At 37.3% G+C, this 66,234-nt stretch overlaps 1 protein-coding gene across 2 annotated transcripts; it reads left to right on the forward strand.

The window, feature by feature from the left end:
* Positions 1–217: 217 nt before the first annotated feature.
* Positions 218–42,256, forward strand: CNIH3 (cornichon family AMPA receptor auxiliary protein 3; the record flags this gene model as incomplete). Of its 2 annotated transcripts, XM_082756152.1 has the most annotated exons (6): positions 218–298; positions 23,309–23,377; positions 24,488–24,535; positions 37,580–37,692; positions 39,877–40,020; positions 42,229–42,256. In XM_082756152.1, 6 exons carry the CDS (start codon positions 218–220, stop codon positions 42,254–42,256), a joined length of 483 nt encoding a protein of 160 aa, XP_082612278.1. The 2 variants fall into 2 exon arrangements, with proteins under 2 accessions (XP_082612278.1, XP_082612279.1); XM_082756153.1 differs by lacking the exon at positions 24,488–24,535.
* Between the last annotated feature and the right edge of the window lie 23,978 nt (positions 42,257–66,234).

Genomic DNA, 66,234 nt, shown 5'->3' on the forward strand with positions numbered 1-66,234 from the left:
GTGGAGGGGGCGGGCGGAGGCCGGGCACGGCGCTGCGGGAGGCGGGACGGGCTCGGAGGAGCGGAGCCTCCCGGAGCTCTTTGTCCTGGGGCCGAGCATCCCCTCCCTTGTGCTGTCCGAGGGCGGCGAACTCCGCCCGGCCGGCGGCGGGGGCGCGGACGCCCGTCTGCCCCCCGGGGACTCGGGGGTCGCGGCTCCCCCGTGCCGGCTCCCCGCCATGGCCTTCACCTTCGCCGCTTTCTGCTACATGCTGTCGCTGGTCCTCTGCGCCGCCCTCATCTTCTTCGCCATCTGGCATGTGAGTACCCGGCGGGGGCCGCCAGCAGCGGCCCCAGCCCCGGGGGGGCCGTCGGGGTCCCTGACAGGCGGAGCGGGAGCAGGGGCAGGGGGCTGCGGCGTGGGCTGGGCCCCCGAGAGCGCCGTGGGGCTATGTACACGTATATCTGCATCCCGTTAAGTTTTCACAAACGTAAATCAAGGGAAGTGCTTCCGCGATAGCTTGTGAAGAACGCGCTTGTTTGTGCCTCTGGGAAGGGCTCGCACCCTGAGCGCCGTGGTAGCGCTGTGCGTGTGGAGAACTTCTACGCCGTTGACTTTCCTTGGCATAAAGGCAGCCGTGCACCCAGCATCAACCCTGTTAACACCACAGCTCTCCGAGGGACGTGGCTTTTGTTGTCCAGGAGCCGAGCACTGTCAAGGAGAAGCCTCCACATATCTGGTGATGCTGATCTTTCCTTCAATAAGTGCTACACCAACAACTTTCTTAAGCATCACTTTTGAAGTTGAAACTTCATCAGTCGTTGTGATGCGTGAGCTGGTGTTTCGATTCCTTCTTCACCAATTTCACTTGAAAGTGGTGGTGTTCACTCCCTGCTGTATGCAGGGGGGCTGTGATAGGACTAAGTGTGTAACTTAAAATATGGTTTTCCACAATGATGAAATTATCCATATGCATAATTTGAAATTCTTTTATGTTGTTACGTAGTGTGAAATTATTTACACTATAGCTTGTACGTCTTTTTATATCACACAGAGAACTTAGTGCAGTAAACGTTCAGGCTGGAGCAGGATAAGCTGAAACAGAGCTCAACCAGTCCAGGTTGGATGGCACTTTGAGCAACCTGATCTAGTGGGTGTCATCCCTGCCCATGGCAGGGGGTTGGAACTGGATGATCTTTAAGGTCCCTTCCAACCCAAACCATTCTGTGATTCTGTGAATGCCTTTGCAGGTACCTGATAGAATAAGATTAAAAAACAAAACAAAACAAAACCTCCTCTAACTAACAAGCAAGGGAGATAGAGAACGTATTTTTCTTATAACATGAGTAAAGCTGCTAGCTTAGCTGTATGTAAGCACGTTAGAGGTAGGAAGCAGTCAGCTGAGAGGATTCTTTGAAATCTAATTGTTCTGAACAGTTAATGGTGCAGTTACAAAATTTTTCTTATTAATGAAATGACAAAAAAGGCGATGGTGATGTCGTGTACTGCAAAGACTGAAAAGGATCTCTAGGAGTCAGCTACTGTACTCCCACTCTTCAGAAAAAAAGGGGTAGTACAATTTAGATGATTACTCATGTTTCCTTCTTTCCTTTTCCCCAAACCATAAGGTCTCCCAAAGGGATAATTCTGCAGATTCTTCAAACCAATTAGAGTTAAGTAGTGTTTTCTAAGTGTTTGCTGAATCTCTTTCTACAAATTGCACTGGTATTTCTGTAATCACTACCACAATTTTATAATTTTTTATATATTTGAAGTCTGCTACTGTGTTTCAGTAGTTGTCTTTTTCCTGGACTGAAGTTGTTGTTGGCTGAAGACATACAGTATGTCTAGCAAATGGTGCAAATTACTTTTCCACACATAAGTCAGTGTAGTCACTGCAAATTTAGTGAAACATTTTTCAACTTTCAGTCTGTAAACCCATGGAGAGCAATCCATTATTTATAGAGATATGTAAGAAGCAAAGAAGAAAAGAAAAACCCTTTGTCAATAGGCTTATGTGTATGGCACCTGTTTCTCACATCCATTGTAAAATTATTGAGGGATTGAAATTGAAAATGGCTGGAAACACCATTCTACTGTAATAGAGCAAGAATTGGTACTTCTGTTATAAATAGATAATCCTATTGAAGTGCATGGTTTGTGTGAAGGTCATAGAATAACAGATGGAACACCCTGCCAGAACAAATTTTGAAGCATACCGATTACAAAACAATTTCTATCGTCCTTTCTCTAAGAACTGTTATAATTTGCTTCCTGATTTCTTCTTAAATGTAGTCTGACATGTAGCTTATGTATTGAGTCATAGGAGTTTCTTTTACCTTAAACATCTCATTGTGAAAATCTTCCCAAGAAACAAAACTCCTACTCCTTCCCTGCAACCAGATTTTCATCTTTATTTTTTGCTGTAATATATTTGCAAGGGACAGTTGACACATTCTAAGTAGTTTCTTATAAGGGCAGCAGAGGATTTTAAATATTACATTTTTCTGCTACAATGCTTTTTTTCTTGTTCCTTTTGATGTTTTGTTACTAAGAACAAAGTGCTGATTAATCTGAGCATCTCATCACATTGAAAAATTACAGGGTCCTAAGGCTGAACTTGCATTTACATTTTGTAAGCTATTTTAAAGGACGAGTATAAAATGCAACATTTGGACTTCATGTTGTTTGGACCAGAATCTGACTGAAATTTGGGCAGTTATATGGAATGAATTAACAGTGGCTCAAACAAAATCTCATTTTCTTCCTACTCAGTAGCCAGGTGGATTTTATAGGAGTGATAGTTTTCATTACTATAGATGTAATAGGTTTAATAAAAACTTCTGTGGTATGGGAATTTCTTAAACGTTTAGATTGTTCAATGACCACATTACCTCCATCTGTAATGACACAACACTAAAAACATTATGTAGAAATGTATACTTTTGTGTCACTGTTGTGGAAAAGTACTAGAGAATTTAGTAGAGAATGGTGATCCTTCTGCTTGGTTTCTTCTAACAATCCTGTGGAATTGAATAAAGCCTCATATTCCCATTACAGAATTACATAGGCTGTTTCAAACACTATATGGGCTGTTTCTAGTGTTTGGAGTAAACTTTGCATAACTCTATGAATTAGATGTTTCTAAATTTAATAAAACTTTTTCATCTGATGTCTCAATGTGTTGAGTGTGTTTGAGTTCTCATAGGTACACAGTTTAGTAAAGTTGATTTTACTTGAAGCAGTATTTGCCAAATGTGTATCAGCTAAATGAGATTTGTCTTCAAAAGAAGTTAGCATCAAAATGTTAAGAAAACTTCAGTGAGTAAATATCTTATGGGGAAAAAAAAAATATATATATATATATATATACACATATACACACATAGAGATACTGCATGTGACTGTAAGCTGTTTCAGACATAAACTTTTGATAGCACTTTATTTGCATTACTAGCTGTGGTATCATCTACATGTATATTGACCAAGGTGTCCTCTCTGTTGGACTAATACAGCTGAGCATATTTTGGTGGGGTTGCGTGGTACAGCTAACAGCAGGATTTGGTCTGTCAACTGCATAATTTTATATCTGCATCTGATCGTGCTATAAACTCAAAAACAGAGCGTATGGTCTTCTTACTAAATATCATAGACACTTTGTTTTGCTATCGTCAGCTATTCTCCTTGTTCTTTATAAACAGCATTTTAATTATATAAGCTGGTTTACTCAATTCCTAAACTATTTTAACTAAGATTTAGCTTCCTGTTAACATTTAAGTGAGCCATGTCAGGTCTTTTTGAACTCCCAGTAAGATTTGACATACCAAGTTCTTTTCTAGTATGGCTCCATTGATTTCAATTATGTCTGAACTGAAGTTGACTGAAAGTGACCAAATTCTGGTTTATGTGTTGTCATTTAATATATGACATGCTTAATATATGACGTACTATTTTTCTCTACAAATACTTTGTTTTGGGGGTAATCTGACTACATGAAAGACAGTCCTTCCCTTTCTTTGTATTTTAAGATGAAATGAACTGCTTTGAGATTTGTTATTTTAAGAAAAGTTTTATGAAAAGAGCTTTTCAAAGTGTTCCATTTTATAACACCACAACAAAACAAAGTAGCAAGGACATTACTGTCTGAAAAATTAATTCAAATGGTGGACCATCTCTTTGAACTAATACCAGTGTATCTGTGAATGTGTGCAATTGCTTAATAACCAGTAATACTTAAGGATTGCCAGTAAGCATTAGGAGTATTGGGCCAGAGAAAAAATGAATGGTGCTGGTGTAAGGAGTTGTACCACATCAGCTGGGCTTATGCAGTTCTTCAATATAGTTGTGAATTCAATTGATTCTAGAAAAAAATGTGTCATGGCAAGAGTAATATGAGCTGAAATCTGTGGTAGTTACCTAAATGTAATAATAAGAATAAAATAGCAGAGTATATATTTTTTGCTGTATTTATCCTTTCAGAGTTTGGGGACAGTGTTAATGCTGATAAACTACCTTCATATGACACTGGCCTGAATTAACAGTTACCAGATCACAGTTCTATTTAAAACCAGTGGGAGGCAGTGACTGAAAAAAAGTGTTGTAGGCTAAGATGGACTTTTAGTTTCTAATTAGCTACTTTTTTTGAGAATACCAAGGAAGGAAGCCTTTAGAAACTATGTGGTGTGCTGTTTCCTCTATTTGCTTTGTTTGTTATGTTTAGCAGATGGCTTAAATTTTCTGTTCATTGTTTCTCATCTACTAAGTGTGGATAATAGAACTGAACTCCAAGTACTGCATGACACCTTATCAAATATATTCCTAAAATGTCTTTGCTTTCCAACATAAGGTGCTATGTACGTAGAAGACCTTGCCACTTCTGCTATTTTTCACTATGGTCCTGCTGATGTGGACTGTATTTTATCAGTATTCAATTTGAGGTAGTGTAGGTAGAAAAATTTGAAAGCTCTCCAAGAGTTACATAAATGGAATTTGGTGAATATTCAGTACCCGTCTCACTTAGGCTTCCTCATAAAATTGTTAGGCTAATTTTTGATAAATTGTTTAACCTTAGTTTTAAAGGTAAGTCAAAAGCACACAAGATAATTATTTAAGGCTTGTGCTGATGGCAAATTCACTTGAGCAAAGCACTTTGGCCACAAACTGGTGGCTAGTCTATCAGTTTTCTCTGTGTATCAGTAGCTTAGTTTATCTGTAACTGTGGTTTGGAGGATAGCTGGCTGTTCTATCAGAGTCCAGTAAAAAGAGCTGTAAGCTCACTTGAACCTGTACTTCTCTTCAGCAAAGGCTGCTGGTCAGCTCAATTTCTCCATACAATCCTTTAGAGCCTGCCTTGAAAAGAAAGTAATTTCCTTACAGACTTGGTTGAGCTTGAATATTCTTTCAGTCATTGAAGTTCAGTTCTGTACTTTAATGAGTCATTAATTCAGTTTTCTGAGAATATTGGATAATTATGTGATTAAAAATAGAATGAAATTAAGGTTTGAGGAGCAGGAACACAAACACTGTTGTTATGTTATACATATTTCTGGAAGAATTTTTCTTCTCTAAGCGACTGAGCACATTGTCCCTGAAGGTTTCATAGTCATGACAGCTTAAGGAGTAAGTCTGATGTGTCTGGCTATAACGTAGCTTGACAGCTCCCGTACACTTTGCTTTCAGAAGTTAGTCACATTAATGCTGACAGACAGATACCAGGCCAGGCAGCTTAGGCTACTTAACAAAATATACTTTATGTATTGAAAAGTAAATATATTTCAGTTTAGTTGCCTTGTCATGCTTAAGTATTAATTAAAAAATGGTGTAAGTCTTTGGCTGTGCCACAGATTTAAAAGCTGTAAAAAGATTAAAATGGATCTCTCTATATATTGGAATTGTCATGATGAGATTTATTTGGAGAAGGGTTTTACATTGTAAATGGTTGCCACTGGTTGTAACTCCAGATGCTTCACAAGTCACAGTGACACTGTTATCAACGTACAATAAATTACTCTGTGGAGTCTTGTGTCTCCCTCCTTCAGCAATGTGCAGAGAACTGTTTCAATGTTATTTGGTTGTCACATATCCAATATTTTTGTTTGTTTGTTTGTTTGTTTGTTTTTGTTAATCATAAGGTTAGTTGGAAAATCTACTTACTAAAGGGATTTTATCTCAAAATTGGCAAATAATCTATTTGTAGTGCTTTTTTCAACTGCTACGTTTGTTGATAAGCATGGCAATATAGCTGTCATATTTCATTAGACTGTGAATGCCACTCTCTTGATTGAGTCTGAGGCATGAGGTTTTAGCTTTTATTACATACATTTGTATATTCAGTCACCAAATACTATGTTCAATCACCCTTAAAATTCAACATTCAGACTTCTGGCTGAGTTGCTTCCCTTGCCCCCTTCACCCCTCCCAGCATGAACGCCCTTCTATCAGAATGTTTTTCAGAAAGAAGAGGAGGAAGCTGAGCAGAGAATGAGAATCTAGGTATCTCTTTGACCCATTCCTCTTCTTCAGTGTCTCTGACATGCAGTTCATTTATAATCAGTGTTGTTGCTGACAGCTAGCAGTGACTCCGCCAGGCAAGCAAACTCTGTCTCACAGAAATTAAAATTAGGGGATGCTGAGGGACTTACTGGTTTGTAGGTTGGTGGTTTTGAAAACACATCCACTTTCTGTGGAAACAAAGAGTCTTTCCAATATGAAACAAGTAAGTACTGTTGTTATTATTGCCGTTCTTCAAAGGGGTAGTCACCTAAAGTCACAGGACAGAGTCTGTTCATGAGGCAAAAGCAGACATCAAATAGTATTTTATTTACAAGATCAACTTGTTCCAGTGTTTTACAGTTGGAAATTCCATTTTATTATTATTACTATTTTTTTGTTTGTGGCCATGATGCTTTTCAGAGAGCAAGATGCAATTTTAACAGGATGGTTCCTGTGTTCCTTAGGTAATAATTACACCTTCAGAAATGTCTCCTTCCTGTTCAAGGAAACAATACCAAGTTCATAAAAAGATTTAGATTGGGAGAGACTTAGGAAATCACCTAGTCACATCTCTTCTTCAAGGCAGGCCTAATTTCAAAGTTAGGCCAGGCTGCTCAAGTCCTTGCCTGGTTGAGTTGTGAGTTCCTCTGCAGACAGAGACTCTGCAGCTTCTCCAGGAGCCTGTTCCAGTACTTGACCACTCTCACTGTGAACATAGATTTTATTATACACAGTTGGCACTTCTATGGGTGCAACTTCTGACTTTGTCTCTTGGTCTCATGGTGCACCCCCCTGAGAAAACCTTTGTGCTGACTTCTGTCAAACCCACCCCGAGAAAATGAATACAGTAATTTGATCTCCCACCCCACAGCCAAAACCACTTCCCTCAGTCTCTCCTTGTGCACCCAACATTCTTTTGTCCACCAGAAAGGCCAGATCCTTTTCTGCTGAGTTGCTGGCAGGCTGCAATGTTATGTGTGGACAGTGTGTCCCAGGAACAGGACTTTGCAGTTGCCTTGGTTGACCATCATGAGGCTTTCACTGGCCCATTCTTCCAGCTTGTCAAGGCCACTCTGAATGGCAGCCATAGCCTCCAGTATGTCAACTGATCCCCCCAGTGTGGTGTCCCCTGCAAATTTACTCCATCTGTCTCATTTTCCAAGTCATCGGTGAAGATGTCAAACAAGACTTGCTGCAGTATTGATCCCCCAGTAGCTCCTAACTGGGCAGCCCTAATGGCAGACTTCAAACCTGAGACCACTACCCTTTCAGCCTGATGGCGTAGCCAGTTTTTCACCTTGTAATCTGCCTATCCTTTCCCTGTCTCTCCTGTCTGGGTATAAAATATTTTGCGGGGACACAGCATCTCCATCTTGCTTAGTGTTTCATTGTGTGCCCACATAAACTCAAAGGAACATCAATGTACCTTGTCGTGACAGGACAAGGGTCTCTTTTCTTCACTTCCCATTGAAAAAAAAAAAAAAAGTTACTGTACAAGTAACTTTTTGTGCAAGGATTTATTTTAGGAATGTTGTAAAAAGTTATATTAAAAGGCACTGGAAGATCACAAAACATTTATAATGGAAACAGGCTTTCTCTTTAAGATTCTGAAGGACTGCTGAACTTGCACCTACCATTTTGATAAAGTGAGCACATGAAGCAGAACACAGAGGTGATGAAAAAATGATGCTGTCAAGGAGTTGTTCCATAGAACTTTGCCTGGAGCTCCTCACTTATGCAATAGATCATAAAATACTTTTGCATTGTTTGTGGGTCCTTTCTTATTTCTAAGCTTTTGGAGGCTGTGTCATATTCTTACTATCAGAGCTAGATTTTATTTTATTTTTTTAATACAGCTGGAAAACTAAGCACATCATGGGAGTAACTGGAGTCCAATAACAGAAGATCTACAGTAAAATGGTGGGAATTAGTAAGTTATAGTCTTTGTAATTATCCGATAACAGTTGCTGTGCAAATGCCAGGTATTGTTGATAAAGTGCCATTTTTTTGTTGTAATGACATTTGATTTTTGAATGCATTTAAATGCCAGCCATCTTTATGCTGTGAGTCACTGTTTCAAGTGTTTGATTGTTTAGTCAATCTTCTGTTGCATTATTATTTTATCCTGTTAAGAGTTCTTGCTAAAGTTATTTGTATCACCATGTAAATATAAACTGCCTTGTACATTCACAGAACGGGTATTTATAAGGAAGCATAATGAAGACTCCATGAAGATCAATTCAACCAAAAATTAATCAAAAACATGTGCTTCAGAGTTGGTCTGCTATTACCTAAACACTATTAGATCCTTTAGAAATCTGATTTGTTGATTTTTTTTTTTTAAGTGGCAGGTGTGTTTGGATCTATGCTAAAATCTGTCCTTATCCTTACTCATGCTCTTATAATTAAACTAGTCAGTGTCACAGGAAGGTATGTGAACAGATGAGGCAAGATAATAGTGTTGCTGTTTGATTATTTTACTCTAAAAGCTTGATCCTTCTTACTGGCTGCTGTATCCCTTCCCCTTACCTTATTTCTGCAAAAACAAGTGCATTACTACTGCATCCCTTCCCCATGCCTTATTTCTTCAAACACAAACGTGTCTGGTGTGTGTGTCTGGGCTTCAGAGTTACTTCCTTTAGGTTCTGCCTGGCCTCTTTATGGGAAAGAAAATCTGTGGAGATCTCGAACCTGGTCATTCCTGCCTGATGCCACCTGCTCGAAAACCTCCTATTCTCTTGTCCTGCCTCTTGGTGGTCCAGCTGGGCTTCTTCTGTGCCATTTGGAGGCAGGGAATGCAGATCATCAGCACTTCTGCCTGCTACCCTGTAATAGGCTTCTTTCTGAGACAGAATTGGTAGGACGCCATGGTTGAGTAGGTAACGGTTAAGAAGAATGGTGTGGGAAGAGGGAAAGTGGGACTAAGGGAAGTAGGACTCAAGGGAGAAAGATGAAGGAAAGCTCAAAAGATGGTGTGTGTATGAGTAAGGGACAAAAAGAAGGATGATTGAAAATGCAAAATTCTTGCTTGGGGAACAATTATTTGAGAAGAGAAGAGAAGGCTGACTGAATCCAGAAGGTATGGTTGAATTCAGATGGTGGACATTTTTGGGCAGCCTGTGTAATGAGTCTTCTGTGTGGGTATGGTGTAATACATGACATGCTTGAACAGATTTATTAGCGACAGAACATGAAAAATGCATTTTGTGGGTTTTGGTGAATGTACATAAACCATTGCTGGTGAGAATGGAGAACATGACAGAGGGAAAAGAGGTAGCAGCAGCAATATGAAACCTGTGAGGAAATGCAAGAGAACTCAACATAAGGAGTGGGGGAAGATACTTCTCCCAAACAACAGTTTTTGCACAATAAATTGACACCGTTGAGGAGAAAATTGACCTGAAAAAGAGTGCGTGTAAGAAAACAAAAATCTCAACATGATGATTTATAACCATATATATGAATCCTTGAAAGTTAAGTAATACAATACATTGGAGTGGGATGATAAGATTGGAAACTTGGTAGAGACAGCAGTAGCCAACTCACAAGTCTCTCATTTATTACATTTATCTTACTCATATTGAAAAAAAAAATCTTGTCTTTTGATCTCATTCTCTTACCTCCTTCTTTGCAACAAATATTTTTTCTAATCGTATGTATTCTGGTGTATTTTTCCATCTGTTTACTACCCTTTCCCTAAAATTATTCTGCAGAGACATCCTGTTTATTCCTAGCTTTGTGATTATCAGCTTTGTGCTGGTAACTAATAGAAAATGTGCTTCAGTTCCTTTCAAGAATAATTTATGAAGCAGAGCCTTGTGACTTTAACATGTCTGTTAAACTTAAATAATACGTTTCCAGGTAAAATACATGTAAACTTTTTTTTTTTTTTTCTTCTCAGAAGAATGTGCTGTATTGATCAGTTTTGAAACTAATGGATTTATTTTTTATTTTTTATTTTTTATTTTTTGCTTAATATTATTAACAATATTTTTTGTCCCTTAAAAATGTCAAGTGTTGAGTTTCATTCACAGAATACTGCTGCTTTTTGAACTTTTTTTTTTTCCTTAGGCTTTCTGTTTCACTGTACTAAAAGCAGTACCAAAGTTTTAAAGTAAATGAATTGTGACAAAATACTGAAATCATAGAGGGGGTGGGGGAAACATGGCACTCTTCACCTTAAAAATTCCTCCTCCACTTGAGGTCTGTTTTGAAACGTGTACTAGCTGCAGGGAGCAAAACTATTAGCCTATTCAGAAACAGGCTCTGTACAGCTGTATTAGCATCATCTCTCCTGTACAGCTTGCTTGCTTGTCTTTCTCCTCTTAACGAACTGCAGTTTATCTGCACAAAGCTGGTTTTTTTCTTTTTTTCTTTTTTGTTTGTTTGTTTTTGTTTTTTGTTTTTTCCTGTCTGAGTTTCAGCTGGTCTAGACTGAAAGTAAGGGAGTGGATTTACAATTGTGATACAAGCACAGGTAATCTCTGAACTCTGTCAGTGGGGAATAGGTGGAACGTCTTTCTCTTTCCTGAATGTGAGAGGGTTGACGCATCTCAGTTTCAGGATAGCAGGGTAACATATTTCAGTGATTGTGATGAGAAAGTCAAATCTGTGTCCAGAATCTTGTTGTTAGTAAAACTGTTTCTCCTTGCAGTTGAATGAGGTGATTTAAAAACATTTCATAGCAGTTGTAGAAATCTGTCAATAGATGCTTATCAAATCATCCTTCTGGGAACATCGTGTTCCCAACAGAATTTTGCAGCTGCTGAGTGTTTTTTTTTTTTTGTTTGTTTGTTTTTTCTCTCGGTGGTTTTGTCAAAACTAATAACAACAAATGTATTCTTAACATTCAGAAACGAGGTTTACTTTTTCAAATTGTTGTCTGCAGGGTTGCCATTATAATAACCAGTAATGCACTGAGATAGTAACTTTCCATTCAAAGTACTCAAAACTCTGCACAGTATGCTTGTATTCCTGAAGATAAATTTCTGTCTTTCTTACAACATGGAGTTTTTCTTTCTTGTACTAATACATGGACTTTCAGGTGACTGCCCAATGATTATTCTTAGTGGTTTCTCTGCACCTCTCTGCATGCTTGGAAATGTGACTTGCCATCACTGAAACAATGCTATTACTTTTGTCCATCTATATGGTTTCTAGTTTTTGTCCATCCACATAGTTTTTGTTTGTGCAGGGGAATACAGTGGTGTGACTATACAAATGCAGACCGGGATATTTGTGCATGTGCTCTTGGCAGGAGAGCCTTCTACGGATTTTTATCAATATTTAATTAGCGTAGTTGTGGTGGTTTTTACTTAGGTGGGCAGCTGAGTTCCACCACAACTGCTCTCTTGCTCCCCCTCCTCAAAGGGAAAAAGGGAGAAAAATATGATGAAAAAGGCTCAAGGGTTGAGATAAGGGCAGGGAGATCACTCAACAATTATTGTGAAGGGCAAAACAGACTCAGCATAGGGAGATTAATGAAATCTATTACCTATTACTAACAAGCTAGGTAAGTGAGAAACAACAACAACAAAACTAAAAACACCATCCGTCCCATCCACTCTTTTCTGTGCCCTCCCCATAAGTAGCACAGGGGAACCAGGAATGGAGGCTGTGGTTGGTCCCTGACGCTTCATCTCCGCCACTCCTTCATGGTCCCTCTCTGCCCCTGCTCCATGTGGGTTCCTTCGCATGGGATGCCGTCCTTTCCAAACTGATCCTATGTGGACTGCTTCTCTTCAAGCACTGCTCCCACATGGCTCTGTACCACATGAGCAAACTGTTCCAGCACGGGTCCCCCACGGGTGGGCGGCAGCTCCCTCCAGATCCTTGCTCCTCCACGGGCTGCAGCTCCAGCCCGGGGCCTGCTCCTGCAGGGGCTCTCCATGGGCCGCAGCCTCCTCCAGGCCACATCCACCTGCTCCACTGGGGGCTCCTCCACCCATGGGGGGGCTGCAGCGTGGAGATCTGCTCCATGTGGGGCCTATGGGCTGCAGGGGGACAGCCTGCTCCACCAGGGACCTCTCCACATCCTGCAGGGGAACTGCTGCTGCCTGCCTGGAGCACCTCCTGCCCTCCTGCTGCACTGACCTGGGGGTCTGCAGGGTGGTTCTCACTCCTCTCTCCCAGCTGCTGTTGTGCAGCAGTTTTTTTTCCCTTTCTTAAGTGTGTTCTCACAGAGGTGCAAACAACATCCCATATCGGTTCAGCTCTGGGCAGTAGTGGGTTCCTTTGGAGCCAGCTGAAACTGGCTCTTATCTACCATGGGGCAGCTTCTGGATTCTTCTCACTGAAACCACCCATGAAGACCCCTGCTACCAAAACCTTGCCACATAAACCCACTACAATACTATAATCATGTCTCTACGTTTCCATAGGTAGATGGGAAAGCCTTTTGAGTTGTGTTTGTGGAATAGAGAGTGCATGTTTTTAATTTTACATGTAGGAATTTCTATTGGAAAAGGCTTAGGATATGGCTTAAATACTTCAGAAGTTGCAGTAAGATTTTAATGACTGTTATCTTAAACATCCAGTTAGACCTTAAATAGTTCAAATTGTATTGGCCTAAATGTAATACTGCCTTACTAATGACATTTCAATAAAAAGATGAAAACTGTTTGCTCAGTTTTTATTTGTGCAGCCCTGGATAGAGCCACAAGAGCTTTGTTTGCAATAGCAATGTGTTCAGATTTCTGCATGGAGAGTTGTTTAATAGTAGCAGCATATGAAATTCAAGTTAAGTAGAGCAAAGAAATGCCATACGATTATTACTGTTAAATCTGACGAATAGAACAATTTTCCACCCTTGAGTGATTTAAAACCCTTTGCAATCTTAATCTAGAAAGGCACTGCTTAGAGCAATACAGTGCTATAGAGATGAATGACAGTATAATAATCAGCCAGAAATGCATAGTTTCACTGCTCATATGTTATTAGTCCACTGACAGTATTCTTTGTTTCCCCAATCATTTGATGTAGTGCAGAAATCTGGAGGCTCTGTTTCTTCTGCCATTGTTTCTGTAAATCATGTAATTTCCAAGTTTCATTTTTCCCCTTGTATTAAAAATGGAAATGATACTTTCCTAGCATTTAAGGCCTTCACCGCCTTGCAGGAAGATTTACAACTGCAAAGGATTATTAATTATTATCATTTATTTTTACTGATAAATGTGGTGAATCAATAAGTTTAACATTCAGAAAAATAAATGTTTTGGGGGAGAGGTATAAGAAGAAAGGATTTCCTTTCATCTCACTTTCCTCTCTGCACTCTGCTTGGCTGGAGCATTAAGATTCTCATTAAAACCAACATTTCAGATGGAGTAGTCTGGGAAGCTACTGAGTTACATGGGCAGATATGATGAAAACTAAGATTTGAGCTTTTTTTTTTTTTTTTTAAGATATTGATATTTAACAAAAGAAACAAGCAAAGAATAAAATAAGCAAATTCTTTAACAAGCAAAGAATAAAATATGAAGAAAAAAAAAGATAAAACTATTTGACTTTTGTGACACATTACCCATCCATTCACGCAATTTTGAATAATCATTTTAAGAAACTGCATTCTGTCACTCTCTATTAAAGGTGAGAAAAGCTCTTCATAATAACTGAAAGTCAGGAAGGTGGTTTCCACTAAAATTATACTTGACAATGCAAAGATCACTACAAATTATTTTGCTTTATGTCCTGTCCTTGCTTCATTGATCATGTAATTGCAACTTCCAGAGAGATATAAAACTCACTTTAAATAAAATTAAGATGCAGATGTGTGCCAATATGGCAACTTAAAATAGCAGGTGGGTTTGTAGCTGAGATCATACAGGGAAAGGCAGGGAACTAAATCATATGAGATAATATTGAGACATTGACTGAAATGCCCATATGGCTAACGGGGAAGCGCTGTTACAAATCTGAGAGCTCTTGCTGTGCTTCAGAGATAAGCAGTTAAAAACAGTCAAATAAAGGAAAGGTTGTCACGGATAAGCAAGTATTAAAGGTTTATTCTTTGGTACTAACATGCAATTTGAAGTTATATGTCACCTATTTGGATAATATATCCATGTAAAATTACAACATTAGTAATATCTAAGCTTAACAATCTTTTTTTTTTTTTCTTTTTTTCTTTTTTTTTTTTTTTCCTGAATATATCTACTACATTTTCAAGGTGTACATGTTTAAACTTGCACAGATTTTGTAGAATTCTGCCTACTGCAAAAAGACACAGGTGATGCATTGTTTGTGCCTGACACTGGCAGCTAAAGCTGTACTCTGAAAGCTTGTTCTACAAACTAGGAAGGCAATATTTATTAACTCCATTACTAGGTTCCTTGTCTGAAGTACAAACCCTGAAGTACAAATAGTGTAGGCATTTGGCTTGTGGAGCTTTCCCTGTTCTCCTGAATCTGAGTTTCTGTCTAAAGAATCAGATTTCATCTTATCTTTGGGTGTCTTTATCCTTAAATAAGGGATAGTGAAGTCCATAAATAGCAGTGGTGTTATATGTCAATATAAAACTCTTTCCAGTTTCTAAATAATGTATTTAATTCTTTTACTAATTCAAAAGCTACACTGACTTTTGAGACTGTTCCTGCACTTGCCATATGTAAATTCCTGCAATGTGGTTTGATACAGGGATAGAAAGCAGGTCTGCATCAGGTCTCTCCGCTCAAGCAGTTTCTAATCAAACTAAAGCTGTTAAGATCAACGCCAAGCTGGGCAGGAGTTTTGATCTGCTCAAGGGCAGGAGGGCTCTGCAGAGGGATCTGGATAGGTTGGAATGATGGGCTGAGGCCAACTGTATGAATTTTAACAAGGCCAAGTGCTGGGTCGTGCACCTGGGGCACAACAACCCCATGCAGCACTACAGGCTTGGGGCAGAATGGCTGGAAAGCTGTGCAGAGGAAAAGGATCTGGGGGTGCTGGTTGATGCTCACCTGAATGTGAGCCGGCAGTGTGCCCAGGTGGCCAAGAAGGCCAGTGGCATCTTGGCTTGGTTCAGAAATAATGTGGCTCAGGGGAGACCTTATTGCTCTCTACAACTACCTCAAAGGAGGTTGTATCAAGCTGGAGGTTGGTCTCTTCTTCCAAGCAACAAGTGATAGGACTGGAGGAAATGGCCTCAAGTTGCTCCAGGGGAGGTTTAGGTTGGCTATCAGGAAAAATTTGTTCACTGTAGGGGTTGTGAGACACTGGAACAGGCTGCCCAGGGAAGTAGTTGAGTCACCATCCCTGGAAGTATTCAAAGGACATGTAGGTGCTGTGCTAAGAGGCATGGTTTAGTGGTAGACCTGGATGTGCTAGGTTGGACTTGATCCTAGAGGTCTTTTTCTAAGATCTCTAGAGAATCAAACCTGTATGATTCTATGATTCTAAGATGCAGTCATATGTGTATCAAGGAGCAGCTTTTCTTGTCTTTTTTTTTTTTTGCCACAGCTTGACTTGCAAGGTGGATTTCTCTGCCTTATGAGGCATCTTCAGATTAAATTCTTGCCGTGCTTCTCTGTTAGGGACATTTCTTCTTGGGATTCAGCCATAGACACAGTTATTTTTGGAGTCAGTCCCCACTTACATCAGCAATGGGAGAGTGTGATTTCCCTTCACTCAGAGAGTGCTTAGCCTACTGGATAGCCATGTGAAGCCTGAAAAAGGAACTTTATTTCAACATTTTAAATTTCTCTGCCACTCGTTATTGTGCTACCACACAGTTCATGGCCCTTTTCTCTTGTTCATAAGGGCCTTCCTTCTTATCATTGCTCCTAGAAGTGAAGGGTTAATAATATGGGGATAATTAGACATGTAACTTTTGTATAAAGGCTCTTGCAGAAATTTGTCAAGAAAGAGGTTTTGACTTTTGATTGATTAAATTTAGTTTCTATCAGGCAGGTGTCAGGACAAAAAGCTCCAGGTATCCAAGAGTTAATTCATTCATTTAAGGAGAAACTTGAAGTAGAGACACAGTGCCAATGTCATTTAGCTTTGTTATTAATTCTTATTCTTGTGCAAGTACTGTAATGCACAAGATTTGCATGCATATGAGTGGGTTTGTATGAATGTCAGCTAGCATGAGCTGGGATGGAGTTTTCTGCTGAATTGAAGAGCAATGTCTTTGGAATCATGCCAATTTTGATGTGAGTTCCTTCAAAATAAAACTTTCTCATTTTACTAAGTAGCTGTTGTAATGAAGCAGTCTTGGCAACTGTTTGTGTTATTTGTGAACAAATTTAATTTAGGAGAAGGTTCCCAGCTTTCACAGCAGATTTGGAAATGGTCTTCCAAAAGGGACAGTGAAAGAAGAAACCATATGCCTCCTCCCTGTTTTTAAAATAAACTTGGTGTATTTATCACTAGTATTTTATTGTGGTGTCTGCAGAAGTAGGGGGTTGAACTTGATGGCCCAGGATGTCCACTTTTTCCTGGATTCTGTTTTGAGAATTAAGTGGTAATAAATTAAAAATATTTACAATCATTGCTGTTTCAGTGTAGTACAAATGAGATACTTTAATCTAGAAAATAAGATAAAAGATTTCAGTCTCTACTAAGCAGTGTGCTTGCTTTAAAATAAATACAATAGAAAATTGAATTATGCCATATAATCTATTTTTTCTAAAACCAAAATAAATTTCAAAGCAAATGTTTAATTTTGGAGCAAGATTTTTCTTTTTGCCTTACGTCTGGAATTTCTTTGAGGATTAGTTTATTGGAAATATTGGAAATGTTTGTTCTTCTGACCGTGAGAAAATATGTAATTTTGAAAACTCAGATATTTACCCTTAGACTTCTTTTTACTAAAAATGAGGATCCTGTTGCTTGTGCTAGTCAATAAAATGCAACTGTGCAGAATCATTGATGGATGCTCTTTCTTTATGAAATAGGAGATTAGAGTAGACTTAAAACATTTCCCTGGAAGTTTTTATGGTTTCTGACTTCCATGTCTTGGTCAAACTAGGTTATGTTTTGCTTTCTGCTGCCTTAAATCCTCCAGTCCTGCAGTTTTTTCTCTAAACTCTTTATATTATACTGATATTCATTGTCACATACAGTTGTATGCTCCCCAACCCCTGAGTGTGTAACTAGTAATTAGTGAACCTGTGCTATAATATGTTTTGGATATCCCGTATATTGAAGTTTTTGTTTGCAATGAACTGTTGATTTATTGTAGATCTTTTTACACTCAAAAAGATGTCTACTGGGGGGAATGTATGAGAATAGCTTTCTAATGTGTAACACTGCACAACTCCAGCATTTTAAAGTCAATAAGCTTTAGTGTCTGGCTTGCTGAAATAGAGCTTACTATAGGTAAAACTGTAGGCATGGTGAATAATTCTGTGCTCTTCCAGTGGGTCATAGACTGAACTTATGAACCTGAACACAATGCAATTCTGCTGCTTGCCAAAAAGCTGAAATTCTTGTTCAGATTCATTTAATGTCATGATAAGAATTGGGTGGCAAGCGTTTTTCTCTCAGTTTATAACTTTGTCAATGTCACCACTCTGTGCATCTCCCTATAGGCTCCCCATGCACATTGAGATCAAGACAGTGACAATTTCATCTCTTTCTGCACTGGTAACTGTCTGACACTCATACATTTTGTCTGTTGCTGCTTTTGGTCAACAAAATCCAACCCAGCTTGTACCAACATAGTTTAAACATGATTAAGGTTCAACACTGTAAATATGTCTATACAGCAGTTGATGGGCAGGCATGAAATGAATACAAGCACAGCATGCTCCTAAACCTGTTTGTTTGCTGTCCATGTGCTGACTCAGAGACAGCCTGGGAACTGCCTGTACGGGTGCTGTGAAAGCAGAGCAGAGGGGTAGACAAACTGTTTGAACAAGCCATCAAAGACAGTTTCTTTAGGGTAGGATTGGCAGGGTGGTAGCAAGGAAGCATATGTTAAGTGTTACTGTTCTGTTCTGTGGTTAGTGTGGTTGTCATCAAGTTCTGTTTTATTTTAACTTTTCTAAGATACCAATAAGCAATAATTTCCCACTTCTTTGCTGTCACTGAATTGAAACACACACAGCAACCCTACCCACTAGCCCCAAATATCACATTCTAAATTAAAATGTATTTCTGTAAGAGCTGAGTGATTTCAAATTCAGAGGTCATAAATCCATTCCTGCCATTAATAGGTGAACATTTTCAGTCTGACGTGTGTATAAATATAGAAAGATAACAAAATTCAGGTTCAATCATATGTACTTCATCGTCCAAAGCTGTTGTCTGGAGAGATGAGCACAGAGAGTGCAAGTAACGGAGGCACATTTTTATAAATATCATTGCAGCTGTAGGTATACTGAAACATACGATGTCATCACAATCTCATCTGTTGAGTGCGTGCTTAAACTGGGCAAACTCCTTGTTGATTTACAGTTGTAGCTATGAGATTTCCAGATGGTGTGAATCACCAGAGAATGCTACCATTAATTTTATAGACCTTTGGTTCTATTAGTTGGGTAACACCCACAAGTACATTTCTATCAACAGAAAGAAGTGCAGCTAGGCAGCGGAAGAACAAACTTCCTGTGATGTTTTGAAGTTTTGAAGTGTGGGATCATAGAGAAAATTATACAAGTCAAAAGGTAAATCAGCATCCATTGCTCATTCAGTCTCTGTCCCCTTTTTACAGTAATGATAAAAGCTGTTGGTAAACATGATACAATTTTTTATGTGATGTAGGTCTGCAAATGAACAGATCTGAAGTTTGGGGGAGTTGTTTTATTTAGGAACCCCAAGGGGAAAAAACCAAAACCAACCAACCATCCATCCAAAAATAAAATAAAATAAAATAAAATGGTCCTTATTCTCTTTCTAGCAAGCAGTATACAACATTACTATTTACTGATATAAGTAAATTTATCTTCTGTGTGCTATCAGTCCATGGTGTATGTTTCCTAAGTGCTATCCATTTGGCTTTCTGCTTAGAACCATGACTAGAGGCTGGTCATTTTTCTTTGGAACAGTCTGCTCATTGTCTGGCCTTTGGGGAGATGGGGTCACTGATGTCCACACATATGTATGTTTTGCAGTCTTTATTGCCACACTGGATCAAATTAGTTTGGATAACAAAAAGATACTGAATGGTTTATAAAATGCATTCATTTACAAAGGCTTAATGATTTGCTGTCCCTGACTGGGACCTATTACATTGTTTTCCTTGGAATGAACTGTTCTGTCAAGATACTGATGAGTGTGATGTTTTCTGAAGTGAAATGGACATTGAACACACTTGAATGCTGTTCCAGAGCATTCAGCATCTCTGATGGGCTGATGTATGGGAAGCAGGTAGCTATACTGCATCCAGAGGAAATGTAACTGGACAGCAGATTGTTTCTTTGGAGTATGGCCAGAAGTCTGCACTTCCTGTGGAAGCATTGTGAAATACTTAATAGTGGCAAGTAGTTCATTTTTTTTTTCCCTTTTTTTTCTCTGTAAGAAAAAAATGGCAACTCCAGCCACACGATTCCCTAGAACATTAAACTGCTACACAAGGTTAGTTATAACTGAAAGAGGAAGATGTTTCCTCACTGATTATATAAAGCACTCAGCAGCACAGCCCTCCCTTATCTGCTGTAACACAATACCATTTGTTGCTCAGTTACATACTCTACGGTGAGCAACCACCAATCTTAATAATCTACAACTTTGTTTCCATCATTTCTTATCTGCACTTTTAAAAATCCAGCATGAGAGGGAAATTGAAAAACTCAACCAACCACCATCAACAAAAAAATTGGGGAGTTTCTTTATATTCCTTCTAATTGGAGCCTTCATAATATTACACTTCCAAACTTTTCACTATGACTGAGAAACAGAAATGCACTTTCTCATGAATGAAAGGAGATATCTTCACGTAAGCACTGGATTTCCAGTCCTTTGGATTTAACAAAATACAAACTATTATGGAACCTTTATGGAGATGAAATATTAAGAGTTTGAGAGGATTTATTTCTGTCTACCTCCTTCCAGAGAGATGCTGAAACTTTTTCTGAAGAAACTTTCATACCATCCTGTGTGCTTGGTACAAGTCCTCAGTCTATTTCTTGCAGTGTAATAGAAATCTATCTCAAAATTGTTGTAACTGGCAGTCATCCCAAGAGGATGCCTGTGAGACTATTGTATTTAGGCCCGCTGTTTCCATGAAAACAATGTGCTTAATTGTTTCAGATTCATTTCAGTGCACTTAGATATTATGCCATCACAACACAAAATTAACTGCTTGGTAGCAAATAAGGGCATGAAGCTGCAACAAGGGAGGTTGAGGATGGATGTTAGGAAAAGGTTCTTCACGGAGAGGGTGGCTTGGCACTGGAACAAGCTCCCCAGGGAAGCAGTCGTGGCACTGAGCCTAACAGAATTCAAGAAGCATTTGGACAATGCTCTCAGACATATTGTCTGATTTTTGGGTGGTCCTGTGTGGAGCCAGAAGTTGCACTTGATGATCCTTGTGGGTCTCTTCCAATTCAAGATATTCTATGAAAGTAGTAGTAGAAAGAGTAGATTTTATTTTGTCTACAGAGCTGTGGATGCTGGGGGAGAGAAAGACGGGGTAAGAGAGATAGCTGAGGAAATCTAAACACATAGTATATTTGAGGCTAATCTCTTTTCCAAACTGTTATTTAGGATTTCTCCAAGACTTCTCTTATCTGCATTAGCTAGCTCAACAGAGCCCTACCTTAATGATTCTGTCTTTCAAAGTGACCTAATTCTTCTCCATCTAAACGTGTTCCAGTGTTATCCTCAAACCTTTGTGCTCAGCAAATCTTTAAAGGCTTTCCTGGTCTTCCCTTAGAGTAGAGTTCTTCTCATGATTCCAAAATTTCCAGTTCTCCAAGTTATTGTCTCATACCAGTCTTCACTATGGCATGAGCTGGCTCCATACTGTCTGTTGTTTTACTATTATCTCAAACTCCTTATTGCTGTTACTGACTACCAAAAGGAAGAGCACAGCAAATTCACTATTTTTTTTTTTATTATTATTACTATTTCAAGAAAATTTTAGCTCACTTCTGTGTTTTTAACACCTGCCATTATTGTACATTATTAAAAATAAAGTTGTCACTCAAAGCTCCTAATAGTTTTCTGTCTTCAAGGCACATCTGTAAGTACTGGTGCAGTTAGACAAAGAGAATTTAAGGGATCCCAAAGTAAATCAGTGAACAGAGTCAGCTCTCTTACCTGTTACAAGAACATCCTTCTTCCTTTATATTGATGCAGCCAGTGCTGACGTTGATATCCAATTATGAACACAACCATGTGTCTGACTTGCATGGTCTTTACCCTCTTAACAACTGACCCATTCCTTATTCCCTTATTCCCAACCTTATCCCTCACAGTTGTACTGTAACCCTCTCACAATCTGTTATTTGCTCTTTCACCTTAGTCTAAACAGCTCATTGCAGACCTAATCCCTAACTTGTGGAGATACTGCATCCATGGGGAGAAACACTTCACTTATAATCATGCTTTTATAGTTCCCTTGGTTTATTCTGGCACTTTGACTTGTCATGGTTGAATAAATTGAATTTTGTAGTGTGCTCTTAGAAAATGCCACACTCTTGATTTTAAATGTGCTTCAGAATGATGAATGCAGCATTAGAGTGCGATGCAGAGTAGTAGTTAGATTTGTGGATTGTAGCTCTAGGTTTTATCCTCAAACCTCTCGGCAGATTATTAGCAGAATCATTTGTAGACTTCCTGTTTTGTATGCATTTCATACCTGTAAAATGAACGTGTTTTAACTATACAGCGGGTCTGTGTTGATACCCACTTGGTTATTGTTTGAACAGCGACGCAGCAGGTACACTGTAATATGTCACAGAATGGCTGTTGCACTCATATACTAATTACCTGACTACTACCTTGTACTCCTCTCATATTTTTACTGGGTACAAATACTTTCCTGGGTTGTAAATTGTCTGACAAGGAATCACTTTGATTGTGTGTTTATGTAGTCCTTATCACCGTGAGCTTTCGTTCCTTGAGTGAAGCCATCAGAATCAAAGGTATTTCTAGAATACAAACATGAAATGAAGTTAAGAACATGCTTTGAGATCTTTGAATTAAATATGCTGAGGGCTATTACGGCTATTTTATTTCTAAGAAAGCATCATGAAACTTTACTATTTTTATGGGCAATTTTATCTGCTGTGTTTTAAAAGCAGGCAGTAATTACCAGTGTACCTAAATCCATCAGCTCATGAATGAAACTAAAGGACCTGAGCAAAAGACCTCTCTCTGTTAATGATATTTGAGGCAAATGTTCTAAGACCCACTGGAATTTAGGAAGGACATGTTTTGCTCTAGAGTAGTTTACCTTCTATTCTAGAGGAATACGCTTGCAAACATATAGCTTAATTCTGAATTAATGTCTGAAGTAGGTTTAATAACTTTTTTAAAAGGATCTGTTGTGCATGCATTAAACCTGGAATAGTGCATCTGATGCTTCACTGTGTGTTAAGAAGCTAGTGACTATTTCCATCAAGCATGGAGATGTATTTGTAAAATAGTTTTACATCTTTTGAAAGTTTGAGAAAGAATTCCAGCTGATGAGAAGGAAGATGGGAAGGAAGAAACCCGGAAAACAATAATGCTGAAAGGGATACAGATGTGGTTTTACAGAAAGACAGAAGGATTGATGGATTTTAGGTTTCATATTTAGAAGTATCCCACGTTTTGTTTTAACTGTTTCCGAAAGGAGTGTATTAGGACTCTAGGTTCCCTAATTTTCTCAGGAAATGGCAGGAAGGGAGGCAACACATCTAACTAGCCTCTAGCAGAAAAATAAGCATTTGTATTAACATTCATTACAATGTTTGAAAAAATTGTTTTTCAGATAATTGCCTTTGATGAGCTACGGACAGACTTCAAAAGCCCTATAGATCAATGCAACCCAGTCCACGCAGTAAGTACATCCAGTGATGTGCTAAGCAACAGCTACTAAAGATGGGTAGGTGCACTGAGCTATCAAAGTATGAGTGTGGAAGGGAACGTAAAGCCTGTTGTGAAGACAGTTGTAGTTTGGAAAATTGATTTATTGGGCTAGTCTTAGGAAAACAGAAGCTTTTTATGCTAATAGCTTTCCTTTTTGCTGAGGAAGGCAAAAGAAAAAATATTTGGAAGTTCAATTATCTCCTACCTTAGAAGTCCTCCATCAGATAACCCTGCTGGAATAAACATTCCTACATTTTCACATGCTCTCATAACTTAGTATGACTGACTGAACTTTGTTCCCACCATTTCCTCCCTTCCTTACTATCTTGTTGCCTTGGAAAAGGGCCCTTGACCCTTAAAGGAGTGGCCACTGTCCTTCTACATACCCTCATGATTAACCCCAGTTATGCAGAGAGAAATCTGATTTTACTAGTGAATTTCTCATTATAAGCCATTTAAAGAAGATCGTACTTTGACTTGTTTTCTTTCTGTGGATCAAGCTTAGAGCATCTTTTGACTCAAAGTACTTAATTACAGTTACTTTTAGTGTTTATGAATAAATCTGTTGTTTAAAGTGATATTTCTAGGACATTATGGGTATTATTCACTAATGGGTTAAATTATAATAGCACATGTTGCTCAGACACACTATTAGTGATAGTGGAAGTGCAGCTATATCAGCTTTTCAGTTTTTTTTTCATTCAGACTTATCTCAAAACTAGAGGCTGGTTACGTGAAAATGCAAGGCCGAGTCTCTGTGTTGTAGATTGGCTCCAGTCACAAATGTTGACTTCAAAAAAAAAGTTGAAGCCTCTGACTCAAGGCTAACATAGACATGAACCTCCTTTTTATACTGCTGTTTTCAGTAACAGATGACAAAATAACATTGGAACTTAGAAATGAGTAGATCCTTTGACTTGCATGCAGTACATTAGAAGTGAATACTGTTGGTTCAGATTAATAACATGTTGCTTCCCTGCAACCAAAAAATATGATTTTGACCCCTTGTACTTGTAATATATTGTCTTTAACTTATAACACTACCTAATCTTCCACCTTTTTCCCCACTTTTTCTTGACAGAGAGAGCGACTGAGAAATATTGAGCGTATTTGCTTCCTCCTGCGAAAAGTGAGTGTAAAATAGTCTAGGATTTGTGAACTGCATGAGAATTAAAGCCAACGAGTGGTTATCTACATTCATTTGCTCTTTGAATAATTCTCATTCTCTGTTGAAAGGTTCAGTTCTACTGCAGAATTGGAAGTCATGATGACCTTGTTAGAATGGAGTAAGACAAATTATAAAAAGTTGACATAGTAGAGGATTCCTAGATAAGAAATAAATCCCGAGAACGTCTGCCCATTAGTTTTGGAACATGCTTTTGGATGGTGGTGAATCATTTTGCAGTTGCAGCTTAAGGTGCTTATAGCCCTATCATTTGATTTATAGTGTTGTAATACAGGCATTAGATATTTTATTTTATTTTTTTTTGAACAGGGGCTTGGTATTTAATAAATTAAATATTTTATTACCTACATATTTAATAATTACATTTTTTATTTGGCTGAATTTAAAAGTTGATACACCATTTATTTTAATTTGGCCAGAGATGATGAGTGCCTCAGTTTCTGAGAGTTGAAGGAGCTGATAAATTGTAGGATTGATGTGGTCAGGTTACATCTTTCCTCTGTAGATTGAAAGGGGGCTTTCTTAAACACTCATTGTTCTCCTGACTCTGTACCAATGAAGTCAAAATAATCGTAGTTCCAAAATATTTCACTTTATATATTAAAGTTTCTCTAAATTGCCTTCACCAGAATAGTAATGGAGCCATATAAATCATTCAGCATTTTTGCTTAACAAAGGTCATCACTGAAGTACAGACTGCTGACTGCATCCTAATCAAGCTAAGAACTAAATTCAGATGTGTTTTTAATAAGCCGAGGGCCCCGTCCTTAGAAGCTTTTGGAAAACCAGTGCTAGGAAATACTCACTTGGGATGACCCAAAGATCTAGTTGTGACCACACTCAGAATGCAGGAAATGACTCAGATCAGTCAGAACCTGAGACAGATCTGTTTGGCACCATTATGAGCAAGCCACATTTAAGAACTTAGCATGGTTAAGACACTAGGGATGTGAAAAGAAGAGAAAATACACTTATCACCAATAGCGTTCCATTTTGTCATATTGGCAGCCAGCCATTTGCAAGCTGTGTCACAGTTTATCTGACATAAAGAAACTGGTGAGTGGTAATGTATTAATATATGTGAGCCCATGGGAGTGCCTTGCCTTCATCAGTATTTAATTAATATTGAGACTCAGCCTTCTTGTGAACAGCAAAATGGAGCATTTTGTCTAATTACAGATTCTGTATTCAAAAGGGATTGGCTGCTTCTGGTTCTCATATTTTGTTAATTCAGTGTCTTCAAAGTTCTTTGGGGATACATTTGTTTTAATTGAGAGATGATATGAAAGAAGAAGGTGGTGGAATAACTACAGAGATTTGTAGTCTTTAAAACTGACAGTCACTAAAAATAGCTTTAGACTATGTAGCATAAAGTATTCACTGTTGGGGATAAATTCTGGCAAAAACGGTGAATAATTGAGTGTTGTATAGATACAGGAAGACAGCAGTTAAGATGCTATCTACAAGCACTAAATATATCCCTCATTATAAAATTGTGTGGCTTTAGGTTTGTTTCTCCTTCTATGAAAAAGCAACATATCTTTTTTCCTCTGTCACGAAGTCAGATAATTATTTTAAATGGCTTTGGGAATAGTGTTATATTACTATTTATGACATTAGAACTTAATGATGAAGATCTGTTGTAAATTTTTTAAAAAAGAGGTTATAGGTAGGTTATAAAAATACGTTCAGTTTCATTATAGCCTGGTTTTAGAAGGGGCTCATTGGAATTACTAAATAGGGGTACAATATGCCATACAAATGATACTAATGAGTTTAAGGATGGATTTTTTGTTTTATCTCCAAAATACTTGGAGAAGATTATTAACAAACTGTGACCAGGTACTTGATATGTTACCAGATACTGTATAATTTAGTTACATTTTCCATATTTATTTATATATATTATATATATTTATATATATATATATTTTTGTGGTGGTGTCTTTTTTTTTTTTTTCCTTTGTTGGGGGGGGGGAGGTTCGTCCTGAAGGAGTGAGTGGAAGGGAGCAAATTCATCAAGAAATCTAATGATAGACAAGCTGATATTAATCTCAAAGATGTTTCAGATGAACTTCAACTGTCAAGAAAAAATAAAAAACAGCAGACAAAAAATATGCAAGGACAACTTTTGAATAACAAAACTTACAGCTTGTTCAATACTCCATTACTAGCATGAGTAACAACAAGAGTGGAATGTAAATCAGTAGCTGGGTATTTAAAAATAAAAATATCTTCACCTAATGCCTTTTGAAGCAAGTACTATTATTTTAGTCAGGAGGCTGATAACTGCCAATGCTTGGTCTCTTCTAGTACCTCTGTCACATTTCTAGTAGAGCTGGATCTAGGGTACTAGTGGTGGAAATGTATCATGTACATGTTGTGGTGTTTACTAGATACAATTCTGTTTTTTACAGCTTTGCAAAAATAAAATTATAGAATTTTAGAATTATAGATTTCTAAATTATAAATTATAAATTATAGAATTATATTTAGAATTTTAGAAATGTAGAATTTAGAATTATAGGTTGGAAAAGACCTATATCCTTCACCAATATTATATATAAAAAGACCATTATCCTTCATGCAGTGAGGGGCCCAAAACTGAACACAGTAATTGAGGTGCAGTCTCACCAGCACCATGTACAAGAGGACAGACATTCCCCTTGTCCTGTTGACCATACTATTTCTGATGCAGGCCTGGATGCCATTGGCCTTCTTGATCTTCTGGGCCCACTGCTGGCTCATGTTCAGCTTGGCAGTCAACCAGCATCTATCTTTTCAATTTATATTCCATAGTATACTCCCTAGTACGTATCACAATCATCTTTCACTGTATTTACAGGTTTTGATTATTTATCAAAACCAATGTTACCTTAAAGAGCAATTACAGAAAGCATTCAATTCAGACTGAGATACAGTAAGTAAAAAGTAAAACTTAGTGAGCATAATATATAATTCCAAACACTTGGGTCTCTGTGTACAATTTATTTAGGTATGCTTTCATATGTAAGTATTCTGTTTAAAACAAAAAGTCAACGTAAATGTATGAAAATAGAAGTAATTCAGAGGCATAAGTAATCAGATTCTTGAATGGTTATGAGCTTAATATAGATTAACTATACTTGGAGCATGTCAAAGAAGACAAAACTTGATGCTCTGACTGTGTCATGCACGTTTGTCAGTATCGAATGCACATAATCAGATCTTGAAAAAATTAAAACAAATTGTTCTGTGAAACTTTGAGTTCTCTGGAGCAGTTAAGAGGAAACAAGGTTTGTATCTGGTTTTAGTATTTTCTTAATGAATGAAAACATAATTTTCTGAGTATGGAGGTTCTGGTTCACATGTGGAAAATATTATGGCAAGTCAGCATTTTTAGTAAGTAGCCCTATCTTTTCTTGCTGCTGGCACCTTTTCTGAATAGTTTAGATGAAGGAGGTTGGCCAATGTGCACTACAGCAATTGTTATATGAAATAATTTTTTGTACTTGGACTTTGTTAGGTTCCAGACCTTATCCAACCAGTAGCTCATAACATTCTTTGCATGCAGCAGCTGTAGTGGACGTAGTCCTTTGAAGAGTATCAGGTGTCACGGTAGCTGATTTCAATTGACTGTTCGTATTCTGTTCTTCTTGGTAAATTTGTTGGTTATTACATTAATCGATTCTTCCGTTGTTTTGCTTTGTGGTCACCAACAAGCTTCAGATAATGTCTCAGATTTATAGTGTGTATTTCTGCATATGTTGATTGATTGTTTTATCATGGATTTATGGTTTTATAGATCTGTTACATTCTTTTAGCCAGTCACCATGCTGATAGCTATTAGCAGGGTACTTCAGTAAGCCTATTGCATGGTTCATTAAAATGCTTAATGTAAGTCTGTATAAATAAATTCAGCAAATTTGATGGTGTTTTTAAAGTGGTGTGTAACCATCTGTATGTAAGAAGGAATCATACTTCTTTCATGGATTTGAAAGAACAAATCCATCTACAAGAGGCTACAGCAATAGGCCAATTTGTTACAAAATAAATTTGGGGGGAATAGCAGCAATAGTTGTGCCTTTCATTGTACTATATATATATATGTATTTTTTTTTTTTTCTTTTTTCTTTTTTAACAACTTCAGTAAAGAAGTTTTAACTCCCTGTTTGGTTAGACTTGATGGAAAAAAAAAAAATCACCAAAAACATTTCAGTATAGCCACACTAGAGAATTAACTCAGATTAAGCAAAAAATACTTGCACTGCCTCTGCAGGGTAGGTATACACCAGGTTACTGGCATACATTATGCATTATATTCAGCACCTCCCAACCAGTAGTGAGCATTTTGTCTTTGAAGTCTATGTGCATGTATTATCTGAGAGGGAAACAGCCTTGTCTAGTCAAGAGGTATTTTGGCTGTGGAAATAGTACTGGTATGCTGCCTCACAGGACAAAGAGGCTCATGTGTCCAGAGTTCTGATGATTGCTGCTGTAAGAAAGATCACAAAGAGAACAAAAAATGGCACCGCGTGACATTTTGTCCATTAGCAGTGACTGTTGCAGTGATGGAGCACATGAACTTTGTCCGCTTTCATTAGAGACCAAGGACTTCATCATTGTTACTGTCTTCTGAATGCATATTGTATTTCTTGATGTATCTAATGCTCCCTCTTTTCTTACCACATCAATACAATGGAACTGCTGAGTTTGACTAATTATCTGGGCAGTAGGAAAACTTTCAGGAGACCCTTCCTACTGAGTGATTGGGAGCATAAACCCCAATTAAAAAAGATAGTGTGGGTAACTTCTGAAGAATGAATATACGATTATGTATGTAGCAAACATTTTGCAGTGATCGGATACATACTCAATACTTCATCTCCCTGTGACTCAGTGCAATATAGAAGCTTGTACTTGTACCCAAGCAGGCATTGCTCTATATGAAGTGATTTAAGTAAAAGCTATGTATTTTAAAAATTATTTGATCATAATCATCTCCCATCTCTCTCTCTCTCATCCTTGAACTGCAATTCAGTGGTTCAAAGCAGAGCTGGTTTATATCAGAAAGTGAACATCTCTGGATTTAGGAAGGGTTTGACTTCATGTTTGTTGCTTACCATTTTTTAGCTCATAAACTGCCTCAGAAGAAATTCTAGAGATTGCAGACAGGCATTAGAATAAAGGTTATTGTTGTTTCTAAAGCATTATTTAGATCTGCAGATTGGTTAGGATGTAGGTGGGACGTGATCTGCTATGCTGTGCAGATTCTGTCAGTGAGGACTTGGACTGTCAGTCCAGCGACTTTCATAAAACTAAATTCACTTAAGATCTCTTTTGTTTGAAGTGACCTAGGAATATTTAAAGTACATTAGAGTCTGTGAGAGACAGAAAACTGCTAAGTGTGCACTTCCGTGCTCACTACTTATGTAGAAGATAGTGCTACATTGCTGTTGCATGTTAAAGTTAGCTTTCTTCTGGCCCTCAGAGTCATTGACAAGGTATTTTTACATTAGGAATGAATAACTTTTTACACTCTAAACAAAATTTCAAGTTACCTAAAATATATTAGTAAACACATTTTAGTTTATGGAAATCATGTCTTATGGATGATTTATTTTTAAACAATTCTGCTACAGCATCTCTTGGAAAAAGAGGCATGAGATAAATTTAAAATTTACTTTTTATTAAACAGTGGGGCTGTTCTCAGGTTCCAAAAGCAAATGCAGCTTGGCAGGGGAAGTAGCGATATAGGAAAAGCAAATAAAATACTTTGAACTGAAATACCACACACTTTCACTAGCTCGGTGTTGTTTTAATTGTTTTCTGCAGCTTGCCTAAAAGAGGATGGAGTTTACATGTTGATAGAGATTCACATTTGCATCAGCAGGCCTAGGTGGAGTTTTGTTTGCATCCTGAAATATGAGGGACAAAGTGATTTTCCCTGAAACTTGCAATAAAATTGCAGCATACACAAAATTGTCCTTTTTTGTTGTTGTTGTTGTTTCTTTTTTTTTTTTTTTTTTATTTCTTCTTCCTGTTCTATGAATAATAGTCAGCATGCAATACCATGGTAGGAAAGGCTCCTTTATGTTTGAGTTTTGGCATTTAGCCTCCTGAATAAACTTATCTGCTGCCATCTCGGTTAAAGTGTCCTAATTATGACATCTTAAAAGGCTAGAATAGAGAGTGATACTTGGGAAAAGGAAACATATAGGACTTAAGAACTTAGAGGAAGTATAGTATTTCTGGCAGGCTATTCATTCACTACTGACATTCATTTATTATGTTCATTGTGTCATTCATTTATTATGAGAATTTTGCCAGCACTATCTTTAGTCAAATTTACAAGTTCCGGAATTCAGCATTTTTCAAATGTTAGAACATAATAATTGTATTTTTAGTAATCATTACCTAAGAATGTCTTTGCACTCAATGGAGGATAATGAAAAGTTATATCCTGCTGTGCCTGCACAGGTGTTCAAAGCAGCACTGGATGATAAGGAAAGTTGTAAGCCTACTGCAAGCCTCAGTCACAGTTTGGCTTTTATTCTCTTTTTATTCCAGGGAGGAAGTAAGATTTGCCAGTGCAATGCCTGATGAAAACTGATATATCCTTTGGATATATCCATATGCATGTTTACTCTTAATGTTATTGCTCAAGAAAATATTTACATATAAAACTATTTCAGATTAACCAACTGTATTTTGCTGTTACTTTCATATTTTAAAAGTTTATTCAATCATCAAAGTGTTAAAAAAGTATTACCTTGTAATAGACAACCACTACAATTCAACTTCTTTCCAGTACTGCTCTGGAGGATATGTAAGCATATGCCCTTACAGTATCTGAACATCACAAGAAATGGTAGAATAAGACTGAAGATGCAGCAAAAATGTATGTGAATAACAGTTGTCTGTAATGTACGCCTAGAAGAGAATTATCAGCTGCTGAGGGAATCTGCCTCTCAGAGCTGTGTTGAAGATACTGGCAAAATATGACTTCCTAATAGACCATATTTTCTTTAATTTAGTATGTAATAAAATAAATACTTACATTTTAATGAAACAAAAGAAATTGGGGTTAAATCAAAGTTCACTTATGGTTAGCAGAATGTTCACTGTGTATTTAAGTCAGATTCAGACCCTATAAAGCCTCCTTGCAATTACCAAAAAAAAAACAACCACCACAATAGCTAAAAATATAGTGAAATTATTTTGCATTTTATCTGTTATATGAATAGAAACTGTTTCAGGTGGGATTTAAATGTCCTACCTTGCATTCAAATGCTGAAGTTTCCAATAAAGCTGTTAGGATAGCAGGGCAGGAATCTTCTTTACCAGCTCTGCACTGTACGAAATCTACTTCCTCAGATTGACAGCCTTTAAAATCCAGATATGGAAACAGCCCTTTAGTGAACAGTTAGTTCTCAGTATTTACAAAACTGTCAATTTTAGGCAGACCCCAAGGAAAAAGCCTGAGGGCCCTTCCTGTACTATGCAGATGGCTGAGCTTCATTTTAATGATCACTAAGATTTCTGCATTCATTGACCTATCTGTGAAACGAGGTGCTGGTTTTCTGGATCCTAATGAGCAGCTGTGGTATTAATTGTTATTCTCACCAGTCTCAGGAGAACAGGTAAAGATGGAATGAACTCTTGAATAACCCAGTTGTGGGCTGTACTCTCTGGTTATATCTGAAACATAGTAGTGAGGTAGGGCAAGAAAGAATTTGTTACCCTGTTCCATGTCAGTGTTGTCAAAATTTGAGGTTCGCACTCCAGGGTTGCTAACCCAGCTTCTGTTACAGCTTCTGAATTAACTTTTTTAAAAAAAAAAAAAAAAAAGTTTGTGAAGATACCACATCTTAGATCACAGCAGATCTGCCTTACTGACCGGTATTCCTTGATGCTCTTCACGTCCCAGAGTGGAAAAGCTTTTTCTTTCATCCACTTCATAGAGTGATTTGGCTTGGAAGGAACCCTTCAGGATCCTCTATGGGTATGCTATGGACAGGGACACCTCCCACTAGACAAAGTTTCTCAAAGCCCCATTCAACCTAGCCTTAAGCACTTCCAGAGAGGGGCCATCCACAACTCTGGGAAACTTGTTCCAGTGAACAGATTGATGATAAAGATGATAGGCTGATGACCCTAGCTAGAGACAAGCTGCAGAAGCTGCATCCTTTGGCAGAAGCAGCTGCAGCAGCACTAACTACTGGGATAAAGCAGCATTACTTTGTCTAACAGTTGCCAATCTATGGGTACAATGGTACATTTATGGACGCAGGATGGAGGCTAGGCTACATAGATGGAGACTTCTTGGAGAAAAAAAAAAAAGTGATTCTGTGAGCATTTCTCAGTGACTGAGAAAGCAGTTTGATTCACTTGTTACAATTTATGTAGTGTGAGAATGTAATTGCACTGGTGAAGGGCACTGATTACTATTCATACTGCTATATCTTCCCAGTTTTGGTTTCTGAGAGGTATTTTATGTGCCATATTCACTGGTGAGCCAAGCTGTAGGAGTCATTCCATGAGAAAATGATATATAGTGTTCTGTAAGAGCAAATTGCATTTGGGAAGAAGGTAGTCATATGTAATAAACAGAATAAGGAGGAAGAGTACTTACAGGAAAAGATGTGATTGTTTTTTTGTAGAAAAACAACAGAATATATTCAGGGAATAGGAAACTGAATAAAATTATTTTGGACTGAGCTTCCTGAGAGATGCTCTTATGCAGTTGAGATCTTCAGATGACGTTGTAGTCCGATAAACACAAAGAAGCTGCCGAGAGGTGTTAGCTTCAGCTTTCATTTTCCCATGCTTTAGTTCAGCCAAATCTTGGTGTCTACACACAGCAAAGCCTGACTTATTTTCTTTGTAATTAGAAACTACCTACATGTGCACATATGTGTGCACATACACTACTGTGTATGAGGGTATATTGAATTTTACTCACACAATCACAGAATGGTTTAGGTTAGAAGGGAGCTCTGGAGGTCATCTGGTCCAATCCCACTGCTCTAGCAGGAACACCTAGAGCAGGCTGCCAAGGACTATGTCCAGACAGCTTTTGAACATTGCCCACAGCCTCCCTGGACAACCTGTGCCAGTGCTCTGTCACTTGTACAGTAGGGAAGTGATTCTTGATGTTTAGATGGAACCTCTTGCGTTCCAGTTTGTGCCCATTGCCTCTTGTCCTGGCATTCCTGACACTGTGGAAAAGAGTCTGGCACCATCTTCTTTGCACCCTCCCTTCAGGTATTTACACAGATAGGTAAGCCCCCCCCTGAGTCTCCTCTTCTCCAGGCTGAACAGTCCCAGCTTTCTCAGCCTCTCCTCACAGGAGAGGTGCTCTAGTCCCTTGATCATCTTGGTAAATTTAGTAAGAAAGTACATGTTTTATAAAGCTCATAGCTTAATTGTTAGTACTAGGTACACAAAATAAAGAATTTTGGTAGATAATCACATCTAAAATAAGAACCCAGAGCCTCATTCTCCTTTAATAAACATTATAAATTGCAGATATTTTAAGGCAACCTGACAGTTAACCTCTAACACAAGCAGGTATTAGTTACAGATGCCTGGGCAGTTCCCACCCCTCCTTCTTCCAGAGCTGCAAATTGAAATTTACTAGTGAAGCAAGTGAATAATAATATATTTCTCCACAATTCACAGAGTGTGAATTAACTTTGCTTTCATTTATTGCCCCAATTTTATCATTTGTATTACAATGCAAGAAGGAAGAAGACCTGAACTGTGCCACTACCCCTTGGAAAGATCCTTTTAGCAGAACTAGTGCCAAAGCTTGATTTACAGCCCTAGAGCACTTGTAGATTAAAGCATTTCCCCAACACTTCTAAGTTAAAAGAAGGAAAGAAAAATCATGACTAAATAAAGCCAGACAATCCCTGAAGCATGGCTGGCAAGGCTCAGTCCTGCCTGTAGGGGCAACAAGACCATTGGCATGCTGGCAGTTACTCAGCAAAGTTTGCTTGTATTTGATATGACTGCCTTTAACTTTTGAAGGTAACTGAGACTGGAGAGAACATTTATCTCCTACAAAAGCCTCCCCTTTAATATCAGGCTTTTTCAGACCATTTTCTTCAAATATGCCACATGGTTCTTAATTCAATTGCACATCATAGGATCACAGAATCACAGAATCATCTAGGTTGGAATTGTGCTGGATGAAGAATAGCAGGATTCCAGAAAGCAATAAGGGAGAAAACATTTGTCCCCAGTTAATGGTGGGATGATAATGATATGGTATCTACCTAAGCCTTTACATTTGAAATGCAAATTATGGATTATGAATAAGGACTTTTAATGTTTCCTGATATAAATATTTACTTAAATATATACATCAGAGCATACATAGAAATGTATAGTAGTTTCTTTTCCTTGCTTACATTGTAGTGAAAGGTGTTTGTGAGTAGTAGAATTTTGGTCTGGAAACTCTGACTGCCTTTTCAGGCTTTTCCATGATTTCCCACAGTTAAATGTCAGCCAGCAGAATTTCTAGTGATAAATTTGTAATTGTAAATTTCTAATTTGTAAAGCCATTCATTAGCTTGGGGCTCAAGGTGACCGAATTGCAGCTTTTGAGAACTAGTCTTTTTTTGCCAGTTTCCCCTCCAACTCTGCATTCTGTAGCTGTCTGCAGACTTTATCTTGACCCGTGTCAAAAAGCAGTTTGTTATCTGAATCAGAGTGTTCCTGGTTCAAAATAGAATCATACTGTTTATATCCTAACATATTTACCATCTGACAATTTCATATGCTGTCCCAGAAATGAATAAAAGATCTTGATTCCTATTGCACTGCTCTGCATATCACATAAATTTCTATTGTAATGGACCACCTTGGCAGAAATGATAAGGATTGACTGTTGCTTATTTCTAAACCATCTTCCTTCCCTCCAGGAGCTGAATCTCATATTTGCTAAAGTTGACTGAAAGTTTCCATTTCAGAGGACATTTGGGTAGAACTGCAGGATAATCCTTCCAGCCAAGAACTGAGGCATTGTTGGTTTGGGTGTTTTTTGGTTTTGTAGTTATTCATCTATTCAGCTTACTATTCCTCACAAGCCTTGCTGTTAGTGTCTTTATAAGCTTTATGCTTTCACTTTCCCTTGCTTTTAGGTTTAGTTTCTTGGCTAAATCACTTGAATATAAACTATAATTGGCTTGCAGGCTGGTGTTTGATGGCTTTTTTCCATGATTTCTCTTCAGAAACTGTGATCAGCATTGATCCTCTATTTATTTATGTCCACGCAAAAATATCACTCCAAGACAAGGGTGACAAAACAACCAATTTGTTATCCTGTCAAAAGTACAGGTAGATTTCATAGACACTGGAAACTGTGACTGGAAAGTGAGTCTGTTCTCCACTGCTTCCTGTCTTTTCTTTCTAGCTTCACAGCTGAATTTTTGTTTTGTTTTGTTTTTAAGCTCCTCATAAATTTCCACCATGGGTTTCCTTCCCTGTTATTACCAGCCAGCCCCCTGATCAAACACCAGGGTTATGTTTTTGCTAAGTTTGTAGGCTGTATTGGAATCAGAAATCAAGTGTGTGATAACGATGTAACAGGCTCTTAGGTGCTGTGATGCTTAGTGGGTAGACATCCAACTTTAAGACCTTTCTTATCTGCAATTTGTGGCAAGGATGAATCATTGTCTTGGTAAAGGTTATAGTCATGTTGTAAATCACATTCTGAAAATGAAAAAAAAAATGCAGCAGTGATAAATAACTGCCATCTGGAATCTACACTATATAATTGTATCATGATTTGTCATGCCCATAAAATAAGCTGTTGAGAATGCTTAAGTGGAAGGCATAGACATAGAGATATCCAAATGTATTAACTACTTCAAGCAGTGAAGGTAAATGAAAGTGAAAAAATGTGTTCCATGGGAAGTGGAAGAAGTCCTAAAACCATTGAATTCATTGCAGCACAGCTGTACAGGAGTAGGTAGGAGATGGGACTAGCTGTAGAGTGGGCTTTTCATTGTTTTTAGTAGCAGGGCTTACTTTAACCATTTGACAGACAAAAATGCATCGACATCAAAAGAAGCCTGCCAAATGCTTTTTGTGGTTTAACTTTGGCTGCTGTTGCTTCAAGACACAGCAAGGGATGCAGATGCACTGTGTATGGGATTGCCTAGCTTTGAGAAATGTATAATGCTGTAAGTTGGTCTCTTTTATGACTTGAACAAAGACATAAAAGAACAGGTTTCTGAGAAAAAGGCATCAGAAGAAAACTACAGAAGAAAGCCAGATAAGAAAGGGGAAAAGAGTGGAAAAAGTAAGATGCCTTTAGAAATAAGTACTCTGAATCAACATCACATGAATTTCTGTTTCTGCCAGCTGCCCACTCACTTTCTCTTTTAATAGAAAGAATCATCTTGGTCTGAAACAAGTAGTGTGGGGAGCCATGGATTTACCAAGGAAGTGAGTTTCCTGTCTTAGTGAGTTTTAGCTCACAACACTAACCTCGTAATGGATTTGATATCTTTAGGGTGTTTATAACATATCAGAAAGGTAGAAGTAGCCTTCTGTTTTTCCAAGGATACTCCTGCAATGTAGATGTGAAGCTTCAATAATGGTTTAATTATTTTCTTTTCAAATGCATCAGTAATAAAACTTCTCTCTTTAAGACCTCTTTTATAGAAATGTTCTCACTTATTTTCACAATGCTTCTGTGAGGTAGGCAGTAACATGATGTATGTTCTGTAAACATGAATGTGGAGCACCTGGTAAGACAGCAAAAGATTTGTCCCATGCCTCTCAACAAGCCCCTGGTGTATAGTCAGGATTAGAACCAGGACAAGCCTGTCACTGTGCCTCATGCTTATTGCTCTTAGCTACGCTGTCTGTCAGCTGAAGTATGTCTGGGGACAGACACATCGGAGATTTGCAGAGATGGTTTGTCTTCCACAAAACTAATGACTAAAATAACAGAGATGTTTTACTGACATCTGTTATTTCTGTTCCTTTTAGCTGGTGTTGCCGGAGTACTCTATCCATAGCCTTTTCTGCATAATGTTTTTGTGTGCCCAAGAATGGCTCACACTGGGGTTAAATGTTCCTCTGCTTTTTTATCACTTCTGGAGGTAAGCCTACCCTTTATATGCTGACTACTTGTTACTCTTATTTGCTAACTCATCCCCCATGAAGTTTGTATGAACTATGAATTGCAGTAATAGGAGAAAGGCCTAAAAGTGTTTGTCTAAAAGCAGCTAAGACTTATGTTTCCAGAGAAAAAAATAATATATATATATATATATTTTTTTTCATGATTAGATGAGAAAAGTCATAATACATTAATTCGGCTTTAATAGCCACATTTAAATAGTCACTTAGATATTCCCAGTGGTATCAGGATGCCGTCACCACAACCAAATAAAAACTTGACCTGAAATAGGCTGGAGTATGGAAATAGAACTCAGTGGGGCACTAAATGCTTCACAGACTAGGAGCGGTAAGTCAGTTCATGTCCAAAAGATCTTGTACCTATTCGTTCAGCCCTGGCAAGGAAACCTTTCCACCGGATTCATGGGAAAGTTGAGAGAATTTTGCTTCTCATCTGCTCTGATACCCTTACATGTTTTTGCATTATAAAGTAAGTTGCTTCTTGCTGTATAGCACAGAATTTATGTTCTGCATGAGAAGGCTCTCTAAGAGACTCTTGAAGCAACTACTGTTGTGAAGTAGCTTGAAGAATAATTTTGTAAAGAAGCCAGTACCAGTATGTTAGCTAGGAACTGAAAAGTAGTAGCTTTTTTACACTGTTTTCTGCAAAACTTGGTAGTAATGCACCATTGTATGGTGGAGTGTATCACCCCAAAGTTAGAGTGACAGCATAAGTTCTCAGAAAGCTTAATGAAGCTATGAATGCTTTTTTGTTGGGTGCAATAATAGCGTTTCATGGTGTTTTTCAAAGATTAACAATAGAAGTGTGACAATAATATTGTTTTGAAATTAAAAAAAAAAAAGTTATTTTATGTGCAAGCTGGAAATGGTCAGACTTGAAATAATGCTTCTTTGGATATACTTCTGTGGTTCTCCATATGTATTGCTATAAATACCACTTTTTTTTTTTTTTTTTTTTTTTTTTTTTTTTTTTTTTTTTTTTTTTCCGGTTTTAGCTACAGACAGTTTTGGGTGCATTGTGTAAATTTCTACACAAAACCATGGGAAGATAATTGTGTAATACCTTCATTCCAATGAAGATAATTAAGAAAGGATTTCATCTGTGGTGTAAAAGCTTTGCAGTGTTATTAGAGATTGTAAGTGGATGTGACAAATATTAGAAAGGAAGAAAGGAGGAAGGCAAGGTTATTAGGAGGACTTTTGATTTCAAAGTTTGCAGCTGGTGACTTGTATGGGGATTTTATATTTATCTGTTCGTATATCTGTTTATCCATCTGTAAGCAATCCCAGCAATTTCCAGTAGTTAATTACCATTTCAAAGCAATAGAAATAACAGTATTTCATCTGATCTGTGCAAACCTTAAAGCAGTTCATTTACTGTGTTCAGGCTTTTCTTTTTATGGCTTGCTTTTGCTTTTTGCTGCAAAGTAACTGAGACAAAAGCTCCCTTGGAAAAAAAAAAAAAAAAAAACCACAAAACACAAACACCACTAACAAAAAAACATTTCATCATGATTTTCTCAAGCATCCAGTCATTACTGAGAATAATTAAAAGTTTCTCCTATGTAAGAAGAAAAACATTTTGCAATAAGAATTATTTGGAAAACATATTTTTAAGCAGTGCTATGTGTAGAAAACACTAGTCAGCCAACTCTTATATTATTCCACATTGCCTTTTTCCTTTTCAGAATTGGAGAAACTGAGCTATAAATTGGTTGAGGCTGTCACCTTCCATCATATCTGAAATCAGTTGTGTAGATGCAGTTAAAGCCCAGTAATCTTTCCTCCATGCTGTGATCACAGACTGCTACATATTGTCACTCAATATGTAAGTTTCTAGTGAGTGAGTAAGCCAGAAAGAACTAAATAGGCAGGGGGAATGTTTCAATCTAAAAAAATAACAGAGTATAGAAAGTCTGCATTCATGAATCACTTGTTCTGAAAGAACAGTCTGCTTAGACTAGTATCCTGATTTTAACACTGTCCAGAAACAGGGGCTTGAAAAAGAGAGGAAAGTTCCTCCTGTATCTTGGAAGACTGTTTTCTTCTGAGATGGTGATCAGAACAGTGACATATTTAATTCAGGACATATTTAATTCAGCACGTAACAGAGTCATTTCAGGTGTCTTCTCTTTCTCTTTCAGGTATTTTCGTTGCCCAGCAGATAGTTCAGAACTAGCATATGATCCACCCGCAGTCATGAATGCAGATACCTTGAGTTACTGTCAAAAAGAGGCCTGGTGTAAGCTAGCTTTCTATCTCCTTTCTTTCTTCTACTATCTTTACTGGTAAGTCTGGTCATTTCACTAAGGGAATAGCAGCTGCTTTTCATTTGATGTGTGAAATTGCATTTAGGAATGGATGGAAAAAAATGGGCCTGTTTCCTTAGTTCTACAAAACTGCTTCTGATCTTGATTCAGGAAAGCATACCCGCTTACAGCAACACATACTTAAATCTGTGAACAATTCAGTACAGAATATTAAGCATTTATCTCAAGCCTGAGCCAGGCCCAAGGACCAACCCAAGGGAAAAAACAATTTGCTCTTCTGCATAGTCTCTTAGGATGTGTGAAAGAATACGTGTTGTGATATGACATTATATCAAATAAATATTATAATGTACAGTTTTAGGATCAATATCTCTGTTGTGATTTTTCTTTTTCTTACGCTTCAAAAGAGTATGAGGTCCTCCTGTGCTAACCAGTGCACTGGCACAGCTTGTTAGCATAGAATTTAGCACGTTACAGAGCATTTGCTGATGTGTTTCTCACAGTTTCTATAAGCCAGTCTGAATGCAGTACCTGAAAACTGTATTTCCCATTGCTGCATCACAGGCTGTTCAGTACTGCTGGAAGCATGCCTTCCAGACTGCGCTGAGTCTGACAGGTGAGGTTCACCAGGCATATTCTCACAGGCAGTTCACAGGCTGCCTGCGTAGTGATGCTCAAGACAGTAAGCAAATGAGTAGGTAGATGGTGAGTAGGAGTGCTGGATGCACCATGCTTGCCGTCATTCCTACAGACCTCCCTTTCATGATGGGGTTAAGCCTGTGTGTGCTGCAAAACCCTACTTGAAGGACATTCTTGGAGATCTGCACCCCAGTCATTCCCCTACCCCTTTTAGTTGTCAGATGTCCTTAATGCACAGTTGCAAATGTCCAGTGGAAGACTATGTGAGGAACGTATTTAAGACCTTTGGTAGAATTCCTGTGCTTTTAGTCACCCCTGTAATCACACCATACAACTACTTGACAACAAAGAATAACACAATTTAGATGGAGGTGTTGTTTTTAAGATGCCTTTTTTCTACTCCTTTAATAATGTATTTGCATAGAACACCTCTTCAAGCCAGAACTGTGTGCAGTAGTCCTTCTGTGTGGTAGGTTTGTACACTGGTGGAAAAAGATAAATGTCACTTCTCCTTTGATCACTGGTCTGTTATTTGTTCTGTTGTTCATCTTACCTTCAGGAGTCATTGCTGCAGGTTGATGTTTCTCAATGTTACTTTTAAATACCACTGACAACAAGGTTTTCTGACCACATATGCACATGTATGTGTGTACGTGCATATTTGGGAGGGGAAAAAGAAGGTAGAAGGGACCAGACCCACTGAATCTGATAGGTGCCTAACTCACACTGAAATGAATGGGGCATTAGGATCTAAGCAGGAGCTTTGCATCCAGTAGCTCTGTGTGTTTGGGCTGAGTGTCTTTGCCAGCCAGACCTCTTTGCAGAGGCAAGAAGAGATGGCGAGGCATGAATAGAGGAAGGAGCATTTTAACCCCATGTTCTGTAGGCTAAAAGACTCTATCAAAGACAGCTGTGTGGTGTCATCTAGCATTTCTGCTGGGACTAAATTATTGTGCTGAGCTGTGCTTCCCTTTGTTCTAGAATGTGGCTATATAAACCAAAGTTCACCACCTGGTCCTAAATAAAGAAGTATTAATTATATTCACTTTTGCTGTGTTTTCCTGAGTATTATGAAAATTAGAGCTGCAGTGAAAACACTATGAATTCTTCACTTTTCAAAGTTGCCCTTAACAGGTATGTATTCACTCCAGCTAGTGTCTGCATTTTGTTTGTTCTACTGCACAGAAATTTTCCAATGGAAAGAAAACAGTCTAGTTTCATGGGAAACCATACCTGCCCTGCTGAGAGTTGGTGGTTGAAGTTTTAAAGATCAAATGTGCTAAAGCAAAATGGTTTTGTTTCTCCACTGTTCAAATTCAAACATCAGACTACACTTTTAATAAGCTCAAACACAGCTTGCAGTGCAGTAGGATGTCACTAATGAATTTGTTATTTCTTGAGAGCTTTTTGATACCCATCTTGAATGCACCATAATTAAGATGCTCTAGAGAGATGGAAGTAATGCAAAGGAAGGCATAGGCCATTACAGTCAGACCTGAGGAACAGACAGTAAAGAGATATAAAAATCAAAGTGCTCTGTATGCCTCAAAAGGATACTTTCATATTGTGTCTTTCTTTTACATTCAGCATGATCTACACTTTGGTGAGCTCTTAACTGAAATACCATCATTGAAGACTGAAAACAGCAAAGGCTGTGGAGGTACAAGGGTGAGTGAGCCAAGTGAAGCATGAGAAAAAAAATAAATAAAAATAAAGAGAGGAAGACTTTGAACCCAAGAAGTAAATAAAGTATGTGAAAGAGAGATCCAGAAGAAGCAGAGTACCATGAAGAATGGCTGAGTTAACTGTGTTTATCTTTTGTTTCTCAGTGTGTTGCAGTAAATGGCTTTCAAAACCCAAGCAAAACCAAAAAATGCAACAAGGTGGGCTGAGTTACAGAACTATTCACCTCTTCAGGGATAATGCTACTCAGCTAAATGCAGTCATCATAAACTGTAGCCCCTACTGTCTTCCAGGGAGCAAAGTTTTGTTGTTGTTGTTTTTGCTTTTAATGACTGTTCTGTTCTGAGGAAGCAGAGGTCAAGATCATCATACACATCAAGAACAGCTACACAATACATTCTGAAAATGAGCATTGACGAGTTCAGATAAGATGTGTGCCCATTCTGCAGGGATGTTCTTGTGACATTACTCAAACAGGGATATTGTATCTTGGGAAATCGTTTCCAGGTGTTCTTTTTTTTTTTTTACCTATAACAAAAACAACAGAAGAATTTAGAAATTACAGTGTTCTGTTTTTAATGATATGCTATTCCTGTAGAAAAATGTCCAGTATATTTCTGTATTTCATTCATGATGAATCAATAGCACAGTAATATATGTAAATGCATTGGGATTGACTTAAGTATGTCAAGCACTTACCAGAGTAGTGTTCCTCTGACTGCAAAAAAGACTGATAAAAACTGCATATGTTAGAGAGGATTGTAACGTAAATGTTATCTTTAGAATGCTGGATAACAAAATGCTGGAGCAGGTGATCATGGGCTGTAATTCTATTGTGCAGCTTTATTTCTGCTGTCAAATTTAAGCTAAAAGGCACAAAATGTTTTTGTCTCATATTAGGTGGGTATTGGAAGTTGTTCTTTTTTATAATTTAAAAGTGTTTTTTTTTTTTAATTATTATTTTACCATATAATTTATATTTGTCTATATATGTGCTGTATATCTTCATATATATGTGTATACAAATGCACATCTATATAAACACAATCTATTCATATTTTAGGTTTATCTGTTTGATTTAACAGGTCAGAAGCATTATATGTCTAGAACTGCTGCTAAGATTAATAAGACTAGTTCCACCACATGCACAAAAACTGCTTGGGTCTTGCATTGTCAATGAGGTAATAAGACATGTTACTAGCAAAGATGCAGAGTGTGCAAAGAGGCCCATCTGTATGGAAACAGCTTGGTTACAGACGGTCTTGTTAGCACTAGCTCATTGTTCACCCTCCCAGATTTGTTCTGGGTATTGAGATCCAACAGATTGTTCTTTAGGACTTTGGGCATGGGATTTCAGAAGGAGAGGTCCAGTCTCACATTCAGCACCATCCCTGTGCTAACAAACCCTGTTTTAGAGCGTGGTGAAGCAATGGCTGAATGCAATAATCTCATGTCTGGCAAGGTCAAAATGGTACTGGAGTTACTGCATGCATACAGTGACAAGGTTTTTGTTGGTGTAATCAGACTATGGTAACAAAATTAAATTCTTTTAGCCTGCAAAGTACTGTTGGTGAATTAAAAGCTGTCTGCTTGTGGCCCATGCCAACTTCTGGGCATTGCCTGCAATAGTGCTAACTGGCTTGTGTAAGAAGTATATTGGGGTCATTCTAACAATATTTAGAAGATCAACTTGTTCCAAGCACAGACATTCTTTAATTTATCAGTACAGACATAGCCACTAAGTCTTGCTGTATGAAGTTTAACTTCTTACAGCCTAGCATTCCCACTTCTGGGAAACACACAACAAGGCTGCCAATTCAGGTTACTTAGGAAGCTAATTTGAACTTGATGGTTCATGAGTTTGGATTGCACACACTACAGAAGTGGCTAAATATGCTCTTGAAATCACATTGACTTTGCAATCAGTATGGCTGTGTTTGCTTGGAGTGTACTTGAGCTAAGAAACTTTGCAGGGTCATTACAGAGCTAACTCTGATAAAGTTCTGTTGCCATGATAGAATTAATGCAAAATTGATCAAAAGCTGTAGTTTGTCTTTAACTGAATTTCTTTTGTACATACTATAACTTTAAGCACCTTGTTCTGCAGAAGTATAGGAGCTAACTTCACAAGAGAAAATCAGCATCACACTGATAACTTCTAAGCATCTTGCTACCTTATAAAGCTCTCAAATCTGAGTAGGTGACTGAATCTTTCCAGAATGCATCAGGGGTAGAAAAACCTGAAGTCAGCTTTTCTACATTCTAGATATATGCTTTAAAGTCAGTTTCATGAAAAGTCCTGGTGTGTTTTTGTGAGGCTGAATGGGTGAAATTATGATCAGGTTTTGCATGAAAAGACAATTTGCAAATCCTGAGCTTTAGGCATGAACTAGATCACTAGCAGATCAGTTGAATGTCTACAGGGCTCTGCAAGTTTTTGTAACTGGCATTGCTATCTAATCCTTGCCTTTGTACACAAAGAGGCACTTGCATTCACAGGTCTTCTGAATGTGGCTTCAGGTGACTGCAAAGACATACTGCTTGAATGGACCTGCTAGGTCACTCAGAACAAGTTCTCTGTTTCAGGCAACCTCATCAATACTTCTCAATCATCACTTGAAAGCAGAATAGTTGGTTTGATCCCACTACTGCTGTCAGTGTTTCCAGGATCTTGCTGCTCTCATAATCACAAGTTTTTCTTCATTTCCAGCTTAACACTTGTTCTTGCATAATTCATCCATTTGCTTTTGAGCCAACATTAGTCTAAATACCCCTTATCTCATGACATTTAACACCCTGATACACAGGGAGAGCAGTCCTTTTCAGCCTCTATTTGGTTAGAAGTGATCTGTCTCTTCTTTCATCCTCCCACAGAAAAGCTCTCCATTCTCCATGTCTTCTTTATAAGATTTCTCTGTCTTTCCAGTCAAATTAATTTTGCCTAAGAGCGGATAATGAAAGCTGTTCAGAGAATTCTGAATATCTTACCCCATCTCATCCTTACTATGAAAAGAGAGTGAAAGCTAACTTTCTCATTTTTTACCAGAAATCCTTGTTCAAAAAAAGTAATCCCACTGTTCTTAATAACACTTTGTTTCTCTTAAAGAAAAATTTTAATTTAAGTCAATGGAAAAATCATCTAATATGAGGATACTTTCCCTTTCCTGGAATCTAGTAAAGCTCCTCCCGAGCAGAAATAACAAATGAAAGTTGCAAAAACATTAATTAGAGTATGTGGTCAATGTAAAGCAGTTATCTCCAACCCAGAACTCAAAAGTAGTAAGTGTCCAAGGTGTATGACAGTAGAAAGAAGTTGCTGATACCATGTGCCTCACAGACAACACAGTAAGATACAGCCCTCAGTGTGTTCATTGCTCAGTGTTGTTACCCAGACAGGTTGCAGCATCTTGCTAGATTACCCCAACAGACCAACACCAACAGCACTTGGCTGTAGTACAGCACAAAATCATTACTTGGCGGTGCTGCTGTTGTGACAAGTAGACTTCAAAGTTGTATTCACACTGGTATCTAGATTAATCATTTTCTTACAATGACAGGATTGAAGCCCTGGATTTATCAACAGGTACCAAAAATAAATAAATAAATAAATAAAAATAAAGGTTTGTTTGTTTGTTTTTAAATTAAATAGCCCTTTACTGTAATAGGAAATGTATCAGTGTTGTAAAAGGTCCAGAAATTTATCCTATATTCTTCTGTGTTGCATCTGTGGGGTGTGACCTCTCTCAACAGTTATATCCATGTGTAGTAGATATTTTCAAGACCAGATTTGTCATTTTAGCTGATAGGCTTGCCATACGTATTATAAGAGAAGCATGAATAGAGGAAGGAAAATTAAGAGAGAAAAGGTATGGGTTGCCCTTTTAATAAATGGACATCTTGCTGGCTAAACACAAGCTGAGTGCACTTTGACTGAAAACAGGGAAGTATTGCTGCAGGGAAGTAGAGGCAGTAGCGAGGAACAGAAAAAAATGTTGTGATTTTCATACACAAAGTGGTCTCTTCCCAGTGTCATGTTTTTAGGGGAGAAATAATCTCTTCTACCCCTTTTGTCTCCAGTTCCTCCTTGGTGGGTGGAAGCTACGGATTTCCTTCCCGAGTCTGATCACTTTCCATCTCTTCTCCTTGAAAGGTAAATGCCATTGCTTAGGAGCAGCAGTTTTCTTCTCTCACATGCTTTGGTGATACAGACAAACCACACAAAGATCATAAGAAAACATGTCATTTCCCTTTGCTCCCTTGAACAGGTGTGCAGTTAAGTGCACATTTAAATGATTATTCACTGTCTTCATTTGTACCATCTGTAAAACACCTAGCTTGTGAGATCTTTCCGTACATACAATACTCTCTTTTTTTTCTATGACTGTTGAATATATGTAAAAGAAAAGGGTAGGAGAAAAACAAAATGTGAGTGGATGAAATCTGAACAAGCTGCTTGCAAAAGGGGTAGATGCTTGAAAGGCAGCCCCGTTGGTGAAGTGTTGCTCTGTGCTTCTACCTGTCCTATTTATAGTCAGGTAATTACAGCAATGCTGGATAAAGCCATTGCTGCTGTGACTGTTTTGGTTTCAAATAAAGCAAGTCAATGCTGATAGCAGAATGCTTCGCCTACAAATAATTAACAGCACTTAAGCTGTCATAAATGTTTTTCCATCTGTTTCCTTGGACCATACTCTTTTTACATCAAGGCACTGGAAGTAGAATAAAAAATTCTTCAACCTACACCTTTCTACAGAAACTGCATGGAGGTTGTTGTGATCTGACACTGCTGTTGGGTCATGATTTCTCATTCACTTGTATGAGTATTAGCACTCTATTTTTTTCCTTTCTCCACACAGGTATTTTTGTAATAATAAGGACAATCTTACAGGGCATAGTCCAAAATTCTTAAATTTACTGGAGATTTTCCATTGCTTCCAATGGACTTTGGATAATGCCCATGAATTTCTCTAGAGCTACATGAGAAATACGTCTACACTAGAAAGTCTCTAGAGTTTTGCTAGTAGAGAACCTGTCTTTTAGATCGTGACATCACATCCATTTACCTTAATTGCATTAATGGAAGAGGAACATACACATCAGAGGGAGAAGTGTAATGTTTCAGTGCAGACTGTCACAGAAAGTTAGACCAATTTAGTGAAAATCAGGCTTAACAGAAGTTAATGGAAATTTTGCCTCTTTATGTGAGTCCCACATAGCACTGTACAATTCCCACCAAGATGACAATGGAAATGAAAAATTGAAGAAGAAAAAAGAAAGCAACAATAAGCTTAGTTAATCAAAAATGCTATTGGATAGAAATAATTGGGTAGAAAAAAAATGCTATTTATTAGATAAAGCTTGGATTACTATAAACAGAACAGGTGATCAGAAGGTTGAAATAAAACACCTAAAGGAAGCAATGAATATTAGACTCCTATCCATGTAGCACCGAGCCTTACATCAGTGATCTCAATCCATATTCCTGCTCTACTGAGTTTTTTGATCATTCATTACTCATGAACACATTGTTCTGATTTATTTTTATTCATCACAGGAATGCTGTTGTAGGTGGGAAGGAGGGAAAATTCTGCTCTAACATACAGCATTTTCTTTTTTTCTCCCAGATAACCTGGGAGCATGCTATAAATGACATATTTCACTGGTACATCTCAACCTAAGAATGAAGCTCTTTGCTGCAGAAAATATTGTACTGCAATTTAATAAACCACAGTTCTAGAAATATTTTGTGCTTAGACAATTAAAGTAGTTATTTTCTTACCTTTAAATTGGTGGTATCATGTAACAGTAAATGTTAAAACAGTAAAAGTTTCTAGGTAATCAAACTCTCAATGAAGCTCTGGGGCAAATCACATATTTTAAAAATTATTTTTCTAGTAACATATATAGGTCATACATTATGGAAATTGAATGAAGAATTAAGAACTAAAACCACTTATTTTATCAAAAACCTGAATAGATGTTGATCCTTTTCTTCCAATGAAGTATCCCTAATATCACAAGTGTCCTAACAGACCTGAAGAAATCTGACTGTCCTGCTGTGCTCTCACCCGTAAGAAGTAATATGTAGTAACAAACAAACCAGAATTTCTGCTCCATCTGTAATGTGGCACTTTTATTTTTCCTGGTGTATAAAACAGTACAAATTACAAGACAGAAGATAACCAGGGTGCTGCAGTTAATAGGAATGCAAAGTTTGGCCAGAGTTTTTTTAAGCAGTTGCTCTGTTTCTTTCAGCTATTGACAATGTGAAGTTATTGGAGGTGCAAACTGTGCTGTTAATAGCAGCTTTAGCAATATGTATGTTCATTTCTTTTGAAATAAGAATTTTAAATCCATGTTTCTTTCTAAAAGATATTTAACATATTTTCAGACCTTACCTGACTCTCAATATATAACAAATATAAATGTATCACACACACAAATACAAATGCAAATAAAAAATACAGCAAACATAGATTCTTTAGCAAATATCTAGATTGCTTTGCTATTTAAAGGTAATTTCTAGGTCTTATTGTGGTTCTTAAATAATTTGGTCATAAATTTATGATGATATTCCCTTCAATAAAAGTAGAAAGAGATTCCCTGCCCTTATTCTTGGAAGAAACTGTTGGCATATAAATAAGTAATCTAGTATATGTATTAACCACAATATTCTTTTTTCACTATCATCCAGAAGAGTTAAAAAAAAAGTCAGAATATACAGCTGAAAAAGCTTTCTCTCACATTTTCTCTTCTGATTAGTAGATATCATGGGCTTGATCTATTGCACTTTAATTAGATGTACAGCATAGCTACACAACATTTTAAATAATGTATACTTCTGAGCATTGCTTTTTTCTCATATTTTTTCTGTGCCTTGTTTTTAATGTGACATTCAGTGGCTGATCTAGGTTCAGTGGAGCTGTCCCTGTGGATATCATCCAAACAGAGAAGATTGCAGAACTTTCTGAGTTATGAGGGGGAGAGAAATTGTAAGGTCCTTGCGGCTTCAGTAATCACCACTTTTTTTTTTTTTTTTCAGTATCATTTTTCCTTGTATTATATAAACCATTTTTAAAAGTAGGCAAATAAAATTTTGGCCAATGTTTGAAGCCATGTTACAGTAATTTTGTTTGTATGCACAAGAAAGACCGTCATTTGCACTTGCTGCAACAAAAACTGAAATCTGCTTGTTCATGGAAAAGGAAATTGGTGTTTCGGTAGCTCAAATTTCATTGTGAAGCTGGCTTCATTTTGTGAGGTGCTAGGGACATTTTAAGGGAGATATTTGAAGGATCTTTCTTGTGGAAGCTGGACAGAAAGATTAGCCCCACCCTGCTCTGCAGACAGCAAATACAAGCAACATGTATATTCATGTGGACTAGACTGGGTATGGTGCTGGACTGGTGGAGATGGGCAGTCAGAGGGGACACCTGTCTTGTTGTTGTCACTTTATGAGACCTCATGAGTAGGGCATGCCACTCGAGTAGCATCTGCTGCCGCGACCTCTGGTGTGCAATGCTTTTCGAAGATGAGGGAAGAGATAAAGGTCACCACCTCATACAGCATAAGTAGGTAGGACCCCTGCCAGGTGAGTCAACATAGGAATTATATGCGTTGGTTTGTCTCAGAGTTGGATCAATGGTAAAATGAGGTAAAATGCTGCTGTGTAACTTTTTAGGGAAACAAATACATGTGTGCAGGCCTATCTGGCTAAGTTTTTTTGGCTGATATCTACATAAGATAATACCTTGTACCATCTCGTCAGGGTTTGATGTGGGTTAGTTATCTACACTGTGTAAAATGCTCTCACTATGACTGTTTCACCTTACACAAATTGCTTTGGCATTAAAAAAGGAAATAAATCACTTTCTTTCCCTAGCTGAAGCCTCACAGGAGTTTCTGTTTTGAAAAACAACAACTTTGAATTTATAAGCACTGCAGGAACTTTTTGCTGTCATGACTGAAGTCTGGTCATTCTGTATCTGTTCTTTAATTAAGTTTACTTATAAATTTCACACTATATGATGTTAAAGATAAGATGTAAAGTTGTTCTTCATTTGGTTTCCTTTCACCTTTTAATCAAAGTTTCTAAGCCTAGACTGCTTTGCTATGTTTTCTTCTCTGGAAAACTGCTGGTAGTTATATTTATTATTTTTATTGTAGCAGCCTGTTCCTTTCAGACTTATTCATGCATTGAAGCAAAGGAATGTGTATTCCAGAGTGACTTAATATTTGACTTGTTTTTATTAAGCTTAATGAGTTTGATTAGCTCTCTATGGAAGTAGCTGATGTTGCATAGCATCTGAATACCTGAAATAACACAAAAAATATAACAGAATTCCCAGCCTTTAAGGAGTGTATTTCTGATTTCAGATTTAACAGCTCAGAAGTTTTACAGAAAATGTGCAGGCACAAGGAGCTCACAAGGTCTTCCCCTAGCAGGGAGAAATCTGTACACGGAAACAACTTTGGGAAAAGAACAACTCGGATAAGAGAATGAGGCCTATCTCTGCCACAAATATGCACTGGGGATTTTTTATTTTTATTTTACTTTTTGACATTGACTTCAATGTATCCTGAATTTTAGAGAATTGAAGGTACTAAGCAGTGGAAGTAGTTTGCCTCTTTGGGGATTTCATGCTTCTCTACAGCTATGGCTATCTGATGTTACTATTTATTGGTTTCTTGAGCAGGAGCCTTGACATTGCAGATTTCCTTTTGTTAAATATCTCTAATTAGGTCCTTACGGGCACCACTGAGCCAACATTTGTTGTTCAAAAGAATTCATATGCTTTTCTCCTATTATTTCCTCTTTGCTTGGACTGACATAGAATTATTTCATTCTTTTTACAGGTTTGGTGTCTTTATTCCTAATACAAATTGCAAATGAACAATTCTCAGTGTTTATATGGCTTAATAAAGCTCCTATTTCATTTTAATTTTTTTTAACCATATAAATATATCCTGATCCATCAACATTACAGCTGAAAATTAGTTCCCCAGATAGGTCATCTGCTGTAAAAATATTTCCTCATATTAAGCCCAGGTCTGCAATCCCTTACTCTGCATTTGGTTCTGTCATTATCAAAGGCAACTTAATGAGAAGAGAAAAAATGTACAATGATTTGTGAGAAATAGAGTGGGCACACACTGGTCTAGAATATTTTATGGATTTCATATGATACATTCTGCTTTTAACTGCAAAGGTTCCGTTATGCAAAACTGACCTTTAGTCTTTGCATTCATTGATGCATGAGAAAGCAGTGGCTCTGAAGGGGGCCATTCAAAGAGTTATATACTTCTGCTGCTGCTCTGCATGTTCCTGTTCATACTTTAATTGGCACTGAACTGCAATGAGATATCAATTTCAGTTAACTAAAAGATATTAGTCCAAAAGCCTGCATTATTTCAGTTACTATGGTATTTGCTTTCCTGGTCTTCCTAAAACAGATACTTTGCTATATCTTGGGTGTAACTTTAAAGAAGTGTGATATTGCACCAGTTTAACCTTCTTTGAAGTTGCATGGTAGTAGTAATATATTATTTTCCTATTTAGGAGATAAAACATTGTTCTTTGAAAAGTTGAGTAAAACAATAAAGTAAAGGGCTTTGAATATATATTTATTAAGTAACTATAAACAAAAAGGATAAGATTTTGGATAGAACTATCATTTCCAGTGAATGGTAGCACTGAATGACAAAATAAAGCACAATGCTAACCTCCATGTAACAGCAGATGGAGAAGGATGTCGTTCCCTGAGGGTATGGGGCATGTTATGGAATGTGAAGGAAGAGCATTTTGGGATTATACAATTGTCCCTGTACAGGGAAAAAATGAGTATTGGTTAATTAAAATACAGCTACATAGCTCAAGGCACAAGGCTAGATGAATACAACTGTTTTACCAGGCACAGAAAGGAGAATTCAAGTTACTTTAAAAATATTTGCAGAGGTTTTGGTGAGCTATTGAAGAGTAATTCAAGTCGTCAGTCATTTCTGACAAGAAAAACTGATATGGTATGGTAGAGCATATGGGGAATTAGTTCCACTAATATCCTAATGTGAAGAAGCTTATAAACACAGTTAATAAAAGCTATGCATTCTATGCTTAAGTTTTCGCTTTAAGGAAGAAAGAAAAAAAAAGAAAAAGAAATAAAAGTTGAGAATGGTCTGTCTTTTATGAGACCGTTTTGCCACTGTGTTAACCACTGCCACAACTGCAGGGACTAAACCTTCTCAGATAAACCACAAGCTGTATCAGAGCACCTGAGAGAAAGATACAGATATAACTGACAGCTTGAAACTGAGGGGGGATTCATGAAAAATTGAGGAGAAGGCACTTTGCCAGGTAATAGGGACAGAGTTGACTCTTGGTGGTTCTTTATAATTATATATTTTTCATGTATTTTTTCTACTCTTTATCTGTAAATATTGTTATCTGTGTTCAGCTGTCTAAGGATGGACTGTCATTAGTGTTGAAGGAGAGACTTCTTCCTGGTTGCTTGGTATCTATAACATTAGCCCAAATGTAGTTTGGGACATACAAGAGATGAAACTTAACAGAAAGGCATGCACAGTGCAGAAACCATGGTGGCTGTGCTGCTGCTGTGCAGAGCTCTTCTTCCCCATGTTAGACAAAGGTTGTGTCATGCTCAAAATAATATGTGGTCTAATGGTCTTCTATTGACTGAATACAGATGACGCCCTAATACAATACGATTACAGTTAATGGAAATATATCACAGCGCTTAGGTATTCAGAGGATGAGGGGAGGTTGCTTGTTTAGTTTGTTTTGTTTTGTTAAGATCAAAATGTCCTTCATGCTAAGTGAGTTTATGTGACATTTCCAGAGAAATCTCCATAGTGAGACAGTTTCTTTTGGTATAGAATTAAAATCACTTTATTGGAACTATGTGTAACAGCTTTATCTATTTTATTTTTTCTGGATGCACAATAGAAAAATCTTCCTTTAAACAAGTTATTACAATTAATCTAATAGTACATCATCATCATCACTGTTAATACCACAGTAATTCATGTTCCCTTAGATCCTTCCCTTTTCCTGTGGATGATCTACCTCAAAAGCAAAAATGTTTCCGCTGCATTGTGAATACACAGTTTAGTCTAAAAATATAAACTTTATTCATGATGTTTGTCACCCGACACTATAGAGGACAGGCAGATAGGTATCCTATTAGGTATCCCTGGCAGACTGAGGACTGACCACAGAGTTGCGGTTATAATTAGAGATTTATTATTACATTTTTTTTTAAAAAAAAAGGAAAGTAACATTCAGCATAGTTTGTCATCTATAATTTCCAGCACTTCACATAGCTTAAGGTTGTGTAGAATTTCTGAAATTCTCAGATAAACAGGCTTTTCAGTCACCTGGACAGATCCTCTGCGGATCAGGTCAAATTCTTACCAATCAGCGCGTGATAAAATCATAACCTAGACTCAGGTTACGTAAAAAAACGTGAGTCATTCACTCAATCCTCAGAGGAAGAAAATGGCAGCGGAGGCGACCTTGGCCACCAGAGATCATGGGTTTTGCTGTCCAGCAGCAGTTCCAGTTCAAGTCCCACTTAGGGCTTGCTGCTGTGTGGTTTTATAGACAGTGCTCTCCATGTTGCTACACTTCCCTGTTCCAGGACAAATGTCATCAACTCCTGGCAACCCAGCACCTGGATATTGATAATGGCAATGGGCTTAATCACCCTGTCAGTTGATGCTCCCCATACCATCTTGGTGACCCAGCACTTGGATCTTGATAACACTACTACTAGAGTAGTAGTTCTGGTCTTCCAGAAAGAGGAAGAGAAAAGGTGGGAGGGCTATGCATTAACAGCCTGCTTACATCTTATGGATATTTGTTTTATTGTTGGTTATTCTAACCATACCATCAGGTATCAGGGGCAGGGAGTATCAGTCACAACGTCACTTTCAGCTTTCATCTTTCAGCTCAGAGAAACAAGAACATTGATGGGCGTGAATAATCAAAAGTAAGTGTCTTTCTCAGTTCAATATTTTTTCAACATTCTTGTAAAGGGAATGAGAACTCTGTGCATGTTTGTATTTATGTATTAAATGAGTGACAGTTTTAATTATTATTTAATATTTCTATTTAAGAAAATGGGACACATTCTGTCCAAAATCTCCCCTTGCTTCACCCTTGGATGCATCCTCAAAACTTGGTCTAAATTTGGTGGTGACTCTATGTTGAAATGTAAAATGAGGCAATATTGTGATCAGTGATGATCGCAATATAAATTGCTATAAAATTGATTCAGGAACTATAACACCATATTGCAGTTGATATTTAGCTGGAGGGGGGAAAATGGGATCAGGTGGAATATGTTAGCATTTTTGTCATTGTATCAGGACCCAAAAAGTCAGACAGTGCAGGTTCTGGGAAGATAATATTCAATAAATGTCAATCTCACAGTTGATTGAAATAGCCTATAAAGTTTACAATAACTGAGGAACAAAGAAAGAAAAGAAGTAAGGAAAAGATGAAATTACAGGCATCTTTGTCTACTATTTTGTCCCCTCTTCATAGATATATACAGGAACAACAACCAGTTCCATTGGATGTTCTGACCTGGACATCAGGTGCAGATCCAAATGTGGAAATATGACTCCCTAAAGGAAAAGTGGAAAGGACCTTACACTGTCTTGTTCCACACTCCCACTGCAATCAAAGTGAAAGGGATGAAATCATGGATTCATTACATCCACATAAAATCAGAGCCAGCAGAAGAGGAGAAATGAGACATACCATCACAAGAAGGAGCAGAGAGAGCTTTGTGGCAATTTGAACCAACCAGCTAAGGACTTGAAACTTGTGAATGTGACATGTAAGGAAATTAGACCAATACTGCTAACCACCCCTCAGCACACCACAATTAGTTTAACTCCAACCACAATTAGTTTAACTCCAACCCCAGCTGTAAAAAGAGGAATTGACTCCAAAAATTTTAATAATTGGACCAGATGTGGTCAAAATACAGCTTAGCAGCAATTGTTATACAAATCACTTGTGGTCTCTTAAATGAGTAGAACTGTTGATGCAGGTTGATGTTTCAGCAGTCAATTCAGAAGTCCATTCCATTGCCTTGGTGTGACAATCATTACTGATTCACTAAGTCAGGCTTATTAGTATTAATGTGTCAAAAATCATATTTTATTTGGGCATTAGTGTTTCAGATTAGCAAATAAAGGATTAGTCATCATTTAAATCTTTATGAAAGCCATATAAGGTCAAATCAAATGGATGAGTTAGTTCTCAGCAGACTTCTATTTGCTTTTACAGACTTCCAATGGTGTCTGGCAGCTCAAACTTTCTATCTTTCTATCTTTCTATCTTTTCTATCTTTTGATTTCTTAAAATATACTTTGTTCTTTTAATTATGTAACAAATTTATGATTAATGAAATACAAGTGGAAAGATATAATTTGTATACACTAAGAGCTCAGGAAAAAAGCAAACTGAAGTCTACTGAAGTACTGAAATATGAAAGATACCAGAGTTTTAAACTACTGAAGTACAAAATAGTTTTATCTTAAAAAAATTCAGCTTGGTGAGGGTGTAGTAACATCTGATTAGTTCACCTAAGTACTTACATTACTCACGTCTTCTTGAACATCCCACAGCTTGAAGCATCTCCCCATGACACAGAGCCATACTAAGGAAAGTGTCAGTAGAAGTTAGTTGAGCCATTTACTGTTGGCTTTACTTGATATTAGAGTGAGATGTTTTTTGGCCAAAAATTAACCTTGTCTGACCTCTTACAGGCTGGTTTTGAGTGTTGCATTGATCAACTTCTGGTCGGAGTTCTCAGAAGTGAAAAAAAACAACCCATGATCATTGCACAAATCTCTCTGGACATAGACACATTTGCTGCTTACAACTCTCTCCCTTCCATCTCTAAAACAACTCACATCAAGCCTGAAAGCAGGAAAAATAGTGTGCTGTATGTGGAAATCCAAAAGTTAGTGTGAGCTTATCAAACAAAATCAGAACAATGTAAAAACAATCTGGTCAAACCCTTCTTTTCTCACAGAGTATATTACAAGCTTATGATAAATAAGCTTTTGAATATAACCATTTATAGACTACTAAAGAGCAAGCATCCTAAAGTAGAGGTATAATCACAGCAGGTAGGTTGTGACCTAGGTGATGACTGCCTCATGCAAGCAGAGTGCAAGGGGAAAAACCACGGCTGTAACTTTTTCACTGTTGGAAAGTTCAAGTGAGTCACTGAAAAGCTTATTATCAAAAAAAAAAAAAAAAAAAAAAAAAAAAAAAAAAAAAAGCAATGACAACACCAACTTTCTCACACACATATAAGTACACAACACACAGGTTTACAACTGATAGCTTAATGCAGCTGGCATCTAGGATGTGGATATCGGGGCTGGACAAGCCAAGGGGCAGCTGACCCGTAAGCCCACAGGCCAGAGCCTACAGTGGCAGCCTAACGGCCCTCCAGGCCCCAACGATCCCCCAACGGGCAGGAAGGGACACCAGGGGCTTGGGGCTGCAGCTGCTCCAAGAACCCCCATGGACCTGGCCCATCCCACCCATCTGCCCATGGTCAGACCTGACGGCCAGGTTGGTGGTCACAGGGATGGTGAGCAGGGCCAAGGTGTCTCCTTGGAGGGGTTTCGTGATACATAGATTACCAGCTGAACAAAAAGCTGCTGAAGGTTACTAAATCCCTACAACTTCATGTTTAAGTGGGGTCTATGGGCCAGCTGTTGGAAGGATTGCTGTGAGGGTGTCCTAATGCTCAAGTGCTAAGGTAGATGATAACACTGATATATCTTGGATATCTTGTCTCTCCTTATCACGGCACCAAACATGCAGGTTTTCATTTAGCTTACGCCTAAATTTTGACATGCTTGGATACTAAGGTGTCCACAATACAAATAGGGACTGTAACAAATCCTGTGTTTTTCTATGTTTTTTTTTGAAGCAGATATGCATTTTATTAGTTTCTGAACATTTGTTGCTGACAGTTGAAAAGATCACACATTTGGATCGTACATCAGCTGGATTTCAAGTACTTATATTGCTTGATCAGTTGAGTCCTTAATAAATTATTAACTCTATATTTTGACTAATGAATTTTGATCCCTGTGACAGAACAGAAGGTAGATTTTGATTTTGTTCCTGTTGAAGAAACATAAACGGTGTTTTCAGTCTTCTTCAGTTTTCTTTCTTTATTAGCTCTTCCATCTTATCATACTTTAAAAATTAAGGAAAAGAGTGAAATCAGTGGGTCATAGTTCTCTCTCTGTTTTCCCCAATGATGTTACACCTCAAGACTAGAGGTAGAGCTGGGAGGTGTTTCTGGAAGGGATCCATCCAGACCCCTAACAGGAGACTCCTATAAGAGATGTGAGATATTGCTACTAGGGGTAGTGATTACTTAAGCATAGGTATTGGTAGTCTGGCTGCTTCAGTATCAGTCTTTTTGGATTTATCTGTAATGGGTAAAGAGTTTACCACTACTCAGTGGGAGCTTGCCACTTCCACGGCTGAGATAATTTTGCCTGTGAACTGTATTGATTGACTCTGGTGCACAGTTAGTTCTTGCATTGGTTTGAAACATCTGTTCTGCACTAAATTTATTGAGGAATGTAAATGTGATTTCTGAAAGTTTATTGATTGTGGGGATACTAGCTACTATCTGAAGGATACTAAGTGGTAAGAAAACCTCAGCACTTTGTATTCTTGGGGTGTGAATGGTTGTCCTGGGTCTAGTAAGGAGCAGTTTGGATAGGTCATGGCCATCGTTTGTTTGCAGCTGCCTCAGCAACTAATTCTCAGGTCACAGCACCTCCCTGCTGAAAATGCTTTAGACTGTTAGAAACTTAGCTTATAAAGTAATACCACAAGAAGCAGCAAAGTGCCACCTCTCACCACTAGTTGATTTTATATCATTGAAAAAAATAGTTACGAAATGTTCAGAAATAGAGTAAACTTCCACATTAATATTAGACCAGTATTAGTAAACATCTTCAGCGCATGCTTTACTACTTTGCATGTGATCTTTAATTCAGTGAGCATATTGACTTGCTGCTACTGTGGATAGAGCTAGATCTAGAGAAGATTTTGTGGTTTCAGAAGAGATCTCTGCCACTGGGACAAGACAAGTCCTCCTTCTGCCCATTTCCTAGTTTTAAGATCCACTAAGTGACTGAGCCGTGATGCATGGGGTGAAGGGTGTATCCCAGAGAAACTGGAGAAGAAATTGAGTAAAAGTGATCATCTGAGCTTGCAGCCTCTTAAAACTAAGTTCTAAGGTAATTGTTTTTAATGTGAACTCTGAACTTTCAGTTCCAACACTGCAGAAGTAAATATCCGCACACCACCTAATTTCTAAGGTGCCTGCAGATCTTCTCAAGTGTGAAATTCACTCTGAGGACACAGTGGGGAAACAGTCATTACTGCAGATTTAGTTTATTTGATGTATTTTTGCTGTTAGGATGAAGGATGTCAAACCCAGATGGAATGTCAAACCAAAACGCTGAAAGAAAAATTAGTGTCTCGTCTCCGGTTTGAACCAGAGAGGACAGAGGTGTTGCTTATGGTAAAAGGCAGGTATAGCGTGTGTGAACCAGCTGGCAGAAGTAAGGAAGACAGCAGTGAGCAGGTAAGAATGGCTGTTTACAGCAATGTTAATATTAAATTAATTTCTATAAAACCGATTTTGTTTTCTAATGCACTTTGGGGGATATTGTGGTTTGTTTTTTTTTTAAGACTGAAAAAAGTGACGTCAATCTAATGAGTAGTCAGGTATCCTTTGCATGGATAACCTTGTTATATATATAAGGTAGTCCTAGATTTACAGTATTTTTACATACAGCTTTTTTTTTTTTTTTTTTTTTAAATCTGGCTTTTGCCTGGGAAAATGTTATATAAAAACATGTTGATTACATGTTTAATACCTGTGAAGTCACAGGAGTGAATGTCTTCCTCCTAGGAGCTTTGTATGTAAAACTTCAGAGACTGTCATTTATTGTGAGGCCTTTTCCTGGAGGGAGGATTTGGTATTCAGTAACCATTAAAATATGGGGATATGGCAGAAAAGTGTTGGTTTTTTTGTTTTGTTTTGTTTTGTTTTTCCTTAAAAACAATTCTATAAGTGTTGGTATAATCTGAATTTGTTCATAACTCACTACCCTCTGTCTTTCCAAAGTGGAGTTCAGAGGAAGGCTTTACATTACCAAATTACTCTTACCAAATATGCTACAGTAGTCACCATTTAAATATCTTCTCTCTGCAGTAAGCTGTAGCTCTCAAATCTGAAGCAGAGGCATTATGTTCTGTCTTATTTTATACTTTTATCTTTCTTATGCATTTTAAACTCTTTATTCTATTCATTCCTATGAGGTAAAAATGTTCTATTGTATGGTGATAATTGGAATAACCAAATTCAGTCCTCTATGGTTTTTATATGTGAACCTACTACTACTTCATCTATAAATCCAACTAAATGAATCTAATTTCCATGATTAATGGAAGTCTGTTCATTTAGTTAGTGTTTGCCTCAAGTGTCCTGCAAAACAACGATTCATCGTTCTAAATTTAAAATTTCTTTTTCTGAAGGTTTTAACTATTTCAGGCTTAGGTTGATGGAAACAGGATTATAAAAACGATGTTACAGTCCATATGAAAATACTATACATTTGTTTTAGTGCTCTGAGCACAATTATTTTTAAGTCTTTTATCAAGATTCTTTTTTATAAGTAAATTTTCATGCACATAAAATGTATAATTAAAGTCGGAAATATTCTGTAATGAAAGCTGAGTACAGCTATCAGGCGGTGCTTTTGGAAATATTTTTCATGGTTTTTAGATACATTTATTCTCTGGCTTTTTTTTTTTTTTTTAAGTAAAACATGTGATCTCCCCCTCTATAATTATTAAAATTAATGCCCTTCGTTCCCAGTCATCTTCACTAAAGAAGAAATACTCCATTCTTCGCACAGCAGTTTACAGACCAAGCACAGAAAAGAGAAATGAAGCAGAAATAAAAGAGGAAGGCATGTGCTTTGATAAAATGTAGGTAAAAATATTTTTCTTCATGATAATTTTTTGTTCTTTGCTAGTTAAAACTTGATACTGCACTGGACTTCTACCAAATTATTTGACTCTTTCCTTGTGAATTCTGTGAAACCTGTTAACACTTCAGCACAAACTTTGTAATTTTGGCTGATTGCAATAGAGTTTGATTTTTTTTACATCAGTGAAAACATGGAGAAGTGCTAGCAAAGTCATTGTAAAAGGAACACAGTCTAGTAACATACTATTTTTAATTCTGGTAAAATGGGGCAATTATATGCTACAGGAACCTGTGCAAATGTATTCGTATGTACAGCGTTACTGTCACCTGCAAAAAAGTACAAAAATATGAGTGTATTTCAGATTTAATTAAATTTTAAAAATTAAAAATGAACTTCAGCTATTGACGAGGTTTTGTTTAATGGAACCTCAGTTTTCATCAGTCCCAATGCAGGCAGAAGGGTATCTGTTCCAGCTGTTGGGAAGTAACTGACCAGTAAGGAACTACATTCTGGCTAGTATAGCCAGCTGCAATGCATGCTGCTTACTGTCTCATTCAATTAATGGGTGATGTGGGAGAAAGCTGAGAGTAGGAGTCCAAGCATGGGAACTGAAGCTGGAAATATTTCTGGGGAGGGATTAGGGAGTATTAAAGCACAGATTAGGAAATGTCTAGTCTTCATTAGTTGCAGTGCTCACAGTACAACTTTATATTTGTCTAATTTGCCCACATCAAGCTTTGCACATCTGTCTTGAGAAAAGCACATACATGCTACTACCATAATCAAGGTCTCTTAACACAGACTTCTGCCTCATGTTCTGGATCCAAGAATTACTTTTACTTTGCTGTTTATCACTCTTGAGTAAACAGAAAGAATCTTTTCCAAGGTTGCCACTTGCTACCTGAGGTTTCACTTTTTTCTCTTATACTTCTAAGAGCGCCAATCATCCTTCCAGAAGGCACAGCCCTTGGGAAGAGGTTTGTACATATGACTGGGTTTGGAGGATGTTTTCTGTATAGTTTATAAATACCTATGTACCTGTGTTTTTTAGAAACAACTTTAAATGTGAAAGTTAGTTTGAAACCTGTACGTACAACTTCATGTCTGTATACTGCTTGCATGTCTCTCAGTGTGGACAAAGACTTGTACCAAACCACTGTTGGTTGTGCAAGTAAGCAGGTGACCTGCTAGGCTGCTTCCTTCAGACTAGGATATGTCTTGGACATTCTTACTGATGTTTTTGTTCTCATTTGCAAGATGCTGACTGAGAGTTTTAAGGAAGAAATCTCCTGGCATTTATATGGCCCACTTCCACTCTTCAAAACACCAGAGGCTTTAAAAAAGAAACAGAAACTGGCTGCACCATCCAGCTCAGTGCAGTCCACCTCTCCACTCCTTTTCCAGATATTCCTGAAAATGTTCTATAAGGAATTTTTCTCAGCTGGAATTCCTTCAGATTTTTTCCTAAAATTGTTTGATTTTAGACACCCAGGAAAACATAAAGAAGAAAGAGACTTATCTGCTTGTGAGCCTACAGTAGTATCTGAGCACGAGACAGTGAAGCTAAAGAGGAATATAACAGAAGTGGCATCCTTAATGTCAAATAATGAGAATTGGGAAACAAGTTCTGTTTGCAAAGCAGTTCAGCAAGTCTTTGGTACATCACCTTCTTCTGCTGTATATGGTAAAGTACTTAAAAATGATGGAAAAGTACTTAAAGTACATTTAAAGTACTTAAAGTACTTAAAATGATGGAAAGTGGAGTAATAAAAAATATGATATTCTTTCCTCATCGCTGTGAATCCACAGGAAGAAACCTGCATAACTTCACTTTTATTTATTTATTTTTTAATGAATTAGTGGAGATGCAACAATGACTTTAAGTCAGTATGCCAACTGCAAAGTACATAAGAATATATGTATATTGTACTTTTTAAAAGTTACAGTTATCTATTCTATGCTTCTTCTCTGAGTAGATTTATCTATTCAAAGTTTTTTTTAAGTGAAAAGACTGTGTAATGGGTATTTTTTAAAAATTATGATGTGAGATCAACTCTCTGAAATACAAAATCAAAATCTTATGTATGGGGAAATAAAACTGCACACACGCAGTTTGAAGGTTATTGCAAGCTTCAGACTGATTTTAGTGGGTTTCAAGCAACTCTGCAAGCTGGAGTTCTCTTTCCTTATTAATTTTTGCACTATGCTTTGTGTAAAAATTGAAGAAAGGATTTTTAATCTGAGGACCTTCTTTCCAAAAAGTGGCTGGACACCTCCCTGATGGTGGGAAGTGGTGAATGAATTCCTCTTTTTGCTTTGCTTGCACCTGCAGTTTTTGATTTTCCTACTAATTAACTAATTTTCCCTATTACTACCATCCCTGAGTCTTCTCACATTTCTCCCATTTTCTCCTCAGCCTGCAGGGGAAGGACAATGCACCCCAAGGGTTTAGCTTGATACATATCACTAATTATTTCTTACATGATTTGCTGAGCAGGAGTTCTAAAGGAAATCTTAATTGATTACTTCTGTATGAAGTGGGGGAAGAAGGAACATAATACTTGGAGGTCTGAACCTGCTTTATTAAAATTAAATGGTCAACTGACATGTAAATGTGATATAAGAGGAATGCAAAAGGAATGCTAAATATTTTTTATTTTTTTTCCCTCAGAGAATCACAGAATCAAAGAATGGCTGAGGTTGTAAAGAACCTCTGTAGGTCATCTGGTCAAACCTCCCTGTTCATGCAGGATCACCGAATGGATTAAATAGATAAAATTTCAGAATGGATAAAAAGGTTTTCTAGTAACGAACAAGGATAATAAACCCTTGCTGTAAAACAAATGACAAAAATGAATATTAGTCTCTAAATCTCATGGAATACACAGGAAATAAGTGTTACATTTATTATGCAACCATTCTGAAGTATGTGATGCCAATTTATACAATTTTTAATGTATTGTCAACAACAAGTAATAGTATCTTGTGTGTGTTTGTGTGTGCCTGCCTCTAAAATCATCAGAATGCATTTTGAGAAGTAGAAGTTACAGAAATGTAAACCTGTAGAAGTTCAACTTGAATTAGAAAATAATTGTGCATAGTGATCTGCTTTAAATGAGTAATATTTTCCTTTTTAATGTGTTGGTTGTAGATAGTAGTAGAAGGACTGAAATGCAAATGCCTGTGTTTGAACCGAGTTGTCATAAAAATATTTGTGAGCAACCAAAAGCTGAAGGATCTCCTAAAAAGCCCATGAAAGCAAAAGTTTATTCATATGATAAAACAGGTAGGTAGTCGTAGCACCATAGGGAAGACTGTGTTCTTAGTTATACATCTACAGCTATTTGTGTCAGATTTACAATGATATTATACTACTCAGCTGCTACTCTTTTTCTTCATCCCTCTCCTGCTTTAGAGTAAGAGTACATGTTAGGGAAATGCTGACAACTTTATCTTCCATATTCACCTTATGATGGGTTTGTTTTTTAATACCTGTCTCATACCAAAATTTACTTTCATACATAATTTGAATAATTGTTTTAAAGTTGTTTATATTTTATAGTTAGCTACAATTCCTTTTTCTTTTAAATAGTTTCTTAAACAGTAGGTATGTTTTCCTTCTTATCTTCCAGGATTAGTGTGGGGAAAAATAGATTTTGATCATCATTTCTTCATTAAAAATATCTGTGGCTGAGCATGAAAACTGGGAGGGACTCCTATCACAATTGGATTCTGATTTCTTTCTTTCTTTCTTTCTTTCTTTCTTTCTTTCTTTCTTTCTTTCTTTCTTTCTTTCTTTCTTTCTTTCTTTCTTTCTTTCTTTCTCTCTCTCTCTCTCTCTCTTTCTCTCTTTCTTTCTCTCTCTCTCTCTCTTTCTCTCTTTCTCTCTCTCTCTCTCTCTTTCTCTCTTTCTCTCTCTCTCTTTCTTTTCTTTTCTTTTTTCTTTTCTTTTCTTTTCTTTTCTTTTCTTTTCTTTTCTTTTCTTTTCTTTTCTTTTCTTTTCTTTTCTTTTCTTTTCTTTTCTTTAATTTTTTTTTATTAATGAACTTCTTAATAGGGATTTAAAACTATGGGAACATATTTTCAGTGTTTTCTAGGATTTCTCAAATTGTTTTCCATAACATTACTGAGTCTTTTGTTCAACTGGAGTGTTCTTCTCCTATGCAAGATTAGATTGGTCTGGTTTCTAAATGAACACTGTTTTAATGGATTTAAAAAATATATATTTTAAATATTACTATTAAAATTATTATTGCTATTCTTTTATTTTTCAACTTCCTTTTTGTTTACTTGAGAATTTTCCAGTCTTCTTTCTTATTTTTTTGGTCTCTAGCACTTGAGAAAGCCTTTGGGCAGTAATTTATGTTTTTTTCTAGTGAGTACTTTGAATTTTACTATGTACATTATACCAACTGTCAGAGTAAAATCACTGGAAAATTAGATCACTTTTAAGTCAATTGAACCACTGTTCTTCAATTACAGCAAAATACATCTGGAATATATGATGGTTCATTATTTTTGAGAAGGACTTTCTAATACATGTTTTCAGCATCTTCCAACATGGTATAAATCCTCCTATACCAATTCTCCATACTTACAAAGGCTTATGCAATAAATCAAAAGACTTTATGTTTAAGGATGACAAAAAAAATCCAATAAAAATACATTTTTTTTTCTTTTCTTGATGTACCAGAACCAATTGATGATGTTATAATGCATATTTTGAGGCTTCGAGGCAAACTTGGCTGGCAAACGGTGTTACCGTCGTGTGAATGTTTAGCTAGAGAGGCTGCTATGGCCAGACTTCAGAAATATGCACTTACGGTGATTTTCACTTTCCCTTCTCCACATCCTGTGTAGTTGAATATTCTAGAAATGATATTGGTTACAAATCTAAAATACTTATTTTCTGGAAGTTTTTGCCTCTGAAAATGATAGATTTTCCTTTAGAACATCTGGATGCATAGCAGTCACTGTAAATTAGCACTTATCCAGTGCTTCCCATAGCTGATGTTTTCTAGAATTAAGCAGAATTGTGACCATTTCTGTCCTGATCAGACATACCAAGTACAAAGCTGGTATTCACTGTGATTACTGCTGGGCAGTCTGATCTTGATGGAGCCAAACAGGACACCTCCTGCATTCTCTTGCTCTTTTGGTGCAAAGACAGACAGATAACTGGTTTAATTGTAATTTTGCATATACATTTTCATGACTTAAATAAATAAATAAACAAATAAATATAATGTTTCTTTCAGTATGCAAAATGTTGTGAAATATTGTGGATACGCAATAAAAATAATATCTCTGTCATTTGTCATTTGGGACTTTTGATTTCATACATGGTTGCAAAATTTTTAAGAAACATTCCAGTTGTTCACAAAACTAAGATATCTTCCAGTAGTAACGAAGTATTTCCAAAATAACTAGATACCACCAGTATCTACAGTCCTAGATCTAAAAATCTGGAAACTGTTAGGTATTTGTTACTTCTTGGTGTTTTTTAAGCTTAACAATGCTTACCATAGTATTTATAGATGTAGAAAGATAATATGGAGAAATGTAACTACTGAAAAGTTTGTTGTTTGTATTAAAAAAGTTGTAATAGGCTAATAGGGTTACATGAAACTTTTCTCAACAAGAAAGTAATATTTAACTTGCTGTTGGTAGAACTGAAAAATAATTATTTAGAGTCGAGATAATAAAACTGAGAAACTTGATAATAAAATAATAGTTTTCTGGTCAATTCAGAGTTGTTACTTTTTAAGCTTATTATTAGAAGATTCGGGTACTTTTAATATTTCTTCTCATGGTAAAATCTGTAGATATATA

Source organism: Aythya marila (genome assembly GCF_965140915.1).
Source record: "Aythya marila genome assembly, chromosome: 3".
Lineage (NCBI taxonomy): Eukaryota > Metazoa > Chordata > Aves > Anseriformes > Anatidae > Aythya > Aythya marila.